This window comes from Mchenga conophoros, linkage group LG11 (assembly GCF_057382185.1).
Source record: "Mchenga conophoros isolate Kocher_MC1m ecotype Shallow Benthic linkage group LG11, M_conophoros_male_GT1.1, whole genome shotgun sequence".
Lineage (NCBI taxonomy): Eukaryota > Metazoa > Chordata > Actinopteri > Cichliformes > Cichlidae > Mchenga > Mchenga conophoros.
Window position 1 is genome coordinate 22,415,221 of NC_140536.1, and position 72,089 is coordinate 22,487,309.

A 72,089-nucleotide genomic window follows, 5' to 3' on the forward strand; every position below is an offset into this window, starting at 1 on the left:
TTGGGTTTAACCATGTATTAATAACTTTGTTCTAACAAAGAGACTCACTCACAGACCTAATATACTCAATGAATGCAATTGCATTATTTTTTTCCCTCTGTATTTCTCTCGCTCAATGTCTCTGCTTTCCTCTGCGTCTTACTCATCTCTCCACGGACCGTATTTACTCAGTAATTACATTTCAGCCATTATTCTCAGCTGACATTTCTGTACAGTTAATCATGCCCATTTTGCCATCACGTACAGGTCAAAGTGTGTGTGAATGAGAAGGGGGCAAGAGAGGGAGAATAAGAGAGATTCAACCTAAAAGGATGAAACTGCATGTGAATTGTGAGTGCCAGCCACGATGTCTGCTGTTAGCAGCCTCTTGTATATTATTTGCTGCACTTATCCATTTAAAAAAGAGTGTTGGTGATATATGTAATTCTGCATGTGTGTTTGTACTGTTCATCCCTGCACTTTATCATGACACAATATTAGACCAGGGTAATGATGTGCAAAGTAGTAATGTTCAGCCTTTCACTCTCACCAAGAGGGTCACAACCCTCGGCCTTGGATGCACCCTTGTATACACTTGTTTTTGTGTGTTTATGCGTGTGAGTGTGTTTCAAGCCAATCCGACTGGCGTCTGCTCATTCCTCTATCCACTGCAAGTCGTCTGCTGTCTTTTATTTTGTCTTTAATGACCTATAAAGGGACTGTTACTTTTTAACTAAACCATAAAGCAAGGTCATAAAAGGGGAGTGCAATGCTGGGCAATGGCCAAGCGCTGAGAGAATTGTGTGTCTCAGTGTACGCATTCTTGGGTGCGTGTGTGTTGGCATATGTTACCAGTGTGCCACAATATGTCAAGCTGAATTTCCAACCAAGGTGATATCACAGTCTGAAAGCGCTGTGGATCAACTATGTGTTAAACGCAAGTCTGTAAATTGATAAAGATACATAAACGTTAACCTTGCTTCACATAGAGATGAGTGGGTGGGTGAGGAGCAGGTCCAAGGCTAGAGCTTTTTTTTTCCAAGCCACTGTCTTGGAGCTGCTGTAGTGGGTGTAGAAAGAACCGAGCCTGGGGCGGCTTCAGCAGCGCTTCGTACATTGAATAAACCCCTTTACAACAACTTGTATCACGGAGAAATCTTTTATATTCCCACGACTGACACAGGAAGCTTATGAAAGAGCGCAGAGATGCTGAGAAGTGGTTGAGGCAGGTTCAACCAAGCACTACTGACAGTAATATATGGGTCTTAATAGGTGCATGCTGGTGAAATCTGCAGGAGGTGTAATTTCAGTAATACTTGTAACAGAAAAAAGCAAAAAAGTTTAGAAAACGGTGAAGTGCCTGTCTTAGAAGAAAGGTCTTTGCACCATGCATATTTACGTCTTAGTTAGAGGAATGTGTGGGTGCAAGTCATCGCTCCCTGTCTCTCTCCTCTACCACCTCCTTATGCGCTGAGATTCCAAAGCCGAACATAAAAAAAGGGGGAAAAAAATAATTGCCCGTTTTAGCAGAGTGTAACGTTGAAAATGTGTGTCGCTCATGCAGAGCTTCAAACGGGCTCGGCGAGGAACAGAGAGCAAATCTTAGCACGCTGCGTTTAGGACATCAAACGGGCCGCAATCAACCGCTTCGCAGTGAGGAGGAGGAATGGGGAGGCAGGAGGGGCTCCGAGGTGGTGCCGGCAGTGGGGGCTCATTTCCTTTGACGTTCATGCACTTCTTCTTCACTCATGAGAAGAAGTTTAGATACTTTAAGCATCTATTGAGAGAAAAAGAAGCACTGAATGCCAGACAAGGTATTGGGTTATAAAGATATATGCAAACGAAACAAAAGCCTGGAGGGGCTACATAGGTTGTGATTGCCGGTAAATTAGAAGGACGGAAGTACAAACCATGCGGGGCAGCAGACTGAAATCCTCAACTTTTTAAGATATTTCCCTGAGATGTCATCATCTTTTTGCAGCATTTTCATAATTAGAAGGCAATCTTATTTTCCGTGCAAGTGACAAGCTAGAGTGATTTTGGTTTTGGATTCAAGCAGCTTTTGTTGCAGCGACCCTGCAAGTGGAGCTGTTCTGGTGGGAAAGCTTCTTGTGCTATTTTGGAATAGTTTCAAATTCAGTGACAAGAAGAAAAAATTTATACACTTAGGAAAAACGTGAAAACATGGTCGCATATCTGGATCTCCTAATAAGTTTTATTATTTTACCATTTAAAATGTGTGAAAAGCAAGAAGGGAAAAACAGCAGAACTCCAATACCTGTGGCACAGTGGGAAAGCTAGAGCTGTTTGTCCAGGTTTGGCAGTTCCATCTATGTGCTGAACAGTCCTTGGGTAAAACACTGAACCCTAAATATCTTCCAGTTTTGTGCATGTACGTGTGAGTGCACACTGTGCAGAAGTTTGTCAGACATAGCAGAGATTAAACAGTCAGGGAGATAGCATAAAATAGAGAAATATAGCAAATCCTGGAACCTGTACGCACTGCATAGCTCTAGGATTGGCCGTGTTATTCTGATTCATCCTGAAATATCTTAAAATTAAGTCTAACAGGCAAAAATAACAAGTTAAGTATTACACCTTTTATAAATCAAAAGGCTACAGTTGTCATTGTGATTATATTCACCTGTTAAGGTTAGCAAAGTGCTGACCCAAAGATGCTAGTTTAGTGATACAGTTTTAGGGTCAGGCTTACTAAAGGTCGTGTGCCAGGTCTTCTGTTACAAAAACAAAAACAAAACTGCTGTCGGTAAGAGGCACTAGTCAAATGCACAGTCCTTTTGTGGTTGGCGTCATTGTATAAATATTTCTAGTTTCCCTAGAAACCTGGAGTTGCCCTTTCACAGAGCAAATTTTGGGGAGGAGAGTATTTGAATAAATTATACATATGTGATTTACTAAGGTTTGCACACAGATACTAGTGCAGAAAGAAAAGGAATGAGAGCGCAAAAGCATCTGTGCAACTTTTCCTCATCAACACACATTCACACAGATCTCTGCACAAATTGACACATCACAAAGAGACTTATAGATATTTTTTGTCTGCAATATTAAAAAATATTACATATTATTACAGCTATCAAATGAACAGACATCTGAAGTGTGGAATATCAATTTCTGAATGTTGCAATATTAAAAATTGACTTTATACAACTTGCAGAAAAAAGAACAAGAGCTATGAGCACATTTAAACACATTGCACAGTAAAAGTACATTTTTTTAACATGCATTTGGGTTGGTATCTGATGGTAAATGTCTATTGCACATCCCATAGGATAGCTGTTGTACATAGATTTTAGGTCTGTAATAAGGCAGCCTTCCTCTGGATAAATCTTGCGATCTGTCTTCAATGTTAGGTTTATCCATAGGGCACCTATTCAAGACCACCGACAATCCCCAGAAATTTTTTAGAGGGGTTTGCCCTTGTATCAGAAAATATTAATACTCCATGATTTGCCTCCCGTTGAGTTGAAATGCCACGCTGATTTCAGAGAGAAACACATGCATAAAACTTACACTGTATTTTTGTTAGCTTATTAGTCATCTAATCTGGTCTGCTTGCTTTTGAACTGCTAATTTACACTGATCATGCATGATTGCATTGGTCATGATAAAAAAAATGAACTGGCTTCTGTGTTTATGAATTAACCTATTGTCAGTGGATCATCCCAAAAACCCTGGATTTTTGGAATTGCAATATTACTCCAATTTTAACCCTTGGTAAATCTAGTCCTTAGCCTTATGAATAAAACAGATTTTTAGTTTCATGTTATGCTTTTATCACTTATAATTATAATTGGTTTTAGCAAAAATGCAAACATTTGCTTCTGAGAGTATTTGTGCTTTTCCTGAGATTAAATGATAATAATCTAAGTATCTTTGGGTTTAAACCATTCATCAACCTGGAGTACATATTGTATCCATAATACGGGAATGTCATTAGAGATACTTAACCTAAAGGGACAAATTTGTACTTTAAAGGGATGGGTTGACATTATTTGACATTGACATTTTAACAGACGTTTTCAGCAACAGTTGGCCCAACATGAATAAATGTCTCTGCATTTGTCCTTGAGCATCATCACGAATTGAGCCTGCTAAAAAAAAAAAAAAACTGTTAAAAAGATTGTATGAATGTTAACAGTGTGAACACCATCTTCAGAAACTGCAGTGTGGTTCCTCAATGTGAAAAATATCTGTTGACAAAAATAACTAAACATATTCAAAATGTCAAGGTATGACTTTAATTGCTTTCCAATGTACCTTTTTCAAACGTTACAAATTTGCCCTTTTATGGGCACTGCCAAAGTGACAAACTGTTTGTTGGAAGTTGCTTTTAAAAAGCAGACAAAACATGTACGGAGAAACCTTTCCTCTGGATGCTTACTTCAGGGTAACAGACTGTTTTTTCATAAACCTGCAAAAGATTGACAGGCTGACAAGCTGCAATAAAGTGTTCTTTGATCCTTCTGCTGCTGCACTCATTTTAGTCATCAACTTGTAACTTTTACATTACAAAGATCCTCGCCTCCAATCGCCTCTTCAAACATATCACCTCTCTGCTGGTTTCACTGTATTTTTTTCTCTCCTTGCCTCACCACTCTTTCCTTTCTTTCTTTCCCTCATTCTCAATGCCTTTCTTTCTTAATGTTAATTCACCTGTGATCTTTCACTGCTCTCTCCGCGCTGTCTTTCTCTCTTTCCCCCTTTTTTCCTGCATCTCCCCTGCACTTCTTTTGTCCTTGATTACCTCGTAGTGAGCTCCTGGCTGTGTCTCCCTGCCACTGGGTAATGGACTATTTGCATGCAAATGGCAGTGCCTGGAAAGATTAGACAGGGTGGAGTGAATGGTGGAGGAAGCAAGGGAGGAGGAGGAGGAGAATGAAGAAAGCAAGGAGACAGGCAGACTCTACTGAAGGAGAGAAACCACATGAAAGGCAGGGATGAGTGCATTCTTCTTTTTATCGTGGTGGCTGTCTAGAGGTCTAGATGATTGTCTTCGTTAAGACGCTATTATTGACAGTTACTTCCCTGTGTGTGCGCATATATGCGTCTCAGCGTGGCTGCATGTTTGTGTGTCTAAATGTACATGATGCTCAAAGACTGAGAGAGAAAAGTTTGAATGTCTGTGCCTCCGTATTTGCATGTTTATGTGCGCCTAACTAGCTTAGCTCGGAACTTGGGGAAGATAGGGCACTGCAGCATCTCCTATTTCTGAAAAATTAAAGCTAGAGACCAAAGGTTTTTTGTCTGGAGAGAGAAGCCCAGGCCTCGCTTCCTCCTCCCCCTCCTCCGACTCCTCCAAATAAATAAGAATTTTTGATTACAGTAATCAGGGCCATTAATAATGCAGACGCTGTGATGATGCAGAGGAGATGAAAGATGGCTCTTCTCAACCTTTCTGTGTTAGGAGCGAGGGGAGATAGCTGCTAGCTAGCCACACATACATTTACACATGCACAAGTGAACACACGCACCCACAAGTATTCAGCATTTGTGTAGACTTGAGACCCAAACCACAACCTAAAAGAGATGTAAAGTTTTAGGGCTATTTTCATCCGACTCCCAATTATATTTGGTACAACAGTCCCTTCTCGTTTTACTGCTTAGAACAAGGGTTACATTAAGGTTGTTTTGAGAGTTGTTGATAGACATTAGATATAATATGCTGCAGCAAGTAGCTCTTTATTTTTTATGTTATTTCGCAGCAAGGACGGGAGACAAAAGAGTTGTGAAGCAGATTTGCAGGGTCGGATTATTCTCTTTAGGACTTTTTGAATGGTCCCTTTTGCACCTATATCTCTCATACTCACACAAAATCAGAACATTAAACATACCTCACCTTCCCCGCTCTGTCTCTGTTGCGTGCACACATACACACACATGTGCGCATGCACTTCTCACAGTGTGTATACCTTTCCTTCCCTGAGGGTGAGTTGGCAGCAGGCCAGCAGTGGGGAGAGAATGCATAAAGAGCTATTGTGGCTGTTGTCGTTAATCAGGGCCGTATGCTTTCTGACAGCAGCATGCAAGGAGGCAAGACTGTCTCTTCTATAGTCTCTCTATACACTCGCTCTTCTCCATTAGCTTATACTAGCCAGACAGTCAGTCTCCAGTTACAAAATGCTGAAGCTTAATGGCACACAATATCGAAAGAGAAAAGGAGACAGAGGGAGAGCGAGTTGTGGGAGAGAGGTGTATAGCACCAGGGTGGCATGTGCTGAATGCCTCGCAGGCTCGACAGCGCCATGAAATTCACGGAGTCAAGTTGTAGGTGAGTGAGCTGTGATAAATGAGGGGTTAAAGATGGAGCAGTTTGTGTGTGACTGAGTCTGTCTGCTGTGTGTTTACATGTTGGCTCATGTCTGCAGATCCATCTGTTGGCATGTCTGTGAGAATGCACTTCTGCTGGTCACATGGATGTATTTACATCTGGATTCAGGTCCATAGCCGTGCATATGCGCTCATATACATGTCTGGGTGCTCATCACGCATCCACAGAGATCATGTCAAAGACTGTCTCCTACAGGTGTAAGCCCCGAACATCTGGCTGGCACATTTCAAGCGCTCAGAGAGGCAGGAGGGGTGGGGCAAAGCCACAGTTGAGGGTAGTACCATAGTCATTAAAAAGTGGAGGACCCGGGGGTGGGGACTAGAACGGCACCACTATACCATACACCTGCTCCTTGCATGCTTGTCTGCCCACAAACCAGTATTCCTTCCACTATGTGTGCGTGGTGTTCACTGGCCACCCATGGAAACAACAACAAGGCAGACATCTGGAGCCAATCAAAACCACAACAGTTCATCAGGAGCGAGAGGGGAATTCCAGTTTAGAAATTAGGGTGCATTATTTTGATGGCAAAGGCCAATCAGTGATGATGGCATAACAAGCCATTTAATAGTAGAAATTAAAAGAGAAATGTCAATTTTCATCAGTATTGATTAGACCCTGACTAATACTTTGGTCGGCCAGTCATACTGGCCAATATTGTGCAGCAAAAGTTGCTCAGCTAAGTTAGAAATCTTGTTATAGCAGAGTTTGTCCAGTAGAGTGACACTGTTGTTTATCACACTGTCAGAACTATCTGCAGCACATGTAGTGGAGTATGAATCACAGCTAAGCAGATGATGCCAAGTTGCCAAGATGTCTCCACAGTAGCATGCTAGTCTTCTATGACTTTATAATGATGTCACCATTTTTTAAAAAAGATATTATAATTAAATCTCCACTTTATTCCTTTTCTGAGACTAACATGCCTCTGACCTCAAATACTGAAGAAAAAAGTCGTAATTTCGAAGATTTGATAATGGGTTTTCATTTGCCCAGATTTTATGCAACTGTATCAATGACAGTCATGACATGAGGCACTATGCCTTCAAGCTGTTTGTCCGTCTCTCTGTATGTGCATTGATATCGCTGGGACACCCTGAAGGCATTTCTTCAAATTTGGCACAAACCTCCACAGAGACTGAAGCATAACGTGATTAGAAATTGGTGGCCAAGTCAAGGCTGTTATACCCCACACAACAGATTTTGGCCAGAATTTTAAAATTAAAATGCTAGTTATCTAAAAACTTCAACAAATGTCTTCTTCTTTCAGCTGCTCCCTTTAGGGCTCGTCACAGAGGATCAGCTGCCTCCATCTCCCCCCATCCCTATCATACTCCTCTGTCACAGGAACCCTCTGCATATCCTTCACTATATCCAATCTGAATCTCCTATGTTGCCTTCTTCTTTTCGCCCTGTCTGGCAGTTTCATATTCAACATCCGTTGTCCAATATGTCTAATAGAATAAAATGTAATAAATCCAAACTGCCAAAGGTCAGCTTCACTGGGAGATTATGATGGCCTATCAATGCCATACCACAGGAACAGAGAAAAGCATATTTCACACTGGACCTAGTGCTGACTGTGGAAGGAAAGGCAGCCACTGTACAATCTTTGCTAAATCAAAAATGTGGGTAATCGAGAAAGAGATTTCCATACTGGGTCAGTGCTGTTGTTCAACAGGGTGGAAATTGTGCTAATGTTAGCCAAAGACAAAGGAAGAGGAAAGTTGGAAGGCATGTTAAGAGAGAGAACGAGAGAATTAAATGCAGGAATTTTGAGGTGAGCAAGAGCTTTAAATTTGGCGACTCTGAACAAAATGGATACACTGGACAAACAATACTGAATAAGGAGCTGCCAGGCAGGAGGAAAAGAGGAAGACCACAAAAAAGGTTCATGGCGGTAGCGAAGGAGGACATGCAGAGGGGTGGTGTGACAGGGGGAGAGAAGAGTCTGATACTAATTTGGTGCTGCTGCTTTTGAGTTGTCATCTTGAGCCTGTTCTGACTGTATAGATCTTCTATGTTACCGGGCAGGAGATGTGTGTGTGAAACATCCACCTTTTAAAATTTGTGGCAGGAACATCTAGATTTCAAGCCTTGTCTGCCATCATAAATTAACTTAATTTGCCAAGCTTACACTTAATACTTTTTAAAAATCCTTCAAAGGCTTAACTGCATTTATTACATGGATATAAACTGCAACTGGGCTGGTTGGCAGAAGGATATAACTGTGGGGATGTAATTCTAGTTTGACTTTCAAAAACAGAAAAATTGACAGTCACCTTTTGAGAGTAATTGGCCAGGTGTGGAAGGGTGTGAAAACAGACTGAGCTCCAAGCTTATTTTTCGGTTGGCAGCAATGAAGGCGTTGCACTTTCAAAGAAATGAAATGAAAAGTTCTGAGCAACAGCTGTGACTGATATAATCCAACACTTTCCTTGTTTTGCTTTTAAATGCACTCTTCAATTTGAAATTAAAGACATAATAGGAGATAGAGATACCTCTGTGTTACCTGTAAATTCAATATTTTATATTCTGCACGTTGTACATTGATCTTTTATTTATTCCCTGACTAATTCTGGCTTGTTTTCTATTCCCTCGATACTACTTTTTGATTCTATTTTTGGTATAATGCGTGTTTTGATTCAGTGGTTTCACTTTTGGAACTAGGACCTTTCAAAAAATTTTATCAAGGTTTCGTGAAGGTTGCGAGTTTTATTATGGGAGCCTCTGTATATCTTGCAGTGTAAACATCATGTTGACGCTTCGAAGACATTTCTGGAGACTCTGACTCTGTGATGTACCAACACCACCCCTACTGCGGTATGCAGAGGATTGTAGTTGGCTCTGGACAATATTTGACCTGTGTTAGTTTCCCGTTACATCATCTCCAGCAGGGATTAATGCAAAGTACGGATACACAGCATACAGCTTACACATGGATGACAGAAGCACAGTGCTGGATTTAACATTCACACTATGGGCACTTACATGTCAGCACACATCAGCTGGAGTCAACTATGCTCATGGTGTACGTGATTCACATGACAGAGCGGAGAGTTAAGCTCAGAGCAAAGATTCTCTATGTGGTCTGAAGCTTCGGTCACGTCAGCTTCAATCGAATCTGGGTGAGTCAGGTTGAGAGGGTGATGCATGGCTGGACTGTCAATGCTTGTTCTGTTCGATCTCTCATTGAGCCAGCACGAGTTTTGAGTCGAGCTGGTCCCAATTTACCACCACGCCTGTCTGGATTTGGCTTATAGTTGCTTCTGCCATGATTCACACTGATTCAGACTGGACGTCCACTCACTTTATCATCTGTTTTTATTTGACAGAGAGTCACTTTATATGACAGCAGCGTCTCTCCACCACAACTCAGCATGAATGTGCCGGTCCAATCTACTTCAGTCACAGGCCGTGAATCGTGTTGCATGTCATCTGATGCCTGCTGTGCCTGCAGATGCCAGGGCTGCCACCTCTGTTGTAGGGTAGGGCACAGGTCACCACCCTCTGGCTCTGTCTCCCCCCACCACCCCCTTTAACAAAAAAATAAATATTTTACCTTTCCCTCAGTCTTCCTATCTCCCACTTCCTTTCACCTTCCTCCCTCTTCTCCCTTCTGCTTCCTCTCCCCCTCCCTCGCTCCCTCCTCTTTTTCACTCCTCTGCACCGACACGTTAGTCAAATCTGCCCATTATGCACTTCGTTGGTCATGCATCGCTTTTTATATCTGGCATAAAGCAGTCAATGACACTGAAAAGAGAGAGCACATGAAAAGGAAAATAAAAGTCCACACAGAGAAAGGAGTCTCATGGTTTGGTAGCCTTTAAATGTGAGCAACTAAGAGCAGGCATCAGTCATCAGTGTCACTGTTTGTTTTTTCTGAATGCCTCCTCGTCATTGGTGTATACAGGGTAAGACAGAAGGCTTGTTACAATAATTATACACTCTGCTGTTCGGCCTATCATCGGGCACAAAAGACAGGAGCATGTGTCTCAACAGGACCAGGCCAGAACTGTTTTACATAGAAAAGTGTTTGTGTGGATGCTTTTGGTTGGTGGTGCTCCAACTATATACGATTATTATACCAATAATAAATCATGTTTACATAGAGTTTTCTCCACAAAGTTATAAATAACAACTAATATCACCCACAAGTTAAAGATAAAATGAATAGCATAACGTAAAAAAGACGTTTTACAAAATAAGAGTTTTTATTGAACCTCCTCACATTAAAAAAACAAAAATTAAATATTACAGTTTTAATGTCTATCATATTTTCTGCATCTTGAATTTTTTTTGAAATTGCAATGATGCAATGATGAATGAAATCTCAAAATCTCACAAATACTCCTGTATAAAATATAATACACTAGACTACACTAAATCACATAAATATTTATTATAATACTTTTTTGAAAATTTAAAAACAATCAGAAATACCACCCAGTTGTACATATTTATTTACAGTAGGAAGCTTCCCAAATTTAAAGACTGTAATCAATCAAAGTTAAAAATAGACTAGTCCTAGTCCTGTTAAGCATCTTTTGTAGCGTGCACTAAACTGCAGTATCCAGCCTTAGGTGATAGATCTGTAAGGCTTTCACAATCATCTCCTCAAAAATTAGACTACACTTCAACATTTAAATTTGCTTTAGAACAGGGTAATCCTCAATCTTGAAATCACAATATGCCATGCACGGTAGTATCAATATATTAGTTCATACAGGTCCCATTGGGGCTGAATGCTCTATTTTTAGGCCAAGCTGTAGGTTTCAAAGCAATTCTGGATCCTGCACAGTGTTGCAACTTTTTGAAATATAGGGCTTTGGCCGTGGCTATAGTTGCCTGTGATGAGAGTGAGCTGTGAAAACTATAATCAGTGTCAGCTCACACAGCCAGACCTGACACCGCACACTGCGAGATGCAATAGTGCTCTTTCGCTCTCACAGACACACACATATGTAGCCTTCATGCACACATGCTCTCTTTTTCAATCTGTCTCTCCTTCTCCCCGTCTCTGTCTGTCTCAGTCTCACACCCACGCTTTCTCTCCCTCTTTCTCCTCACTGTCTTGCTCTTGCACTCACACACAAACACAGATGGATGCTGGGTACCATTACAGGGACTGACCAAGCACACAGACATGGGGGAAGACTGGACAAAGAGATTGTCACTCCACATTCAAGTGTGTGGAGTGTGTATTGCTCTTACCGGCACCGGAATGGCAGGACTTGTGTCTGTCTATGTGACAGTGGATATGATTCCCAATGAAATGTCTGTGTGTGTGTGTATCTGCCTGCGTATGCTTGTGCATCTCCTTTTATCTGGGTATAGCCTCAGAGCAATTCACAGCCTGTCACTCACTCTCTGGGCTTGGAACTAAGCGTAAGAGGGAAAGAAAGATGGATTGGAGAGAGAAAAAGAAAGCAAGGAAAAGGAAGAAAAGAGAGAGACTAACAATTGGGAGAAAGAGAAGGGCAGTGAGGAGCTCGGGGGGTGGGGGGAAGTGGGGGGAGCAAGAGAAGGAACGGAAGGGAGGGTGATATAGAGAGTAGCAGAGGCTGCTTGGTCCCTTGGGTGCATGGGTTAGGGCAGCCCGCAGGCACAGTTGGCATGCAGCTGGGCACACTGTCGCTCAGTCCCTACGGCAGGCTGTGTGCTCGCAGTGCCCTCCCTTAGAGAGCAGAGGTCGAAGGGAAATAGGAGTGTATGTGAACAAGTGTGTGTGAGTGTGGTTGTGTGTTTGTGTGTGTTCATGGCTGCTGCCTCATCAAAAATGCCAACGCTGCTACGCATATCTGTTTATAGGCTCATTGCTCAGTCCTGTTGTTGCTCAGGGGGACCATTTGCAGTCACACTTGCATAATGATAATAATAGGGTGACTTGGAGTGGTTGCGAGTATGTAAGCATGCGTGCGTGCGTGCGTGCATGTGTGTGTGACTGGGCGTACATGTTTATGTGCACATTCTGTCCTTCTTTCTTTTGCCCTGACAAATACATTTGTCCATCGTTGTCTGCTCTGCAGTCCTGTTCTCACCTGATCTTATACTTATCTTATTAAATCCTTCCGTCTTCGTCCTTCTTCTCTACTCTATCAGCCCTCTAAGTTTTCTCCACCCTGTTTCTTCCCAGTGCTGTTTCAAGCACCAAGCACCCTACACACATGTCCTGGAGTGACCCCGTTGGCATGCTGCTAACGACCCGGGCACATCCCTCTTTAACAGTACGCCGGACGAAAGGTGAACATCGCGTCACATGCATCGCTGGTCTCCTTGCTCTTCCACCGAAACCAGCACCTCACCAACCCATCATTAGTTCACATGCCACATTGGGCGCGCTCATTTTTCTTCTTCCCCTTTTTCTAATTTTACAGGGCTGGGATCATTTTACACCCAGTGCGTTTTTTCTTTTTTTGTTAACCGCAGGGTGGTTTGGGCCTGCAAAGTATTTTACTGAGGGAGAGAAGCGAGTGAAAAACAGAGTGACAGTAAGCAGGAGGGCCTTGTGTATATACTGTAAAATTAAAAATCCTTTTGACTGTCAGTTTTTATACTCTTTTCGTGGGATTATATGTGTTCGCACGGATGGCAATTAATTTTTAAACATACATGAATCACCCAAAAATTACATCCATATTTTTGCTTGTTTCATGTTGCTACAGAGAGTGCGTGTAAATGGTAAATTGACTGGGAGTTTAAAATATCCTCTCATTTTAAGGGTGTAATTTAGGTCTTATCATTTATTTCATACAAACTGAGACAGCGTGTGTTAAGCTTACTTCACATTATTCATTTCAGACGTCAAACCCGAGTATGTTTTAGTGGCTTTATTTAAACAGGAAGATTTTTATATTTCCTCCAAAGTAAACTTAAGAGTCTCGTAAATATAGTGTGTGATTTGTACGCTGAACACTCCACAGTGGCCGTACAGGTGTCATTGATGCTTACAAGGACTGATTTCCTCTCTCAAGATGCCTCTACTCATTCTCAAGGCTGTTTCCAAAACCCTGCCAGCATAACAAGAACAGGGTTGCTCATCCTGCTAATTCAAAATCCTTCTCTTGAATAGACGAAGGACAAATTTTTTTAAAGATGGTGTGTTTAATCACATCAAACCTCGTCACACAAGTCTCGCTACGGCACAGTTTGCATGCCTCCTCTCTTACCTAACTTGACCTCGTACCACATGCATTTTCTGTAAGCATGTGTACGCGCCGTCCATATTGTTGGAACATCTGTGCCCACATATGAATCAGAGAGTCCAAAAAAATATATGTGTGTCATGGCACATTCCTGCCATCTGACTAACCACATTCCTGCCATAGCCTGGCAATTAAAAGCTGTTACCTCCAAATCCCCACCACATAGTCGAAGCCAGCAGTGAAATAAGAGCACAGAAAGCCCATTAAAATGGGAAGTGCATGCCAGCTTCTTAATCGAAACACATGTAAGCCATTAAGAGTACACTTTGAATTCTTCTCTCTGAGCTAAGGGGGGAAACAAGACACAGGCAGAGAGAGAGCCAAAGACAGACGTCAACCCACTGAGGAAATTTGGGATTCTCATCTCACTTTAAACAACTTCAAAGTCAGTAACAGACGGAAAGAAAGGGAGATAATAGAAATAGAGACAGTGACGAAAGCACAGACCATGTAAAGAGGAACTAGGAGCTTTGATTAGTGGGCTGGATGCTAGCAGTATATGCACTCTTTAAGCACTGATTCCACACTGCTGGGTCTTAGCATCTTCAAGCCCCCCACCCCCTTCCACATCTTTCAAATGGTTTGGCTGGGGGTTCTTTGAATTGGGTCCCTATGGCGACAGCCCGGCTGGCGGCCAGAGCAACACTCTTTCCTGATGCTGTTTGGAAGTGGCAGGGATCACAGAAGGCCACTTCTGAGCACTGACTCTGCAAGGGTTTTTCTGTCTGTCTCACTGGCTTTCTCTGTGTGTGGAGTGATACCTCTGGTAATTCAGTTATGTATAAGATGTTTTCTTTTTTACTTAAAATAAACATGCATATGTTTGTTTGTTTTCGTTTAAAAACTTGAGCAGTTTTAAAGCCCTGCCTTACTTATGCTGTATAAAATGCTCCGTCTGTGGTTCCTTTCTGTCTCATTTTCTCTGCTTTATTCTTGCTCTCTTCCTCAATTTGTAATTCGAATTCAACCTCCCACTGACTATGTCTTGTGGTTGTTACATAAGTGAACCCTGCATCACACGCATATGTACACTCACACAGTAGAGTTTTCATTACTTCAGAGGACATTATTGGCTCGTGTTCATGTTCTTGAGGCAGCTAATACTTACATAAACCTAAATGTAACTCTACAACCTTAAACGGAGATTTCATTGCAAAATACTTACCTTAAGGGAACTGTGAACTGCATGTGACACATGCTTGTTGACTCACCTGTACAAAACTCCATTCATAGACTAAACTGATTGTGAATGGCACACACATTTATAGCATCTCTGTTCAGGTGTATCTGTTATATAAATATGTGCACTGCTACGTTACTCATGCCAATATTTAGTCAAAGAATGTAACCATTCTCCTGCAAATTAATTTTCAAGTATTTACTGATTTACTGTGCAGGGTTAAAATGTATCTGATGTAATAATTTCACACTGGCCTGCAGGATAGCAAGATATCAATCCATCAACCAGGACATGACAGAAATGTAATGGTGCTGTGTTAAGATACCAAGACCCATTACCTTTATAGATTCTATTTACAGAATTGATCACTTCCTTTATCAATTTTTGATCAATTTTCAGTGTGAAAAAAATGCTGTTATGCAGCAACAATACAAGTGTTTTTTTTCTTCTTTTTTTTAATCTCTGAGTCTAAACAAAGTATACAAAAATGTAACTCGTGTACAAAATCCTCTGCTATGAATTTATTATTACGGATTTGCAATGTGAACCTGTGATAAAAACGCATTAGAATTGGTCAAATGAAACTTGAGCTTATCAGTCCTATGGATCTGACTTTTCAGAACTGCATCTCACTTCCCATAGATTTATTATCTGAGGTATACATAAATCTCATACTTGTCAGCCTAAACATTACTTAGAGTCATGAAGTATAACATTTAAATTTCTTTATTATGATTATGATTATTATTACTTATTTCCTTTTTTTTTACCCTTGGTGTTAACGTTTCCCTCTGTGAAATGTAAAACTTTATTTATCAAAATAATGAAAATCATGAGATTTGTCAGCTGTCCCAGAATTCCAGTACAAAAGTCCATACAAATACATTCTTTTGGGTCCTAAAAAACTCTGCAGGGCATAAATGGTTTCAGCACTGGCAGCTCTGTGGTAAACATACTACATGTGCACAAACACATATGTAATGGGCTGTGGTCAAAGTATTATTCATCCTCCTCTTTTTATTAGATATTTTCTTCACTTTGTGACCTGCTTATCAGTGCTTCTTTCCATTTGTTAGATCTGCTTTTTTCCTCATTCTTTGTCCTCTGTAAGCTCAACTTCTTTCTATCTACCCTCAAACATATGTATAAAAAACACTTGGATGCACCTGTTTCTCTCTATATGGTTCAACTTACTTTCATTCTTCCTGATTCCCTTCCTTACATCGTCCTCTGCCCATTTGTCCCTCATGTCTTTCCCTCCTGCTAAGCTAACTCATCCCTTAGTGTCTTTGATCCTGCTGGCCTCTGTGTTTGCTGGGCAGGCAGCCCTGCTGTGGGCTTATTGACCAGGGTCACAACAGAGGAATTCCCATTCAACCCTCTCCCTCTCAGTGCAACATAGGCAAGTCTAGCACACTGGCTCAATTACTGACAATGAAAACATCACTTGATTTGCCATCCATAATTACGAGAAAAAGGAAAGATGTTCAAGGTGAAGTATGTGCCTGTGTGTAAATTTCTTTTTAACAGGGTGGATTTGTTTTCTTTTGATTGGGCGTGCATGTACATGCATGGAATTACAGATTCAAACCAATCTTTTTGGGGATGGTGTGATATCTTGCATTTATACAAATAAAATATTCTCATTGTCTGTGGACCTGAATTAAATTTGAATTTCATTCAAAGATGTTTTCAGTACGGGCATTTATCCAGTGTTAGAATTTAATAGTGCAAATGAACCTCAAACATACAGATGCTACTTAAATGTTTAGCTCTGCTTTGTATCTTCATCCACTTAAGCTGGGCATACACTGTGTGATTTTTGGCCCATTTTGAGCAGATTTTTCAGTCGTGCGACCGTTTTGGTGATTGGCCCGAGTTTGGCCTTCATCGTGCGTCGTGCATCGTGTAGTATACGTGGGGTAACGAGAAGCGATTAACACCTCACGACCAGCTCCCGATCATCAATCGCTTGGTCGGGAGGATTTCAAACCTGTTTGAAATCCTCAAACAGAGGGTGTCACCGCAGCTTGTCACACTGCGCACGAGCAAACACATAAATGTCGGCGAAAAAGACGGAGTAGCACGGCAGTGCAGCGTGTGATCTGGACACAAGCGATGTAGGCACTTGTAGAACTTTGGAAAGCTCATCCGAGCCTTCGATGTGGCCTCACAAAATTATCACGACCACAACAACCGGGAAAATAGTTGGATGGACATTGCTGCTCAATCACAGCTGCCTGATCAGTGTTTTTCATTAGCAATTTAGCAAAGTTGATGGTGGTGGTGTGTCTGTGTGAGTGAAAGAGAGTGAGAGTGAGCGACAGATTTTCTGTTATAACCTTCATTTTCATGGACGCACAGTGTGAGCACTCAGGTCGCATCAGAGCATCGGGCCGTATAGTGTGAGACCTGCATCGTGACCTACGAACTTCTAACCTCTGCGAGTCAATCGTACAGTTTGAGCAGGAGCGGAATCGCACTGTATCCCAGCTTTAACGCTCAAGCATTCTCCCAACTTGGCTTTCTAGCTCTAATCAATAAATAGATCAACCAGTCAGCTTACTTGACACACGGGCCCACGCCGCACTTTTTTGCCATTTGAATGCCATGTAACCTACAGTCAAATTTAATACCATTAAAGGTGAACCTATAGACATGTCTTTGGTGAAGTAATAATTCACTCTTTAGAAATATATTGATGTTTGTGACTGGGGAAAAGAAACACAACCAGTGATCCAGTTGTGAGTTGTTTTGGTACCACCTGGTTGAATTCATATGACACTTAAGTTTTTTGCAGCTCCCTCCTCAGTGTTTCCCTCAATTCTTTAGCTTTTGGTAACTGCATATTTAGTAAAGTTCTGTGTATGCATGTTAACCGTTTGTGTTCTACTGGCATAATATTTGCAGATTTAAAGCTTTTCCTACTTCATCAAAAAATAGCACAATCCTAATTCTCCTTTTGGCCCTACAGGTCTGTTTTGCATGCTGCCTAGAGTTGTCGTCTCGTTTCTTTTTTGGGCATTAAGGGGTAAGGGCTTTCTATCCCTTAAAATGGCTCTCTTACATTTTGTTTGGCACGCTTACTGACCACTACCTCAAAATAACCTATTTTACCTTATTTTAAGAGACTGTGCACCACAGGCTTTGTGGTTTGTGGTATCTTTCCACTGAAATCTGAATGTCAGGTGACATGTCCAAATGTCAGGTCAGACAGACAGTCCAAGGTTAGAAATAAGGTAAAAACAAAGGAAGACGCAGATAATAACTGCCCATTGACATACCAGATGTGTAATTGTAGTGACTGGATTCTTCTGGAGCACATATATGGCACATATGCATGCAAACTGTGTTTTGTGCAGTATGCATACGTATGCATGCAAGGCTGTGCATGTGTGTACATTGCTCCCACAGGCAGACACATGGGAGCCTGAGGAGCGGTGAATATTACAGAGAAGTGGACCACAGAGGGACCAGACTCGTAGCCAAGAGACAGGCCCCACTCATAAATCCTCTCCACACTGACGCCTTTCCCCTCTGTCTCTCAGTCTCTCTCACTCTCTCTATCACTGTCTTTTCTCTTTTCTCCACTGTGCCTTTCTGTTTTGTCTCAATCCCCTACTTTGTCTGGCTTTGTCTCCATAGCTGGGAAAAGGGAGTTTTCACTTGTGAAATATTCAAAAACCACAAGTCTATCATATGAACAACTTGCAACCCTCTAGGTTTCTGAGCACGAGTTCATGGATTAATTCAGGAAGGAACAAGAAAAAAATGGGCCCATTATACTCCATTGGTATCTCAGTTGGAAACCCTACACAACAGCAACAACAGAGCAGTGTGCTTAAAATATTTAACATTTCGACCGATTTGAACCCTTTTTACAGTTTTATTAATACTTTTGTTTGTGCACAGGTGTCTAACATGCTACATGTATCATAATCAGTCTTTATATGTATTGTTTCTCCATGCTTTAACAACTGGATATACTGGAGAGAGTGCAGGAGACATAAGCCTGGATGCACAAGCTCCAAGCCATAAACAGTAATGAAGCAATGTCTAAATGAAATATCCAAAATGTGAATCTTTCAGAACTGGAGTCATTAGATCTAAATACAATCAATATAGAGAACTAAGCTCCCTGGGATCAATAAAGGTATTCTTATTCTTATTCTTATTCTTAAGCAGCACCTAACTGAAGCCATAAAGGGGTGCAAGAAACAACTGTGGAAACTCTGAAGAAATTATATTAAATAAGTGCCCTGCAAAACAATACAGAAAAACAACTGCTACAGGACTGCTACACTTTTCTGCTCCAGCCCATTTGTACACCTTGACTTCCTCCCTTTTCTCTCACCAGCTGAGGTGTCAGAGTGGCTCGGATCTTTTCAGCAAGCAAAATGAGTTGTGAATAGCAGACATAAGATTGATTTTAATCAGAGAGCCTATAATTACATTGCTGTTGTTGTCACTGATGCTGACAACAGCCAGCCCTCCTATCTTCCTGTCCTTCACTATGACTATATCTTTTTTGTCTCTTGCCTGAAGCCTGTCTCCTTTTCAGTTGGACTGCATCTCACTCTGCTTTTCAGGGTTCTTCTGCTGCCTCTACCTGTCTTTTGTCTGCTTGACTGTCAGCCAGACTTACAGCATTTTCTCACACCTATTTTTATTTTAAATGCAACGAAATAAAAAAATGTTCTTAATTGTTTATGTCGCTTTCATTTCTTTGAGTGTGGGAATATCTTTCGGTGAAGAGGAAAAAGCCTTGAAATGGCAGCTGAGAACAAAATAATCTTGGTGTGACTCAGAACCTTCTCGTGAATTCAGGCGTCCTGTCTGGTCTTAGTGTTTGCTTCCCCAGTTATACTTTGTATGAATGTAGTGGCTGCTCAGTAAATCAGTGGCCTTATGGACCGTAAACGTTCCTTTTGTACAGCGTCTACCTTCAAGGCTCCCTTTGGGGCTAATCAGTCAGAGCAAAATATTGATAGGGAAATCTATATGGAAAATGCATACAGATGATGTGCATGATTTCTGTCTATTTATTGATGGAAGATTGATGAAAAAATCAATATAAATTAAACAATACAAGACTAAATGGTTAAAACAAAGATAAAAAATAGTGCATCATGCCTTGTATTGTACTGCAACACGCGTTAGCATTGCATTACAAAATTTGCAGTGGCAGCAGTTACATGTGGTGGTCATAACTCAGTGGCTGGCTGATCACAATCTCTTTCTACCTTTTACAAAACTAGAGTTTTTAAATTACAGATTCAAAATAGCACTGGGAGTCAATAAGTAATCAACCAAATCCACAAAACATGATGTCATACTGGGTGAAAATTTGGATATATGTTTTAGTTAAAACTGCTGGAACAAAAGAAAAACAAACCACAACATTGTTAGTTCATACAATTTTGTAAGTTCAGTGTTTACTGTAAAGCATAAGAAACATTTTGAGGTCGATGAGTCAGACATATAGTTAAGCTGGATGCTGACAATAAATCAAGTACCTTTAAACTTTCCCACTGCATTTGAAAAATACACAGCAATTCAACATTTAACAGCAGAATTAAGAGAACTGAAATATTAATCAGAAAAATTGTTTTTATTATTAATATTATTGTACTCTAGCTTTGTATAATGCATGAATTAATGCAGATTTAATTAACTCATTGATAACTGCTTGGTACAGGATTAGATATTCAGCAGTAAGAGCTGTCTGAGCTAAAAAGGGATATATTTAAAGTGAAACTGTGGCGAACAATTATCTACTTGGTTTCATTTTTCAATGGTTCAGTTTTGACCTTCAGCGTTGGTTGCTCAGTTGACACTGAACGGTAACACTGGAAAAGTGTTTATAGAAATATTGTTAATTTACTATATGCACAGCTGGTTTGCTTGATTTCCACCATGTCATAGTGTTACTGTAGGAAAGCCTTTTAATTCTCTCTCTCTCTCTTTTTTTCATCCTGGAAAAAAAAATTATCCGATTATCCAAGTAGGACCTGGTCAGGCCGAAAGGTCCTACTTGTTCAGAAGCCTGTCGGTCTGTTGGTCCACTTGTATGTTTGACATGGCAGGAGGCAGTGTGGTAAACTCTGTTGCCTGCTGGCTCAAAGGACTTGTGACACTGCTCGTCCCCACGCGGTGCATAACATGACAGGATAGTATAGGTCAACTTCTCTCATCCCCCTCCATCACACTGAGTTCCAGCAGGCAGAGTGGACCCCCAGTTAAGTGACTGTGACTCCTTCATAAACACGGTCAAATGAACTGGAAACAGGGAGGGGGGGAGGAGATCATGCATGAGTATGGACCAAAGAAGCTAAAGGTGAGAGGATAACCACATACAGGTAGAGATACAGGGATCATGTGAGTATAGGGAGAGGGGCGGGGGGAGAAACTGGAAGGGAAAAAAAGAGACACAGAAAGAAGGGGAAAAGAGAGGGAGATTTGAGAGACAGAAGGAAAAGGCAGTATTAATATTCACAGACTCCCAGCGCTTCCTAAATATTTTATTACTTCCAGCTGTTTGATGTTAAGGAGACTCACCAGAGAGACCCCCCCCCAAACAACTAACACACACACACATTTACACTCACACACAAACTCACACTAATAAAAGTAGATACATGCACACACCATCACAAAGCCACATCGACAAACCCACATGCAAGTAAATACCAGCACATGCACACAAACAAAAACTCGCCGCCACAAACTCACACACAACATGCACAGAGACACGAACGCCAGCATAGGGGTAGACGTGCTTGCTAGTATTAAAAAAAAAAGGCACGCTTAACTCCCCAAACTGTCACACACAAAGTACCACGCAGCGTGGATCCCCAAATGTAAAAATTTATTTAGAAAAATTCATGCACATCCACAAATTGCACACTACCTTGTGTGCATCGATCACAGTCTGTCTTTCACGTTTATTCATTTATTTATTGGCTTATTTATTTATCTGCGTATTCATTATTCGTTGGACTGACTTTCTTTTTTATTTGCAAGCTCTGTTCCGAAGGGAGAGCGGGAGAACATTCATCTTGCGATGAGAGCAGTCATTAATTCAGAACAGGCCCATCCCTCCTTCTATTCCTCTGTCAGACTGTCTCTTTCTCTATGTCCATCAGACGGGCTCTCGCTCCCTGTCTCAGCCCATCAGTCCGACTTTCTACCACCGTCTCTCCCTCTGTGTCAGTCTGTCTTTCCCTCTCTATATTTTCCAGACTCACCCATTCTTGGCCCGTGCCTCTCTCCCTCTCTCTTTCTTTTTTTTCAGTTTCCCAGAAATGCTTTCTCCTTATTTTGCACACTCTAGCCACACTGAGCAGACTAATTATGAAATCAATGCGTTTGCAGCTCCACACCATTGTTTTCAGGTCATCTTCAGAAAGATCTCACATGACCACACATCCCTCGCCACCTGATAAAATGTGTGTCAGACACAGTCCTGTGTCTATTCCTACTTTTTGCGTTACATAATATAACTGAACTCAGTATTCAGTTGTTTTCTTATTTTTATATGCATCATAAATTAGAATATTTCCTCATCGTTATTATTATTTGTGTGTGGCTCTGCTGAAAATAAAGTGGAATCACTACTAGAGGGGAAGAGGAAGTTTTTTTCCTAAAGTTTACTGTTACAAACCAAGATTTTCTCATTTTGATTTTTACAAAACCCACATTACTTTTAAGAGGATGTGTGTATATGTTGTGTTGAAATGAAAAAAATATTCAAAGCAGTATCATAGAATATCAAAAATTATCAGTTTCTAGAAACTAAAGCTAAAAATTTTGTTTAGCCTTTTCTGTGAAGTTGTACCTATACGGCATTAGCATGCAGACTGGATTTGTTTCCAAAAAGCAATAACTTGAGTCTGGAGATTTTAGATTTTAAGCGCTTTGGAGAATGTCCATGCTACATTTGTATTTCTCACAAAACAGACCCACAACCACTTAAACAACGCACAATAGCCTGTATTAGTTAGTGTTTTTATTTGTGAGGTGGAATCATGATCAACTCCTCTAGTATTTATTGATTATTGTAAAATTATGGCCTTTGCATTGTATTTCCAGTTGTAATAACCATCCTTGCAGTATTAGGGACTGCTTTGAAATGCACGGAGCCGTGGATTACAGCTTTTGCCCTCTGCACCCACTGTGATAGCACATTTATCTCAATGAAATGAGGAGCTGCCAATTTTTTACACATTTCTATTTCGGTTTGAACATAGTCTTACTGTGGCCATATTCTAACTCGGATCTTCCCTTTTTCTTTCCCGCTCTCTCATTTCGCTGCTCTCTCTCTCTACTTCTGATCCATCTACCCCCCGTGTTCCCAAGCCTGTTAATCAGCAGATTGTTAATGAAGGCCCAAGTTCAAAGACACACACAGTGAGAGAGCGCACAAGAGAGAGTGAGAGCGGGCGCAGAGCAGAAAGACAGGGAGGAGTTTTGGACCAACTGTCTGTTTGTCAAAACATGTCCACCCGTCTGTCTCTTTGCCTGTTATCTCTTCTGATGTGAGTCCCTCAATGAGCTTCCCGCAAGGACCACAACACAGCACTCGCTCTTTGGGTTTCCCTTTCATGTTCCATTAAATGTGAGCAAGTAGGAGACAGAGAGACAGCCAGAGAGGGTGAGAAAGAGATTAATTACATGTTTCAATAATGGAGATTAATTAGTATTATTTAAACATTGACAGTATCAACTAGTTGTCAAGCATTTTGCGAGACACACACAAGAGCTGTGGCCTTAATGGGTAAATTCATGTCTCACTGTGGCAGCCTAAAAGTCATCTCTTCACATTTTTTCCCTCCTTCCAAAGCCTTTTCAATACTGTACATCAACTCCACTGGCATCTGAAATTGTTGTTTTTGTGCATATCATTTCATGTTTATTTCTACCTATATTAAGATTCACCAGCTAGACATAATCTTCTTGACATTTATTGTTTGCTGCCTCTCCAGTCCACAGACAAAACACTGCTTTTATGACAGACAGCAGCACAGAGAAAACTCTGAAAGTGAAAATGGTCAAGTTCGGCTAACAAAACATACCCTCCCCCTCTCGACGAACGCTAACACAAAAGTGAAAATACGGAAAGAGAAAAATCAGACCTAGTGGAAGACTAGTCACTGTCCCTGAAAAAAACCCATTTAAATGGGTGACAGGAAACGGTGAGGGGAGAGGGAACGACGACGGAGAGCGTGAGCTTTCAAACCACATCCCGACACCACAGGCTGACTTCACCCTTTTTAACAGCACTATATTTCCCCAAAATGTATCAGCACGGGACAGCATGTGAAAGCCAAATGGCAGTGAAATCTCTGATAAATCAAGGGAAGTTTTACTCTAGAGGGAAGTTCTGTCTGCTATAATCATTTACGAGGGAGTGACTGCAAGATCTGCAAATTATCACAAGTAAAATTAACTTGGACTTGTGGGCACAGCTTTGTGCTCATGCAAATGCGTACATATTAATGCAAACACGTACATCCACCTACAGCTAAATGGGCAAGAAGGAACAAAATATGTTATCGTAGTAGATCCCAAAATAAGGATCAGTCTCCGTTTTATTTGGTAAGATGTTACATCTTCTTTTCCTACTTGTTTTTCCAGCTTTGCTCATTCCAGGAGGTAGGCGTGCTTTTCCTCTACACTAACCAACTTCACATTTGTGCTGCATCCATGCTCTAACACCTGGAAACTGTCTGGTATTAGCTTAGGTGTTTTACGGTGAGCCCTGAAAATGAGGCTTATCTCCGTTAGAGCTCATATAGGCTAGGTTTGTGTGAGTGTTTTAGATGTATACTAAAGTAACAACATCTCTGGTTGAACTCTCAGCGAGGGAAGTGAGAAAAACCAAACAGCAGGCATCTGCCTCATACTTAGCTCTACAGGGTGCGCGTGTGCGTATTTCTGCATGTGTGTTTATTAGTGTTTGTGCCTGTATGTTATGAGTGTTTGTGCATCCTTTCTCCAGCAGGACCCCCAGATCAAAACCGCAACCCACTCTCCCTCCCCATGCCTCTCTCTTTCTCTTTCTGTCTCTCTCTCTCTTTCTCCATCTCTCCACCCCCTCTCTCATTAAAAACTGCAGGCCCTGGCTTCTAATTAAATCCCACTTGAAAAGTCTTAAAGTCAGCCTCAGATTGATTCAATTTGCATTTCTGAACAGAGAACATTGCCTAAAAGGATTAATAAATTGGACGAAAAAATGCCTTCTTTCTGCGCCATGCCGTCAGAGCTTGTAAGACAACATCCAAAGAGAAATATCCCCCCTCAACAAACGTCTATCCAACATATGCTCTTGCTCGCTCTCTCTCTCTCTTGCATTTCCCTCCCAGGATGCCAGCAGAGTTGGGAAATGTGTATCAGGACTCTGTGAGTGTGTGCGCATGCATGTCCTCGTCTGTGGAAAAAGTGCAGAGTCCTCTGAGGCACGGATGGGAAGGAACACACGCAATGTGACTCTCGCTATGCGTACGTGTCTCGGTGTGCGCGCGCGTATGTTTGTGTGTGTCTGTGTGTGAGAGGGGCGACTTTGTTGGAGCGTGCCAGAGTGCCGAAAGTGACAAGGAGGCACAGTGGGAAAAGATCCTTGCTGTACTGTCTGTATGTGCAGAAACAGACCACGGTGGTGGAGCCATGCCATTGGCTAGTGTACATCTACAGGCAACATGTTTGGAAATCTAAAGACTCGTTGCCAAATTTGAGAGCCAAATTCAATTAGTGCGATAAAATGAAAAGAGCAAAAGTAAGACATTCTGAACAGACCAAAAACTGACACGGCTTCAAAAAGAAAAGAGCAAAGACTAATATGAGAATTTAGATTCTAATAGACACAATGGGTTGTTTTGAAATTGTTCATGTACAGATTTGTTGTATTTATTGTGGAACAAAATAAGGGAAGATTACCTCTGAAATTTCTTCTGATTACAGCTATCAAAGGCATTTGTATCTGCAAATAAAGTGGTGCAATTTTTTTAATAAACGTTTGCATGTGCTTTGAGTATGTACAATCAAATATTTCAGTGTTTTCAACTCACACATTATTATAGAAAAAATGGCCTCAGATTATGTTGTTTATCTGGTTTGTATTACCTTTATCAAATGTCTGTGTTCATTATGTGGTTACAGTCACATACTGTCTTTCTTATAATGTCATTTTTTCCCTTATAAATTCTGTCTTGTGTGTTTGAAGAGGTTTTACGGAATCAGCAGGCAATTGGTTGTAAATATCACTTTGTATTTCAGTAGATTTTTACTGACTTTTTTGAAAACTGTACTTTGATTGGGGGGGGGGGGGGGGGGGTATTTATAGAAAGCCGACTGTTGAGTGGGACACATTGTCACTGTTGTTATTTGCCAGTCAAACTAGCTTGTATAATGGCTGATGGGTTTTCATAGACTTCCCAGTGGCTCAGTGGGTGAAGCCTTATTAAAAAAAATAAAGACCGTAAAACCACATGGCAGAGAAAAGAACTCAGTTTACAGTAGACATGGCCTGACAATACTACAAGACAGCCAGAGAAGTTAGAATGTGAGATTTGAAGTATATGTAATAAATAGCTATTGGAAAAGAAAACCAAACCAAAATATTTTAACTACTACTAATTTTTTTAAAGGAAAATAAAAATGCACAATCAGAATAAATTTTAATGAGATTTTAAATGATAGTGAGTGGCAAAGATAAGCTGTAAAATCCAGTGGCCAGAGGAAAGCCAAGTTACATTATGATGCGATGAGAGCTTCCCTCTGATAGAATTATTTGCCCCTGCCTTGTATAAAACAACACTGACCCCTAGTGATAGTGGTGAGGATCATCCTGCAAGTGATTTGCATATTGTCTAAATGCAGACAACATGCATGGACATGGAGAACAGCAGTCCAGAATTTCTGTCTGAGTGCGTTTCTGTCTCTGTGTGTGCAGATTGCGTACAGTGCATGTCCATGCGCCAGTACATGCATGTGTGTTTCTGCGTGTTCTAATAATGGTGCCTAGTAGACTGGGGCTGTCTTTGATGCGATGAAGGCTGACAAGCGTGAAACAGGTCCAATCAGGCACGTGGGCGCTGCCAATTAACCCTTTTCACCGTGTGAAACCAAACATAATTGCCTGGGGTGCAGGGGGCCACTGGGGCATGGCCTGCCCAGCGTAGGCTGAAATGGGCATTAGCAGTACTGCCAGGTGACCATTACACACAATTGAACTGCTGGGTGTTTCTCTTAATCGCATGGTTACAGTTGCTACCCAGACCTAATTGGTATGGCATTACCAAATAGCTTCTATTTCTAATTCTGACATCTACACAATTTTCCTAGAATTTCTTTATACATATTGTGTTAGAATGTTTGGTACAGTACTGCACTTCTGTTATGTTTTGCTCCGATTTCGTTGTGGAAGAATGTGGATTTTACTGCTTAGACAAAAAAAATCCTCTATTTAGTTTTATATGCTGCCACAGTTATCTTCATAGTGTCATAATAATCTCAACTGGAACAAATAGTGGTTATTAAGCAAGCTTTGCGTGCTTTGATAATTAAATTTTATTCATTTTATGCTCAAGACAAATACCGCACATCTTTAGTCAAACACCCAAAACTAGATCATTTCTCTGTACTGAAGCAAAAAGATTTTCTACTCCTATTTGTCTTCTTTTAATATTCTTGTGATCAATTAATTATCACAATAATTAACAAGAAGTACTTCAAGAGCGCAAACCTCCACCAAGGCAGCTCTCTCGCTCTAGGCAGTGTTTACATTTAAGGGAATAGTATTGAATAGTATTGTATTAGTATTGTATTTTGTTTTTTTGTTTTTTTCAGAAGTCAAATGTGATATATGTTGAATCATTATATATAACTTTCTATATTTTGACAATGCATACCACACTTGTATTAATCATAGTTTCTAACTTTGTGCAAATTTCTGACCAATAAATCATTAAAAGTACAGACAGTATTAGTTTGAGGTTATTTAAAAGAACAACTGTACTTCTAAATATACATTTACATTTTCAACAAACTGATGTATTCTCATAAACGTATAATTAATCCTGTTAAAAATACACAGAAGCAGATTTGTAGTTTGTGGAAGCAGCCATGTTCCCCCACGATGTACTAATGGCCTTTGCCCCATAGTACATCAAAACAGAGAAGAGGAGCAGTCACAAGCGTGCCATAAAGGGACATTTAAATTTGTCCCTGCGCCTTCAGACTCAAAATATGAAGGTTCATATCTATTTTTTATGTATTATGTATAAAATGCATTATGTATGTATTAAGAATATTATGTATTATGTTTATACCCCTTCACCAACATACCTTCACCAAAGGAACAAAAATGTGAAGGAAAGAGACAACCACCAGCATCTTAATAAAATGTCTCTTCTGTCTGAACTTACGCCTCCTCTAATGAATTTAACTCAGGGCTCTAAGCAAATGTACAGAAATATGCTTATTTATTCCAGATATTGTTGCAATTACTTATTGTCAGGTGTCAGGTGATTAGACATGCAATCACCTTTCTGGACGTCCAGACAGGTGAAAAGAGCAAGCTAAACAGCAGCAACAGCTACTTCTAAGCTAACATTATGCTAGCTAATGTTAGGCTTGAGAGTCCTAAAAAAAACACATTAATAATAAACAGTTTGATTACATTCTCACATTTCAAATTCAAATTCAAATTCAAATTTTATTTGTCACGTACACAGTCATACACAGTACGATATGTAGTGAAATGCTTGGACAACTGCTCGTGACCTAAAGAAAACAAAAAAGGAAAAGGCTATGAATAAGATAGGAAATAAATATGAAAAATTAAAAAGGGTAAATTTAACTAGGAAGGAATAAAATATAAATTATGGTTAAAAATGAAATAACTGTACAACACAAATTAGAATGAAGGGTAAATTTAACTGGGAAGAATAAGATAAAGATAAATATATAAATTAAAGTTGAAAATAAAATAACTGTACAACAAAATACACAATACACAATATAGAACTATATAAGAATGTATGAAGAAATCTAAATATAAATAAATATATACACAATAACAGCAGCTGTACAAGTATTAACCGGAAATCCATTTCTCATCCATTTCAAATACAGTTTCACTAAAGTCAGTTAACAGCAGCTATCAGAGGTTAGCAATACCTAACAGTGACAAAAACAACAGCTAACCAACAGTTTAGCATATCCTAGACAACTCACCTCAGTATAACCATATCGGGCTCCTTTCAGAAACTTTTACAGCTTCTTCCAGAGTAAATAAAGGCGGTCCTTAGTTGACATTGACAGCTGAGGTAAACAGTGGACTGACTGCCTCCCACAGGATGGGAAAAGCTTCTGGGTGCAACCGGATCCAGTCCAAATACTAGCAGAAACACACCAGCCAGTAGGAGTCATTGTGGGCTACAATCTAAATTTAACTTTTTTGATCTCTCTTTGTTGACTAAAACATGTTTGTCCTACAGTAGCCATACTAGGTAGGACTATGCACATCCAAAACTATATTTTAGAAAGAGTTATGTTTGGCGTTAATGTATTTCTAAAATTTGAACAATTAATTACATTCAAAAACAATAAATAAAGGGTGTTATAGAGATGTGAGTGTTTCCAGGTGCCTATGGTTGATGAACATTTGTCATTTTATTTAGTACTAAAATTCATACACAAACAGGAAAATTCACAATTTAAAAAAAAATCCGCATGATAAGTGTCATTGTAGTGTAATTACTTACTGAATACAAATACACTCATGGAGTAATTTTGGCAGGCCTGCGAAATTGGCTCTAAACATGGTTTGCTGGAATCCCAAAGCCTTGGAAATATATTTAAAACCCTTTCCAGACTGATAGATGAGCAGTGACTTTGTTTTGCAACTGTTTTATTAAGATTTTAGCATGATGTGTTACTTTGTGCAACCTTTAAGCCTAGTTCACTTTATGCGACAGGTTCTATTTGAGTGAAATCGGTTTGATGATCTGTAACATATAAGTATGTAAAATAATAATAATAATAATTATTATTATTATTATTATTATTATTATTATTATTATTATAAAACCTTTCCACTGCATTTAAAAAAAATATCAGCTTTTGCAGCTAGGGGTCACTGTTGTGCCGTTTCCCCATCATTAGCTCGACTTGCCCGTCTGCCGGACTGTCTGCCAGACAAGAAATGTTGGCAAAACACCCCTCCTCATCGTGTAGGGAAAAAATGGCGGACCCACAAAAGCGCTAGAAACAAATACACACGTTACAAAGCAAGGTAAACATCCTCGGATACACCGAGCGGCATCTCCGTTAAGGCTCGACTTCAGCGCTGAGCCGAAATGACCGCTAACTAACCTCACAGTGCTGGTACGCTCCCGTTTTGCTAATGCTAATATTTATAATCAGGTCGGCGAACTAGCGTGCCACCTAGCATGCTAAGCTAGCACGCTAAATCCGTGGGCATGTCTGTGAAGCCGTGCGTAGCATAGCCTGCTGGATGAGATGTCTGCACTGGCTTCATGCATGTTTGACTTTCATTCAGTGGTGTTTGGAGAGGCTTGTGCAGCAGGGGTTGCTGTTAAACTCCTGATTAATACAGTTAACGCTGCTGTCATGTAAATGAGTATTCATGGAAATAAAGCGTAGGAGAGGGCGGGGAAGAGGGTCCCATGTGCTGGCTTTGTGTTTTGAATGAAGCTCAGTAAATTTCTCCAATGTAGCCGGTGATGTTTTGTTTCTGAATATAAAGTTAGGAACTCCATTTATGTGTGAAACAACTGTTACTCCCTGGAGTTTGCAACAGGAGGGATGTGCTGCTGCCGATCACTGATGCCAGTCCTCCTGTCACTTTTTTTCAGCCCGAAAAACAGGGAGCCGGTCGCTTTAATTTGGGAGCCGTCCCCCCTTTGGCGGCGGAAAAAGGCGCACTTCTATTGAAAAGGAGCTCATCCGATAAGGAGAAACGCAGCAAAACGGTTATGAAGTTATAAGGTAGGCGCGTTTATAATATGAACAGCCCATATCTGGTTTAAGCGACACTGTGGATGCTCTGCCTTTGCTCTTTTACATTTTCCACGCAAGCTCGGTTAATTTATAACAGCCCTCATAATAAAGCGGGAATATTTTTCCTCAGCAAATTCAAATGTTTGGCAGATGGTTAACATCTGCGTTGCGACTGTTACTAACGTCCTCACATTTCTGGCTAAAACTACTTAAATATCGGCCTTGTTTGATTACTTTGTGGTAATAAATGTCGCAGTGGGGTGTGGGGAAACTGCAGAAGCAGCCACTTGAAGCACTTGTTTATATCCGTTGACCTGCTGACCTGTGTGTTGTGTCTGGTTTGTAGTGTTTGTGAGCCGGGGTTAGGTAACAGGGGTCACTGAGCCTTAAAACATGTTGCTCTTGCCGTAACCTTGGCCTGCTGACAGACGGCGAGACATTCATGAGCATTCAAGACAGTATGCTTTATGTTATGGGCAATAAACCAATTTTCTGTAATCAATACTAGTTGTTTTTTTTAAATTAATTATTAAATTATTTGATCAAAGTTGAATAGAAAGTCATCCCTGGGTGCTATTTCTGCTGCTTTAACTGAGAGACCGGTGTCATTTTTTGGGATAAATCTCTTACATAAGCAGTCAATATCTCAAGAAAGTTATTCATTATGATCTCACAATGTATGTGTAACATGTGAAAAACTCCACAAGTCCACATGCAGTGCACTTTTGATCTTTGTGATGAACCCCTGAGAAGACAAGTAAGCTTTAGTAAAGTCTCCAGTTCTCTGTTGCCTTTGAATAACAATAGTACATTTTATATGTAGTAGCTGAGCCTTTGGCCTCAAGAATATATTATAGAATATATTAGTGTGATTGGTTCTTTGTCAGTGATGTAAATTAAGAGTTGTGCATTTTGATGGCCTTAATTATCTATGATTTTAGAAATATTCCGCCATCTGTTAGTATAATTTAGTTTTTTGGGGAATGTCTATGCTTAATAGAGTGGTGCGCAGTAAAGGTTACAAGTCTGTTTTTCCTTACTGAAGAGAAATCCTGGAATTTCCTGTTTATTTCTGGTCATTTCAGAAACAAAATGTTGCACTTGAGAAAATGAAACACAAGTTAACAGGTTAAAAACAATATATTTTTTCACAGTGCTTGTAAACTAGTTCACTTGCCTCAAGGTGTTTCTTTTGTGAGGTAAAGACACTAGAATAACACAGTTCCATTTAAACTGGCTGAAAATTTCAAATCCAACGTGTGTAAATGAATTTATTGAAGTTTGATGCTGCAGTGTTGTATCAAAAGCATCATGTTAGCTGCTTTATGCCCAACTGTCTCCAGACTTCAAGGTGACATTTTGTGTGTGTGTGTGTGTTAATGTTTCGAATGTGACTCTATTTTTAAATCGATAAAGGAAAAAATTGCCACAAACATGCGTGACTAAGCTTTAACTCAGTTTTTGTGTGTTTTATTGCCTTTACAGTGGAGGCCACTTTTGTTTTGTTAGTTGGTCAGTATTGTTGGAGCATGAGGAAACCTGTACCACAAAAAGGTGAGTTTGTTTTATGATTAATATATTTTTAACATGTTGTATTATTTCTAGATTGTAGGTGAAGCTAGAAATATGTAGCGTGTCATCTTTTATCCCCTGAAAATGTATGTTATGTTGTAATAGTCCTCTAATTCCTGACATTGCCTGGAGCAGTGATTTTTGCCAGGTATTGCAACGTGTTGACTGATGAGAAGATTACCCATAGTTAAAGGATTTTCTTGCCTTTCTTGGCCCTTCTAGCGATAGAGTGGAAAGATGCCCGAAGGATTAAGCATGCTAGGAGTGGACGGCCTTCCCGCGTGCCCTCACAGTACCAAGGTATATAACGCAATGGTAGATGAAGTAATTGTTCACCAAATGTAAGCAAAAACAATGTGATACTGTTTTTTCTCAGTATTTTTATTAACTATTCAGACAATTTGTTACATAAATACAAATATATATATATATATATATATATATATATATATATATATATATATATATATATATATATATATATATATAAAATGTAAATCTTGTACATACAATGTAACAAATGTGGCAGTGTGCGTGACTGGAAAAAGATGTATTAAAGTTTCCTGTTATTCTGCAGGGCACTTCAGTTGGGAGAAATACCTGAAAGAGACAGACACTATTGCTGCCCCTGCCTCATGTTTCAGACAGGTATGTAGATTCATGGCTGATTGCAAAGTGTCATTTTTATAGGTCTTCATTCCTTTTTCTTTTTTTTCTCCATATTTTTACTATCATCACTGTCCAGAGCCTAACACCTCCCGTAAACGAGTTCAAGGCAGGCATGAAACTGGAGGCTCAGGACCCGCGAAACACCACGTCTACCTGCATCGCCACAGTGGTGGGCTTGACGGGTTCGCGGCTGCGGCTGCGCCTGGATGGGTCTGACAACAAAAACGACTTCTGGCGTCTGGTGGATTCCTCAGAGATCCAGCCTATCGGCAGCTGTGAAAAAAACGGAGGCATGCTGCAGCCACCACTTGGTGAGGACACAAGCACAACCACACATGAGCATCTTTGCATTTTCACACAGTCATGAATTAACTTCACAAACTCTACTGTTATCTCTGCTCTGAGAAAGTGACAGAGCAGAAATGGAGTCGAATTATGATGAATTAAAAAGAGCTTAGAGACAGTTTTCATCAATGACTGTTTTTCCCCCCAAAACAAGAAGATAACTAAATAAAAATTAATGCATGAGGACCAAAACTATGATGACATGTATTGACACTTTGGAGAGACAAGAGACAAGATCCAATCAGGGCTAATTAAGATGTGTAGATAGGCGGGACTAGTTTGGAAGTGATCCAATCAGAAGTGATTTTCTTCTGATTCGATCTAGATTCTAGATTTTTCTGTCTAGCTACCTTTGTGAGGACCGAAATCTGCGTTCTACTGTACTTGTGAGAACCAACAGTCACTTGTGAGGACACATTCACCAGTCCTCACAAGTTTGAAGGCCTTTTTGAGGCTCAAAATGTGGTTTTAGTGTCAGGGTTACAATTAGGTTATGGTTGGGTTTAGAGTAATGGTTAGGGTTAGGCATTCATTTTTAATGGTTAGGGTTAGTGTAAGGGGCTAGGGAAACCATTATGTCAATGAAGGTCCTCACTAAGAAAGCTGAACGGGCTTGTGTGTGTGTGTGTGTCTGTCTGTCTGTCTCTCTCTTTCTTAATCCTGAACCCTAACCCACACACATTCAAGAACTCCAAAAGCACTACGACACTCTTTGCCAATTTAATAAAGAGAGACTTTGTCATGCGTATCTCGCCACAGTGTGCCAACAGTGTGTGTCAGTGGAAACATAGGAAGAGGACAGGGACTAATACCGTAGGCAGTATTAGTGGGCAGAGGTCTGGTGTGCGGGTTCTTACTGTCTTGGTGCGGACTGAAATCTGAAATTTACTATACTGGTGGGGACCAACAGCCCTCATGTGGACCAAAATCCAGGTCCCTACGGGATTAAAGGCATTTTTCACACTCAAAATGTGGTTTTAGTGTCAGGGTTACATTTGGGTTATGGTTAAGTTTAGGGTAAGGGTTAGGCATTCATTTTTGTTGGTTAGGGTTATGGTAAGCAGCTAGGGAAAGCATTGTGCATATGGGATGTCCCGAGGATAGCAAACCCAGACGTGTGGGTGGGTGGGTGGTTGGGGAGAATCCCGTGCTCCATGATTCTCATGAAAGAAACAAAATGTCAAAGTGAGGAAGGAAGAGAGGAGTAAAACAGTTCACTTTTTAAAATTCTCCTTTAAAAATCAGCGTGTGGAGCAACTTTGAGCGGTTAAGAACATGGCAAACTTTTACACTTTATATTTTAGTCAACTGAACCAACTTCAGATTTAGTCTATGGTACTCTTTTAATACGTGGTTGACTTAAACTAAATGACTTTAGATGCATAAATAGGACTAAAACTAAATGACGTTTTAGTTAAAAGACCATGACTAAAACTGAATCAAAATTTGCTGTCAAAATTAACACTGCCTACTACTTTCGTAGTGATTATCCTTGATCATAATGAATGATTCTTTTCACACTTGCTTAATTTAATTAATAATTTCATGATTCATTGTTTGATTCATGGTGATTCAACCTTTTCATTTTGAAGCTGGTGTCGTAATGAGAATATTTGTGTCCTTATTCAGGTTTTCGACTCAATGCGTCCTCCTGGCCCATGTTCCTTCTGAAAACACTAAATGGAGCAGAGATGGCTCCCTCTCGCATCTTTCACAAGGTACCTGTACAAGGCTCACAAGCTCAAAAAGCTCAGCATTCACAAAGATGGCCAACTCTTCTGATGTATGACACAATAAGAACATCTATCACATGGTTTGACTGTTTGATAACTACCATATTTGACCCTTTTCTTTCACTCCATATTCCCCAGCAGGAGCCTCCCGCCCCAGAGCAGAACTCCTTCCAAGTGGGGATGAAGCTGGAGGCTGTAGACCGGAAAAATCCCCACTTTATCTGCCCAGCGACAGTAGGTGCATTGCGTGGTGTTGAGGTGCTGGTCACCTTTGATGGCTGGCGAGGAGCCTTTGATTACTACTGCCGCTATGACTCAAGGGACATCTTCCCTGTTGGCTGGTGCGCCCTCACTGGAGACAATCTTCAGCCACCTGGCACGAAAGGTATGAACCTCATAAATACAGTGATAGCTAAGAGTGTATATAACTTGAGTTTGACTTTCTCTGTATTTTGCGTCTAAGTCTTCTTTCTATTTCTGCTGCAGTATAGTGGCTTTAAAGTTTGGCATGTACTATAATATTGGTGATCTTCTAAAACGGTGATCAGAGCTTGAGTTATCTCTATCCTGAGCAAGTGTTCCATCATTGAAAATAACTAATGGTATCTATTAGGGATAGACCGATCCGATATTACGTATCGGTATCGGTCTGATACTGACATAAATTACTGGATCGGATATCAGAGAGAAATAAAAAATGTAATCCGATCCATTAAATATCACAAAAGCGCCTCACAAAACCCAGCTCGTGACCTTAGCACGTTGGAGCAGTATGCGTCATGTGATAGGGCGGCTGTGGTGTGACGTTAGGGCTGGGCGATATGTCGAGTTTTTTAAAAATATCGATATATTTTCATACGAGATATAAGATGTGACAATATCGTTTATATCGATATAGTCTATGTTACGTTATAATTATACTTGTGGAGCCGCAGGTTTGCCTCTCTTTCGTCCACTTTTGTCTCTACGCAACGTTACTCGGCCTCGCCTCTCCTTCACTGAACACAACTCCGCCTCCCCCATAGCTTCACCTGCAGGCAATGACAAGATGAAAGCGGAAAATCTCAGTTATCGAGTTACTGCAGATCGCCCCGTGCGTGGGGCTGGACGGCGTCAACGTGTTAGCGAGCTAACTGCGCTAACGAGCTAACCGCGCTAACGACATGCAGCCCGGAGGGGCTGCACGGCCTAAAATCCTTTCATTTTCTCAAAACTCGACAGTGCACCTTATGTATTAATTCTGGTTGTGCTTACTGACCGCGAACCGATTTTATGTGGTACACAGCGCTCATCAATCTGTCAAAAAATGTTTTAATATGACTTTGCTAAGCTACGGAGCTGCACCGCTTGATGGATTATCGGAGGATTACGGCTACCGGGGAGGAGCCTCGCGGAGTGATACGTACTGTGCTTCAACGTAATATTACCGTACTGTGTGTGTATAAGGACCACAAATGGCACCTGTTCAGAGACGTGGTGCAGCTGTGAAATCTGTCTCTTTGTTATTATGCTCAGCGTCTATTAGTTTACATTTTGACTGCACAATTGTGAGCTTTTTGTTATGCACAAAAACAACATTGTTTTCTTTTATTTATGGACCATGATTATTTAATAAATGCTGATAATTTATTTTTGAGTAATTTCTTCATGTACATCTACGCTGTATGTAAATAAAAGTGCCCGTGTGACATCTGGGACACAGTGTGACTAAGAACTCTCTTTTTGTTCTTAACTTATGGCTTTAAAAAAAAAATATCGAGATATATATCTTATATCGCCATCCAGCTAAAAAATATCGAGATATGAATTTTGGGTCATATCGCCCAGCCCTAGTTGACGTTCATCCTCCAGCTTCACTGTGCTAATGTTATGCTAACATAGCTGTGTTGCTAGCAATCATGTAGCAAAACATTATATACCAGATAGTCTAACTTCAGTAACCCTGCAAACGCCACTGCTGTTTAGTTTTCTCTCTTCATTTATGTTGGAAGTGGTAGCAGAGCTGTACGTTTTAATTAGTTTCAGAAATCTCTCAGTCAGAACATGGTATGTCATGTTTAGGTGGAAACTAGCGAGCTAACTTCCTGTTAACTTGTAACTCCGTTAAATTTAATAAATTCTGTTTTCATGGATGCTTGGATGTTAAACTTAATTGTTACACTTGGTAAAGCAGCAACGGTGCTGATTTTATTAAAGGTGAAAGAATTTAGACCGTTTTTAACTCTGTGTTCGTTTGACTTTGGGACCTGAAATGGACAGAGTTTTGGACCCAGATTACTCCGTGAAGCTCCTCACTACGGCAGCCGTAATGCTCTGACAATCCATCAAGCAGTGCGGCTTACCAAAGTTGTACTAAAACATTTTTAACAGATTTCTGCACGCCCAAATCAGTTCAAGGTCAGTAAGCACAACCAGAATTCATACATAAGGCACACTCTCGATTTTTGAGAAAATTAAAGGATTTTAAGTGTGCCTTATAGTGTGGAAAATACGTTATACAGAAGAAAAGAATATATCGCGATATATATCGTTACCGCATGTGCTTCAAATTATATTGCGATATGGATTTTAGGCCATATCGCCCAGCCCTATTTTCTAGTATCATTTCCTGTAGGGTTGCAGATTAAATTATTTAATTTTAATTAAATAAGGTTTTGAAATAGGTTCTGGGGTTTTTTTTTTACCTGATCAAAGTGCACTTCCTAGAAACTAAATATAAAGTCTATCACACCTTTCATTGTATCTACAAAATGGATGTGAATTAAACTCATAGTACTTAGTAGCCTTGTGTTCCTCTAAATTTCCCCTGTAATGTTTTGCACATAATGCAGGTATTTTCACTTTGATAATATATCTTTTGTCCAGTAATTTGACTATTTTCCTGAAACCTTTCTCTACTCGCCACATATTTTGGACACATATCTTTGGAAACAGTGTCAGTGATTCTAGTGCATCTTAGTGACACCTAGTACGCATGTGCTGTCTGATGTTGGATGATTGATTTTAATAATCATTGCATTGTTTCTCTAGTCCTTCATGCATTAATTATACTGCAGTTTGTCTTGTTTTCAGGTGGTTGAATAATATAGTTGTGTTGTACAGCATTTGCTGCTTTCTTTCTTGGTTAATGTCCATTTACATGTGGGAAGCTAACGTCACAATCAAGATTAAAATTAGTTATCGAATGGGCAGCCCTGGTCCTGGACTAAAGGGTGTTTTTGACTGCAAAGCTTGTCATGCAAGAGCAACTGCTAGTCCCTACCTGGTGCATGTGAGGTTGACGGGTACAGATGGGGCCTCTAGGGATTGCACAGAAGCTTTGGAGAATGACGGCAGACAAAGCTTTTGCCGGCTCTACTCCAAAAACGGCTTTTACTTCCTTAGAGGTTCTGATTATCTTTGCATTGTAACACCAAAATTGTAATTCCAAAATAAAATGAAAATAATCACGGCTGGGTGTTCAAATTGCATTATTTTACTTTAAAAGGTTTTTTTATGTGCAGAAATTATATGGATATCAACTTAGCCACAGATGTGTTGATGAACTAAGTCTGGAAAAAAATTATAACTCCTGATAAAGGCATTATTTATTCCTGACTCATGGATTAGATTTCACTACACTATGAGATTTCTGCTTTTATTTTGTCCATCTGCTGTATGTCCACATTTACACTGCATATGGTTAAAGTGTTGTTAAAAATTTCCTTCCTATTTGCATGGGGTTTTTTAAGTGCAAAGTTGGCTCTCAGTGTCTATTTGTATTCAGTTTGGTTTGTAAATGTTGAAGTAGGCATGCCTGCGGTTTTTACTTCTCTTTTAGAAGACTGTTTACAATGCAGCAGTTCTTTGTGATATATTGCTTCCTTTGTGACTTGTGGTAAAAAATCATTGCTCTTGTAAAGCAGTTATATTTCAGACATTGTAGCTGTCTTAACTTGTTTAACATCAGGAATAAAAGCCAGACTCAAAGCTGGAAATGTGTTACAGAAGAACCACAGAAGGTAGAAGTTGCTTACAAGGGTTATCAGCCACAGGGTCAGCTGTCCTTGTGTGTAGAATCCACAATATGTGAAGGAGCCGATTGAGGGAGGGAAATGGAGGATATGTCTTTGTAGCCTGCTAGTGTTTTATGTAGGCCTGGCACTTGCCCAGTTAGCAGAATCAGGGCATGACGCGAGTGAAATGAGTCTGTGTGCCCCTCCACAGGCCTCTCATTGGCACACTGGCTGTCGAAGTCTGATTAGACACCTTGGAAAGATTAAAGAGGCAGAAATCAAGAGAAAGGACAGACATATGCTGTGAAAAGTGGATTGTTTACATTGTCAGTACATGTGGGAGGAGAAAGGAAGAGAAGGGAGGAAAAAGGGAGAAAAGGAGGAGTCAGAGGAAGAGTGGGAGAGGAGGACAGGGCAGGAGGAGAGGGTGAATTTGAGGACAGCTGTGCTGACAATCAGACACTTTTGACTTTCGTTTGAGACAGACGGTGAGTAAATGAATGAAATTACTGAAATGCAGCCATAGAGCGAGTGTTAGATCAAAAGCGCTTGAGAAGTTATGTTGCTGTAATATGAAGCTGGTAGTGGTGGCTTTATGAACTCGGTGAACTCAGTGCACTCATGGGATAAAGAAAAAAACAAGGGTTTGCTTGTTAAGCGCTTGCTTGGCTGTATTTACAAGCAGTGCAATTGATTGTAACCTCAATCTCTTTACACCGTTAAACATATTATCTAGGATTTGTTCAATCTGTTTAGGATCAATCAGCTGTCTTGTTTTTTTTGTTTGTTTTCCTTCCCTCTTTTTTTCTCTTTAGCTTCTCTGTGACTTCTCTGTGAAACGTAGCAGTAGCCTGCAGACTGTGTGTTGCATTGATTGGTCTGTTTGTGTGAACGTGTTTAATAAATACAGACCTGTGTTAATGAATGTGGCCGCTCCTCTCGTAAATCTGTCCCCAGCTGATCCAGGATGAATACCAGCGCACTTTAGGTTGTGCAGTGTGTGTGAAAGCGTGTTTTAAATCGCAGGTGCATATGAAGCCAGATATTCCGACTATACTGTGGCTCTGTTTTTCTGTGCGGTTGTTTTTGCATGCACACATTCTTGAAGTTTTGCCAGCTGTAATGGCTTATGTAAAGTACACGGACTGCTTGGTTGTTTTCTTGTGTTTAGTAGAGACCCTCTGTTAATGTTTTTAACATGCGCCTGTTCTCTGGGGATTACGTGATTTCAGAAGTGCTTCACATTCAGGAGTGAAGGGCCGTGTGTTCATATTCTGGAGATACATTTTTGCAGCAGCTTGCTTCTTCATTTGCGTTTTAATTCTTGTGCTTTTTCTATGTTGCTTCTTGTTTTTTTCTGGCCAGCAGAGTCTTAAAGGTAGAAGAAGAGGTAACCAACTTTCGTAACCTCTGTCTTTAACAACTGCTTATTTTTCTTCTTTCAGTTGCTACCTGATAGCTTTTAGTCTTTCTTTTGCTTTTTCTTGATCTTCATTTTGCGGCGTACAGTGGATAACAGTTTACAAAGATAACGCCTGATTGTGTGATTTCATTATGTTATATATGATGTAACACCAAATTGATGCATATACTTTACTTGCCTGTACTTTTAGTGGGATCTGCCTAAAGAGATCATTTGTATCTGATCAGATTTTGAGGCATATCAAATACTACTCCACTACACCAATGAAATGAAAATTAATTTTGTTTAATAAACAGAATTAGCACTTTTATTAAACATATCGGCAGACTTGGTTATTTTCCCAGGAAATACTTTATATAAAATAAATGTAAATTTAAAAATAAGTCTCTGTTTGACTTTCAACACAGTTATGCAATCTGCCACACTGAATTTTATTGAACTTGGTTTAGAGTTATGGCATGATCAAAGAATGAGCCGGATCTTTGGTAGATTGTTTATTAGTCAGTTCAAAAATAATTTCTCAGCCCTTGAGCACCAAACAAAAAGAGTGTGTATTCCTTCTTCTGTGGCTTAATGTTATTAGAGGCTTGGTTACCACTCAGTGGTGATGCCGTACTGGAAAAGAGTGCAAAGTCAAATTGCTGTCAGTTTCTCAGCAGTTTTGATTTTGTTTGTGTGTGGGAAAAAAATGACTGAAAGTTTAAATTCAGTCTTAAAAAGGGAACTTTTTGATGCGACCACTCTTCTCTTTTTCTTCTTTTTTTTTGCTCGCTACCTGTTCCCTAAGACTGTAACAAGTGCTTGAGTGTGAGAACTGCACTGTGGTGTCCTTGGGCTTATAACTGAAGGACATAGTTTGAGAAAGAACTATTTTGTTGCTAAGAAAGTTTGACCTTCTTGGCTTTAGTGCCACTGAGAGAAGTTCAGATGTTGTAAACAATCTGGATTTTGTCATCCATTGAAGATAACACGCTTTACCTTTAGCTTTTCAGAAAGTCTTAGAGTAGAGATCAGAAAACCAAGTACCTTCCCCATGCACAGAGAGTACTTAATGTCTGTGCGTGACTCAGCCAGCTTCTTATTTGGCTTCAATTTGAAGCATGTGAGGACATTGCAGCCAACAGCACAAAGGCTACTTGAATGCATCAAGCACATGACTCATTCTGCAATGTGGCAATGTTGTGTGCATATTGCACAGCAGGTGTTTGGTGAAGTTGATTTAGGATTGTGACTGAACACGTTGCCCTTGTTGTTCACATAACATAACCACAAAAGGCGTTCTAGATTTAGACTTCTAAATTGTAGGCTGAATATGGAAGATGTGAATACCTAACTGAGAGGCACAGAGCAATAACTCTTAATTAATTTTGCTGCCGATACCAAGCAGCTTTTCAACTTCTCCCATTTTCTTTTCTCTCTTTACGCTTACAGTGGTGCTGCCCAAAAGCCTTGGAGCATTGACAGACGGAAGTGTGGAGAGCCCAGTCATGCATCCCAGCCCCACGGTGGGCAGGCCTCCAGGCCAGAGAGGACGCAAGCCAGGCCGCAGGAAAACCAAAGTGACAGGGCACTGGAATCAGAAGGGCTCTACACTGGGACCACAGAGCATCCAGCCAGAAAAAGTCCAGGAACCCGTCAAAATTCCCAAGAAGAGAGGACCAAAACCAGGCAGTAAGGTGGGCATGAAAAAACAGTTTTTTACTTTTGTGTGATAGTGAAGCAGTTATGACACTTACATATAGTATACAAATAGTTTCTGTCCGGTGTAGCAGGGACAGTGTTTCTGAGACAACGTGTTGCTGTTGAATCTTTCAATTGAATTCCAAGTGGTAGAAAGAATTTCTATAGCCTGTTAATAAAAGAAGTAACGGGTAAGTGAATTTTTAACCAACCTTTACATTAAACTATGAGACTGCTCACAATGGCATCCCAGATTAGTTGTTTTGTGTTTGAGGGGCATTATTAAAAAAAGAGGCATCCCTATTTGACTGTGTGTCCTTTGCTCTTTGTTTGCAGCTGGGGTGGGCAAAGAGAGCTAGCTGGCTAGAGGATTCCATGGCTGGGCCAGGGCGGCCCGCGACAGGCCCAGGGCGAACCAGGGGCAGACTGCCCGCCAACTGGGCGCAGAGGATAACTTTGCAGCAGGGTCAGACTCAGGCAGAACCTATCAAGATCCCAAAGAAAAGAGGGCCGAAACCTGGCAGCAAGGTAACTGTCCAGTACAAAAGAACCCCAGCTGTCATTAGACAACTTCATGTCACATAAACAGCTGCCTGCTTGAGAAATGCTGATGAAAATGTGAAAAGGGAAACTTCTGCAGTATAATTCTTGGAGCGCAAATCATTGGAGGCTTGTCCAGTGTTTTTTGACTATATTTGGATTATTAAGTTATTTAGCCAGAAACTAACCTGTTAGGCTACGTTCACACTGCAGGCGAAAGCGCATCAAATACGATTTTTGTTTGACCCTATGCGACCCATATCCGATCATGGTATGACAGTGTGAACGGCACAAATCCGATGTGGTACTGAATCCGATACATATCCGATGTTTTAGAAAGCGACTGCTGTTTGAACGGTCATGTCGCATTAAATCCGTCTTTTACGTCACTGACACAAGACAGACGCCAATTATCAGCGTCGGAGAAGCGCCCGAGAAGACATCGCGAACGCTTCCTGGCCATCCAGTGAAACTGCTGGGAAGACAACGTTGGAGAAACATGAACATTTTATTTGTACTGTATAATCAGCAGATTCTGACAGAAATCTGCAGCTATCCTTTGAAGCACCGCTCCTCTCTAAAACAGCAATAAGGATAATTATTAGGTTATTTACATTATTATGTAAATAACAAAATAACTTAAAGCAAAAATTGGGAAACTTAAAGTCCGAAGTCTTTATATTAAGGCCATCAGTCAAACCATATTGTTTGCTCTGGGTCTAAACAGAGCGCGTTGTGTGTGACGTCTTCTTTTGCGCATGCGGGCCGCTTTGAGCGTTCACACTAGAGAGCGTTTGCTGTCGCATTTTATTTGTAGTGTGAACGAGCAGACAAAAAAATCGGATTTGATCAAAAAATCGGAATTGAGCATTAACACCTGCAGTGTGAACGTAGCCTTAGTTAACCCTCTGATCTGACAAAGCCCGTTCCTGTTTCTGTTATCATAAGTTTCCTAGCTAGTTAAACATGCCTGCTCATTTGTAACATACATGCTATAAAAAAATTTTTAAAGCCTTGGTTTCATCATATTTATGTCTTTATAAACGATATAGTTGTTTTTGGGTAAGATGGACTGAGCTGGTATCCATTTATTAAGCGCAAACAGTTGCAAAACCACAGTGCTCAGTCATTGGTAGTGTTTGCAGCATCCAGTTTGTATGTTTGTTTAGTTTTCCATTACCATTTACAGAAATGTACTTAGCTCAGTTCTTTTATTTGCTTTTCTAAATATATGTACTGATGGCTCTGAATTTGTGTATTTGCATACAGAGAAAACCACGAGTGGTACCTAATCCAGTCCCCACGTCTCCCACCAGCAGTACCCCAGAGCCTGACACCAGCACTGTGCCCCTGGACAATGCTACCATCCCTAATTCTGCACTACAGGCTCCCACAGGTACACAGCGTCCACAGGCCTACACATAATGCACATTGCTTTTTGGGGTTTTTTGCATCAACTTTTTCATTCAGTGTCATTTAAGGTCATATACCTTTCGCCTTTTAGTTTGTGTGTACCTAAACAAGTACGGCAAGATGGGACCCCATTTAGACCAGCGGCGTATCCAACAGCTGCCAGACCACTTTGGGCCAGGCCGAGCCTCGTCGGTGCTTCAGCAGTGTGTCCAAGCTTGTGTGGACTCTGCTCACAACCAGGGCACAGTCTTCTCCTGCCTGAAATCTGGACAAGGAGGAGAAGTCATTTCAGGTGTGTATTGGTCTAATTTGAAAGCAAATTCACTTTCTTCACCCTTTCTTCTCTTTGATTTAGTGCTTATGAATTTACTGTGGCAATGCTCACTTATCCACGAGAACATCAAGAACCAACAAAGTACGAAAAAATAAAACAAACCACTTGGCTGATTCTATTGTTGTTGTTTGAGTTATGTTACACAGATTGTGTGGGTCGGATTTTGTTTATTCATGAAAGCTCACTCACATCTGTAACACAGCCTGTTTATTGAATTACACTTGAATGAAGCAGCTGAATTAATATCCACCATGTCTTTTCCAGCCTTTTTTGACCAGCAGCAGCACACCTTGACCCTGCCAACTGTCAGCAGTGTCACCTATGTCCTCCGCTTCCTGGAAAAACTTTGCCACAACCTGCACTGCGATCCTTTGTTTGGCAGCCAGCCTGTAGCCAGAGGCGGTCTTCACTACGACAGTCACACGTACACTACAGGTCAGGGTCGCTGTTTGCCCACTCTGTGTTCACGTGTACAGTGTTAATTTATTTTAACATAGCTGTTAGAACCATGCTCTTACATTGAAAAGTACCAGTGTCAAAGACTCTGCTCACTTTTACTACATTTAATGAAAAGGCAGCTAAAGTTTTATAATAGTCATTGGGCTCTTGTGTCAGGTGGAAAAATATGCTAAGCTTAGTAGGAAACGACTGGTTTAGACCGTTTTCTAAGTGGTTTAGGTGAGAGGAAACAGCAGACTATTATGTGTCTGCCTTATTTATGCAGAGATGTTGGCAATATGCTTCTAGAAAATGAATCCTTATTTGCTGTATTGTGGAAAGCAAGTAATGTGTTGAAATTGCAAAGACAGGGGTAGTGAAGAGAACTAGGGTTGGGCAATGTGGCCTAAAATATGCTCTCTTTTTTTTCTTAAAACGAAGGATAATTATGTAACACACATTCAGCGTAATTGTTAGAGATCTAAAATATCACTGCTCTGGTACACTGAGTTGCATCTTTGTCACATCCAGCTTCTTGATTTTTAGTTAACATGGAACAATAGCCTCCAGCTGTTCTTCAACCCATGTGTGCTTCTTTTAGAGAGGAGAAGTTTTGGAGACAGTCTGAAAGCGGTCCCAGTACGAAGCACAAAGCGGTTCCTTCAGGACTTCACCAATCCTCTGTCTCCGAAACTGCCAAAAATCCCACGGCACTCCACTGATGGTAATCTGTTTCATCCATTCATAATCTGTTCTTATTACTCATACTACCATTCATATAGAATTTGTTTTGCTTTTATTTAGAGCTAGGGAAAATATATATATTAGTCTATCCATGAAAGTCTGTGATATTATTAGTCAGGTGACATATGTATTGGTAGATCATTAAATGGCATTTTAAAATAACTGATCAGCTCAATACTGGGCTGGCATTGGCTGATCACCAGATCATGAGGCTGGTTAAAAAAAATCTCTTTTCTGTGTGGCTGCTGTAAAGTAATATTGGTGCTCCCCCTTGTGTCAGTTTTTCTTCCCATTATAACTCAATGCTTAAATGGTGAAATGTGCCAGTGCTGAATGTAAAGCTACCTGAAATGAACAATGTGACGTAAATTTGTACGTAGTTTACAAAACTGTATATATTATTGTATATATTATATATCTCTTAAAAAGATAGAGAGAGAGATCTTTATAAGGCATAGAGGTGTTTGCAGTGTGCACTGCATTTTAACTGACATAAAGTTGATCATTAAATAATGACCACCACACTGCATAGGTACCAAGTGTGCATGCTTCCTCACAGCAGCGTGTGTTTGTGTATATATATGATTAATGATTTATCATTATAATTTTAGATTAGATTATTATGTTTTTATCGCTTCTCAAAAAGCATAATTTAACTTTCATCTACTTGCTCTTTAGGAGGCTCATGCTAATTTGCTCCATACTTTTATTATTGAATTTGGACTATACCGGCCCTTAGTGGATCAACTACAGAGCTGTACTATCTCAGACTAGCCCTTGTAGCTTGTGTCCCTTTAAGCCAAATTTCTTCTGTAAGTCGGCTGCCTTTTACAAATAAAAGGTTTGAATAGCAGGTCGATGGGGCTGGTGTACAGTAAGCCAGAGCCGTGTGCTATTAAGATCTCCTCTCTTTGACATCACAAGTATCAAAGAGTGCAAAAAACTGTGTGAAACAGTGTGTTCAAAGTGAAGCCATGGCCACGTTTGACCATGTTTAATGTTAGCATTCATCATGGTGACAAACAGAAATTAAGGAAAATAATAGATACACAGGTAGTATCAACTATTCAGGAAAAAAGGGGAAAAAAGCCATATTAGGCTTTAAAGTCGTGCTTTAAAATGTTCGCACCACATTTTTTGGAGTTGTCTGTGAAGGTTCTCACTGTAGTTGTTTGCACTCTAATAAAGAATTAGGCTGTTTCTTTGGAGGATTGATCAGTAAAAAATTATTTGTGAACCTATTTGTTTTTATTGTGGGCACACACTTTGTTGAACATTTTAACTTACTAAACGGTGGTACCAAATACAGTTGTGTATTAAAAGAGGGAGCCTTTTCAGAGGAGAGCCTGACTGCATCCATAGGAATTAAGAGGCTAAGTAGCAGCCAAGTGTTGCTAATCAAATGCCTTTGATTTATTGATCATCAGCATTCAGCAAGAAGGCAGAAGTTTTAGCAGTTTGCTTGTCTGTAGCATTCAGGTGTGTGTTAACAAAAACTTTCTTTCTCGCATCACTGTGTGTATGTTCTGCCTCTGGTAAATTTCTCTTTTGTAAAATGCCTTTAATCATATTTTTCTTTGTTCTTTATTTGTGTGCAAAAATAACTGGAAATAAGCTGACATCAAAGGATTCCGATCATTTAGTATCAGAGGCTATTCAAAGTGGAATCCGGCATCATATTTCTGTCAAACATTTTAATTGTAATAACTGGGTGCTCTGACTTGTCTAGTAAAGCTTTCTGTAATCATTTAAAAGGAGGTAGTTAAACAGAGCTCAAGAGCGAATGCTATTAAATTCTGGGGCAGGAGGTTAATCATTTAATCATCTTTCCATTTCCTTAAATTTTAATTAAGTTAATGTAATATTGGAAGATATATGTGTAAAAGGGGTAATATCCCCTTCAAAGTGCCCTTATACTTTTACAGAATGCCATAGCCCTGTTAAATCACCGTGGTATTCTCTGAGGGGTACTGCAAAATCGCTGCGAAGCAGTGTGTCTGACAAATACGCTGTCAGTTGGGCCTCTTTTTTGTTACTTGTTATCTTTTTTTTTACTACATTGGATGTTTAGCTGTGGGACCTCTTTGTTATTTTGCTTTTTTTTTTTTAGGTACTAGTATAATTGTGTTCTTTGTTCCCAGGTGAGTCCTTCATGGAGAACAGTGTTGCCACATCAGAGCACTTAAAGAAGAGCCCCCTTTCCCAAAACTCTACAGGACTGACTTCTGGCCTGAGGTCCTCCTCCAAACTGCTGCATCATAACAACTCTACAGGTAGGAAAAGAAACAACATTGTATCTATGAAAAGCTTCGACAAATTTGTAAGTGTGAATGTATTACTTCTGCAAATGCTAATATAGTGACATGCAATCCAGTAAGTTTGGTTTTAACTAAGGTTATTCACTAAATTCAAGCGTGGTGCTGTCAGAGGATGCCTCCCTGCTAGATATGCCTCTGTCAGTTGTAAGTGGTGTTATTGCAAAAAAAATGTGAAATGTTTAAGAACAGCCTCAGAGTGGCAGGACAAGTAAAGCTATCAAGCGGGATCACTGAGGACTTAGGAGCAATGTGTGTAACAGTCAATTATATGCAGAGTTCCAAACCTCCTCTGTCATTAATGTCAGCACAAAAAGTGCACCGAGAGCTTCATTGCATGGGTTCTCAAGGTCAAGGTTATCCATATAGTGCATATGTAAATTTTTCTCTGCTTTATCTTTACTTACACATACATAAATGTCTTCAGCGCAGTAGAAATGTGCTGCAGATCTTGTAAAACTTGTTTAGAACTACCCCCTTTTTGTGTCTGCATTACAGGAAGTGAAGTCAGTTGTAGTTCTTTGACCTCTGATGTTGTAGTTTGTTGTTTGTTTGTTTTTTAAAGCATATATTGCCTAATGACAGATGAGCTCATATTATGCCGAGGCATTCATTGTCTGTCTGTCAGTTCACAATTCACAAGAACCAGTATTCGTCCTGAAGCATCAGTCAAACACAGTGATCGCCAATAGTCTTCATCAAAACTGTGCTCAAGTCGAGGTCATCTTGGTCATTTTCACTAGTTTGTGCAATACAGCCAAACAGTGACAAGAAAACGTAACACTTCACTTGTTATGTCTGTGAAGGTTCTCAGTCATCCAGGTCATCGTAGTCAAAGGACCTCACACACATGTAAAGAAAGCACTCAAAACGTGCGGCTATCCTAAATGGGCGTTCTTAAAGTCAGCAAAGAGGCAGCAAAGAGGCACAGAAAAGAAGATCAGACACCAGCGAGGGAGGATAAGAAAGACAGACGCAACAACATTGTCATCCCCTATGTAGCCGGTGTATCAGAAAAACTCAGGAGAGTTTTCTCCAAGCACGACATCCCAGTGTATTTCAGACCCAGCAACACGCTCAGACAAAAACTGGTTCACCCGAAAGACAAAACGCCAAAACACAGACTTAACAATGTGGTGTATGCGGTACAGTGCAGCGAGGAATGCCCAGACCTCTACATTGGAGAGACCAAACAGCCACTTCACAAGCGCATGGCACAACACAGAAGAGCCACCTCCACAGGACAAGACTCAGCTGTCCATCTGCATCTTAAGGATAAAGGTCACTCTTTCGAGGATGCCAATGTTCACATTTTGGACAGAGAGGACAGATGGTTTGAAAGAGGAGTGAAAGAAGCCATCTATGTCCACTGTGAGCGACCATCTTTGAACAGAGGCGGGGGTTTACGACACCAACTCTCTGCCATCTATAATCCAGTTTTGAGATCCCTTCCCAGACGCCTTAACGCCCACTCACATCCTGGGCCATCTGACCTCAGGAATTCGCATGATAAGGTGGGGCCAGGTTTCACAATGAACACACCCGAAACTCTGGCTGATTGGGACCCACACCCAGTTTCACATCTTGGCTCAGGGGATTAGAGGATCATCAGGGGGTCCTTTTGTCCCTCTGTGGGGGGAAACTCCCACTAGGTTTATATCTGGGACTCTCCACCATTTGACCTTAGAACTGAAGAAGCTTCTCGGATGAGAGGTGAAACGTCTTCAAGTAACTTAAAGAAGTCCAGACGCCTTTCTTTGCAAGCTCCTTTGACTACTTCACTTGTTACCTTAACCTGAGAGTTCTAAGGGACTCTGAGCTGGATGAGCGAGTATATCATTGATGGAGGATCGGGTGCAATTACATCACTGCCATGTAATTAGTGGCTCTTCACATTTGCCTTAAAATGACAATCAGTGAAACCAAACACACGAGTGACTGCAGTGGTATTTATATAGCAGCATTTTGCCCTTAATAAGCACTTAAGCTGCTCTTACACTATGGTATAGGTCCATTCAAGAGTTCATGAGAAGAGTTTGGTCAGAAACTGCCTCTTCAGTGGCTAAATTGCTACTTTGCCAGATATCAGTAGTGCATTTTCTTACCCTCTGTGCCACTCATGCCACTCATGCCACTTTTATTTCACTGGAAAGACCCAATTCAAATGCTAATAGCAGTTTGAAGTCTCTAACAAAAAGAGAGGACAGAGCTGGAGGTGGCAGAATTGAAGATGCGAAGGTTTTTCATTGGGAGTTAGAATGGAGTACATCAGAGGGGAAGCTCAGGTTGAGCAGTAAGGAGATAAGGGACTCAAGACTGAGATATTTTGGAGATGAGCAGAGGAGGGATAGTTGATGTAAAGGAGAAAGGATGCTGAATATGAAGCTGCCATGCAGGAGGAAAACAGGAAGACCACGGAGAAGATTTGTGGATATAGTGAAGGAGGACATGCAGAGGGTTGGTGTGACAGAGGAGGATAATAAGGATAAGGTGATACAGAGGATCCACTGTGGCGATCTCTAAAGGGAGCAGTTGAAAGAAGAGATGGTGGCATTTGAGTGTTATCTTATAGTAGGTGAAATATGTGTAGTAGACAGTGACACTCCATTCACTGCTGTTTGCCTGTGCAGCCTGTGTGTTTGAGTTAAAATAATACCCTTGTAGTGGTAGCCCAAAAACACACTGAAATTTATAATCACACAAATGCAAAAAGTTTAATAGAGTTTTGTCAAAAAAAAAGAGTACATTACATTTTCAGGATCCATCATTTCAGCTCAATTGTCAAAACAGATGTTGAGCCTGTGCGAAAGACCGCTGCACTGGGACAGTGATAAACATGTTTGTTTTTTTGGGCTTTTTACTACTCAGTGAATAACTGTCTTATAAATCTGTATTTGCACATTTGCTCCCAGGTCCGGGTAGTTTCCGTGAGAGCCCCAGGCCCAGCGGTCAGGATCCCAACCTGTGGACAGTAGATGAAGTCATGCAGTATATCAGGGATATCGACCCAGTTCTGGCCCCACATGCTGACCTTTTTAGAAAACATGTACGTATCCATTCATTCATGAATAAATGTATAATGAATAGTGAATGCTTCAAACGTGTCAGTTTTATTCATCACTTTTGAGCAGCTCTGTTTAAAAGAGGAAAAAACAAAAAGGTTTACTTTTCCTCTGATTCCTCTGCTACAGGAAATTGATGGGAAAGCCCTTCTGTTGCTGCGTAGCGACATGATGATGAAATACATGGGTTTGAAGCTCGGCCCTGCCCTCAAACTCACCTTCCACATTGACAAGCTTAAACGGGCTTGACGACATCAGTCAAGCCTTCTGAAGGACTTAACTGTATCGCCACCTCCATGTTCTAGGTTCAGTATATCATGCACTTCATAATGGACATATGCTGACAATTTACATGTAGCAACTTCCACCGTACTCCATCCAGTATACACGCCCTTGTTCTGACCTCATTCAGTCAGGGATGTTTATTTTGTGTAGCACAATCCAGGCCTAAGGCAGCATGGGTTAGGGGTCGGATCGGCCACTCGTCTGTCATCACTTTTGCATTTCAGTCTAACTTGAAGAATCATATGTGGCCATTTTAACTGTAAAAGGCCTTTTGGCCTGCTTTTGTTATGTTACATTTTATCTGTACATTTCATATTTTGTACTTCATGAATACAAGTATATGGACTTTTTCAGTGTTTTGTGTTGGAATACGCTAAAAAAAAGAAAACCCTAAAGGAAGAAAAGAAATGCTACATCCCAATAGTTGGGATTTCTTCCGATCAGTCTCTGTTTGAGGCATAATTTTGCAACTACAACAGTAATAATTATGATTAGAAAAACGTGTTTTATAAAACTTTATTCTGAGAAAAACTGCCATCAAGATGGGGTTTTTCTCTTATTCTGGATGTTGTTTACAATGCCTTGTCTTGTCTTTGTTATTTGTACTTTTTTAATTTTTTATACTATATTATTAGAGTTCCTACATGGAGAGCCCTATCATGCTTAACATTGTTCAATAAATATATAATAATTCAAGTCTCCTTTTTCTTGTTTTGTTTTGTTTTGTTTGGTCACAAATTCCTATATACATCCTGTATTAACTGTCTGCTGTTACACACATGACGCGCAACATTCAAAAAGCTGAAACTTGAAAATCGTTCACAAGAATAGATAAACTGTATTTTGATGATCACATTTAGTTTGTTGAGAGTTTTGCCCACCAGCAGAGGGCAGCATATAGCTGTCAACCTTTTTTTGGTCATGTCCTTACGTCTCTCCTAGAGACACTGCCATGCACTACCATGGGTGGGCATGTCTCCATCTGTTAGACAGCATGATAATATCAGTGATATTTTTAGACCATGTAAGGCCTATTTTACATGGCTGCCTCTGTTATATGTTCATATGTTTCTTCTTTGTTAGTACCATTTCCTTTTGTACATGTTATTTCATTAATCCTCCAGTATTTAAAAATGTCTTATGGGTATTTAAAGACAAACTCATTTTTATTTCTAAAGCAAATAATAAATGCACAAATATAGTCATTTCTCCAGGAAAAAAGGAGATCAAAAGAAGATTTAAAAACCATAAGTGTTAACTCCTAGGAAAATGATAACAATCCTTAATACAGTGCAACTTCAGAAATAACACAGAAACTCAACAGTTTCGGATAAAAATGTTACATTTTAAAGGAAGCCATAATTGTTTAAAAGAGATTAAAAGATACTTAGCAAATTTCCTCAGAAAGGTTGTTCCCAAAACTTAGGAGCTCTGCAGTTGCTTTGTTGCCTTTATGGTGAAGTGGGAACTGTTTCCTGCCTGAGGATGTCAGGCTGCTCACTAGCAGTAAAGAGACAGTAATTCTAAAACAAATGGGCAGTTAGTCCAGGCTTCAACTAACAGAGTTATCATTTGCTGCTGCATTTTAAGCAATATAAAGTCTACGCTGTGTTTTGTTTGTTTTGTTTTTTTTGGGGGGGGGGTCTGATTGATTATCTGATAAAAGGAACATTGCAGCAATCTGGTCATGAAGAAATAAAACGGTTGAATGGCAGTTTGTGTGTTGCCAAATATCACTATGACATCTGTACCTTCTCCTTTGATTTTAAAAGGTTTACTGACAAGGACGTGGTGTCTCCTGGTTCACTGAAATGTCATTATCAGTGCTTGTGCAAGGCAGGCTTCAGGTTTCTACATAACGATTGCATGGGTTGCCTTTTAATGCTTGTAGGTCCACACCTTAAACTTAGCCTGTTTGGGTCGACATAGAGCAATTAGTAATATTCAGAAGAATAATTTTAAATTGTGTCAAACTCTGAACATGCATTCATTTATGTGGAAACAAATGGCTGTTTTGATATTTTTAGACAAGAAAACATCTGATCCTGGTCGATATATCACCTTTGATTTAACATGTTCTGCTCTAACGCCACAATAATAGCTTTGCAAACTTTTACTAAACAAAAATGTTAGCAGATGTCAGTCTGTGGAAAAATTTACACCCTTGTAAATGTACCAGCATTTATAGCACACTGCACACTACAAGGTACACGCATACACTTCATCTGCCTCACAGCCACAACCAATTTGAATCCACCAATTACATGTAAACATATGTGTTTTGGCTGTGGGAAGTCCTGGTATCTGGAGGAAACCCCCAAATGCATAAGAACATGAAAACTTCAAAGAAAGACCCCAGCTGGGTTCAAGCCAGGAATCTCCTTGCTGTGAGTCAACAGCATTAACCACTGCACCATCCTGCTGCCTTGTCCGCTGTAGCAAGATTCCTTGCATAATATTCCACCAAATTCCAATTTTTTACTCTTCCATGCAAAACTCCCTTCTCTTGCAAGACGTTTGTTTTTGTTTTTTCATTCTTTCTTACATGCATTGTGTGTTTTGGATTTCCCAACAACATTTCAGTTGGATTCAAATCTGGGCTTTAATTAAGTCATTCCGTAAGCCTCCGTTTCTTCTTTTTTGAACCACTCTTGTAGATTTGTCAGTGTATTAAGGATCGTTATCTTGTTGTAAGGTCCACTTCCAACTTAAACTTTGGGACAGATGGCTTCACTCTTTGATATGATGCAAATTTCATAGTTGAATCAATGACTGCAAGCTGCCGAGTATTAGAGACTGTGGAGTAAACCAAAATCATAACTTTTCAATCGCCACGTTTCACAGTTGGCATGAGGAGCTTCTTCCAAAGAAGCTGTCTTTGGTCATTGCCAAACATGTCCTTTACTGTGGCCAAACAGCTAAATCTTTTGATTAGACTGTCCAGAGCACATTATTCCAATAGGCCTGGTTTTTGCCAGTATGTTCACTGGCAAACCATGGCTTTGTTATACGGTTCTTTTTGGAAAGCAAAGGGTTTTTTTTCCTTCTTAGTTTGCCTTACATGCTGCTCAAATATGTGCATGTATTATTGATAGTACATGCATGGACTTCTACAGTTGCAAATGAAGATCTTGTGGCCGGGTTCTTGGAAACGTCTTTTAACGTCAAAATCTCTGCCGGTTGTTTGAGATCTATTTGGAGAAGATGTTCGTTCTGGAGAAATTACTTATTTCACAAAAATGTGGAAATCTTTTCAAATCCCTTACCAGAGTTACACACATCCACAACCATTTGTCTGAAGGCCCCAGAGAGCTCTTTAGATCTTGGCATGACAGTGCACCCTTCAATAGCTGAGAAAACATCAGACCCTCCATGTCAAAGGGTTTAAATAAGATAGCTTCCACCTGTCGACCCCAAAGGAGGATATATTCATTGGGAGTCAATCTGGAGCTCCCAATTTACAATTTGAAAGTGTAAAAAATATGTGTGCTTATTTTTTGCTTGTGAGTTTTTTCTTTGATGACTTTTTTGCAGACACGACTGTTTAGTTGTTTAAATATGCTGAAAAGCGTGGCACACATATTTTATTTTGTCCTGTGACTGCAAATCATTCTGCACAATTTAAGTCAAACATCAGTAACATTAACCAAAACACATTATGTTTTAGTGAAAGGTGACCTTAAAGACCATCCATCAATCCATTCATCTATCCATTTTTTTTCAACCTATTGTTCATTCTGTTTCTGGTAATTTTGCTGTCACTGTTCCTGTCAGACTGACTGGATTAATGGGCACGTGGGCACAAAATTACTTCTACCAAAGCAACACAGCAGAACACAGAAAAGTCTAACCACATCCTGCCAGTAAAGACAAGAAAGCAAATCACATAAGACTGAAAACAGTGACCAAACCCACCCTGGTAAGTGACATCAAGAAGGATAAAATACATTTCCATGTGCATGCAAGCATATGACACAGAGTCTGTGCTGTTTGTGTGTTATGCTCAGGCACATGTGACAGGCTCAGAGCTTGTGGCTGATGCTTGTGCTTGTCGGTGTGCTATACTAGCCAATATGTTGTGCGTGAAGCCAGCGCTATTTATAGAAATAACAGCTCCGTGTGCTGCATGTTGTGTTTATGAAGGCTGTGAAGTCAGTTTTCACTTTACTTCTTAACACTGCTGTGGGATTTTTTTTTTTCAGGTGCCATTGTTGTTTTTCTGTTAGGGCAGCAGGCAGAAGACTTTAAATATCATAGTGAATAACCAACATCTGTGGCTGCCTCTTTGGTATGACTTAAAGTGGTATTTGGGGAAACCCTGCAGTTGATGTTTACCAATAATGCCGTGCTGAGCTCCTCAGTACTCTTCTGTCATTGCTAACAGTCATACGCCACTGAGCAGTGAGAGAGTTTCGGTATGCATGAAAGGAAGTTTTGTGGGCTTGCAGATCAGTCATAACTGTGAGAACAAAAAAAAACGCTTTCTCAGATTTTTGCTTTGAGTGTCACGTTATGGCACAGATATGCCAACTTTTCTGTCGAACAAGCATGGCATGCTGCTCTTTGCAACAAAGTGTGGGCACAGCTGGAGAGAAACAAAACAAAAATAAGGTGCTCGGTCCACCACCTTCTCTCCATCTGATAGAAGAATTCCCAGCATGCATTTGGGCAGTCAGTTGAGGTGCTTTCAGTGAGGGTGAGGGTCCTGCTGTGCCTTCAAAGCCCTAAGACCTCAGTTCTAGAAGAATGTACTTGTATTTCTTTGATTCTTTTAACTCCTGGATATAACACCTCGGTTTCACACAACAATGCACAAATCCTGCAATATTAGACACTTCCATGTTTGACTGGTCGGTCTTACAATAGCATTTCTTGTGGATTATATAACAAGTTTATAATGGATAGAGAAGAAAATGGGTTCACACCTCAGACTCACAGGAAATATTTCCAAAATATATCCTTTTTTTGTTTACTGCCATCCATGTCTATGTACGGCCGGGGGTGGGGGTGGGTTGTGGCTTCAAGGTCGCTGACTTTCTTCTGTGGTAATACACTCTGAACCCTGTGATGGTGAAGATCCAAAGGCAAAATCTGTTTATCACCTTACTGATGAGCGCAAAGAAAGCACAAATGCACAACAGCATCGATACAGCAGTCGCCTAGGTGAAAATTAACACTTTATCAGAGGATTTCCCCCAGCAGGATAACACATGAGGGGATGGACAACAACTGTTCTGTTGCAGTAATTCCACCCACAGCCTATGGCTTGTTACTCGGCCTTTGGTAGCATGTGCTTGCCACTGTCAACAGATTAGCACACAGGCTTAAAGCCCTGTTCACAAAGACACTGTGTACAGAACTAGACTGCTTCCCTCTCATTCACCCATTCTATCATATGAATCTGCAACCCCCCTGGACTGGCCCAAATAATTTCCCAGTTGACACTAAACAGGTCAAATAAACCTGCAAATACAGAAGTTACTATATAACCCACTGATGATAAACAAATAGCAGCTTAAAACGTCGACGCTACGTCCCTATTATTAGAGCTCACTGTACAATATATCTAACAGTCTCATAAAGGGTTTGTTTCAGATGAGGGTACATAAGTGTCCCTGTGATCTTTCATTTCAGCGCCTTCTAAATGTTAGTACCTTAGAGTTTGAAACCTATAGCTGACTAACGTCTAATCTGTGCAGTTACCAGACAAACAACAACAAAAAATGAACAATGGAGTGCACAAAAATTTCAAGTTCTGCTTTGCGTTATGCACACTGACACATGAGTTAACTTTCTAACAAAATTGTGAAATAGCAACTGCTCAGTTTGGGTCAACTGTGTAAATCACACAACCCCTAAATATTTACCACCTTTAGACATTGTTGGGACACCTTGATGTGTTTGAGTCGGGCTTGGCTGAGAAGTGTCAGCTGCGCGCAGGAAAATAAATTATTTACACCCCCTCCTTTGACTTCAAAGGGCTGGCAAGCCATTCAACCCCAGATTTGGGGAGGTGGGGGTCGGAGGAGGAGTTGCTAGTCACTAGGCAACATCTGTCTCACCTGCCCCAACATGCCAGAATTAGATATTTATCTCTGAAGGATGTATGCACAGGGTACAAAAGGTACATATAGATGACAAATTAAAAGCGAATTTATCAACTCCTACACTGCGATGGCTCTTTTTTTGAAACATGGTTTGAATTTACTTTTTCACTTAGAAAGACAGGTCACTGCAAATTGTACACTGTGGCCTTTGCAGCTAGCGCATCTCAACTCAATTAAACGCCTGCGAGAGATGCTGGACTGACATGTTAGAAGCAGCTCTTCAACATCATCAAAATCACAAATGGGACAGCATTACACCAGTGAAATTTCAGAGACATGTACGATCAGTGTCACATACTGAATCAATGCCTTACTAGGACAATTTATGTTGCTTTTTTGCTTAAATGTATTACCCATCTGTTCTTTTAAAAGCTTTGTCAGTATGAGTCATGTAGAAAGCTGACTGGCTAGACTGTTGTGTCCAGAAAACAGTGTGACAATGTGATTTTCCTCCTCATGTGGAAAACGGTTTTGTTGCTTCTTTATTGCGCAACAGCTAGCAGCTACCCTAAGATGGCCTTTTGCGTTGCAGTATCTATGATATTTTGGCTGTGCCAAGGGAAGTACAGGGAAGGACAGTGCACAATGAAACTTCGTGTCAAGTGGCGACACAAGGTGACCGTTCAGCTAGAAAATCAGGAACTTTGGCTTGAGCAACATGGCCACTGTATGAAGCCTGCCCTAAGGGAGCCGTTGTTTATTTTCCCTCTGCCAGCACGCAGACACAATGTTAACACAAAGCATGCCAAACAACACCAAACTCTCGTTAAAGCAGGCAAGTTCAAGCATGTGCCACCATCACACAGTATTCACAGAGACAGAACCAGTCTTCTTAGTGATTATAAATAACTCGTCCATTCATCTGGGAATCTCAGGTTAATATCCTGTTTTGTTTCTCTCAATGTGCATTTCAGCCATTTCTTCACATCTCTCGCACTGGTGGGAAAATTTTTATTTCAAAATTAAAACTGAAGAGGAAAAATGCTTTGCCATTGCTTTTACATTTTATGAATGTTTCTCACTACCCGCATTTGCACAAGTACTCCAACATAATCCGACAACACAGATGACGTTTTAAGGATCACAATGACCAGAGATGAGACATAAAACCTTTATCTTCCCATTGCTCCACACTGATACGTAGGTAGCCCTGTTAGCCTGTTTGATCAGGTTGTGTGCGGATGATGCGCACGTGCGTGCATGTGAAGACCTGGCCATGCGTGACAACAGCAAATGACCACCTATCCGTCACTGGCACTAGGGCCAAAGATTAACATGAGCTTAGGCTTGGCACCAGCTGGACCACAGCCTGGAAAGAGAAAACTAGACAGTACTTAATGCAGACATGGAGATCTGAAGAGAGGAACGTAAAGTATTTTGCATGATGTGTGGTTTTTTTTTTAGTTTATTCCTTTTAACTGGAATCATAAAAGTTATGTGGGAAAATCCAGCTAAGAAATCCCCGAGAGCAAAAGCAAAAAACACGAAAAAAATCCCTCCACCTAATTTCTAATTGTAAACTCAAGAGATCCTTACAATTTCTCTCTCGCTTCTTATCTTTTGTCTCTTTCAATTTGCCTGTCTGCACGTCTTAGAATGTGGCTTTTGGTCTGTGACTTATATTGAGAAAACAGCAAGCTGCCACAGGAAGACTGTTGTGCTGAAGCAGTTGCTGTGGGTGGGCTGAAAACGAGAGAGCAAGAAAAACAGAAGTTAACAGTAAACGTCTCCATGTGTCCCACCCTGCTTAGCCTGCGTCTAGACTGGCCTCCGTGAGGCAGGCGGCAGTCATAACAAGGGATTCAGAGAGCAAACAGGGCTGTTTTGCGTAGTTAGCCACTCGTCTATGGAGTTGCAATCAAGAAAAAAAAAAACCCTCTGCATTTAATTGGGGCTGAACAAGAAGCTCGCAGTGCAACGTACAATTATGAGATATAAGAGGAGACAGTTCTGAGTTCTGACAGTGTGCCAACATGCCCCATGTGCCACACACACCAGAAGACCATCTCACCAGATTGGCACTGGGCAAAAGGACCTGCAACCGTTACTAAGCACTGTGCCAAGGCTGTTGGCCTACTTATGAGCTGTTCTCATGTTAGTGTCAAGCCAAGAAAATCTACACATACACACATGCACCCTTAAGCAAGTCTTTGTTATTTAAAACATGCCCTGCATTTAGGCCAAGATATTTCAGCTTGGCCCATCCATTATACCATGCTTCAAATTGAGCTTGTTGGCCTTTAACACAATTGGACAACTGAACAGAGGTGGCTGTTTGAAGAGCTGCACCGACTTCAAAATTGAGCAATCAGCTAACACTATTTTTGCAACCATGCTCTCATTTCCCATCCTTGTTACTGATGATGCCACTAAAGATGCCTTTGTTGACAATGTGAAGAGCTAACTGTGGTGGTGACATTCCCAACATGACCTCAATCAAGCATTTTCATAGCCCGGAGGCACAAAACAATTCAACAAACTCAGACACCGCAGAGAATCTCTTTACCCTCATTTTTATAATGAATGCAATTATATTAGGAAAATTGTTTTACTCCTCCAACAGGCAGTGGCCCTGACTAGAGAGGGGCTGTTTTGAATTTGTTTGGTTACTGTTTACAGTCAATTGTCAGTTTCTTTGACCACCCTCTATGGACGGCACCATTTCTGAATTACAGTTTATGCGCATAAAGTCAGTTAAAACACGATCAAAAATAACTTAAGTACCCTACACAAAGAATAGAAAGAATTGGATTCAGCATTGTAAGCTGAATGCACACCACCCTATGACTGGATATGTTGTCAAACACCTTTAATTTCATCTAAACACTTATTTTACTTAATCACCAAGGGGAGAAAAATGCTCAATGTCATTGGTCATTGAAAGTCACTGCAGTTATCACCATGTCAATCATGGTCTTATCAGTGATACTTCGTTTTAGCTATGAAAAGGTAAATTAAACTGTAAACTCAGGAGATCTGGACCAGATATCCACCTCAAACTGCACAAATAATGTATTTTTTAAAACATTCCTTCTCAGATTTGAAAGAAAACCGAGGATTCACCCAGAGGTTAACCTAAGCACTGCCTGAGGGAAGAGCTATGCAATGAATGGAAAAGCAGGCCACACATCTATCCAGGCCATTTTTATTGATCCTTGAAACCCCTTTCACAAAGACCATCCCACCCCCCCATCTCGACCACAAAAAGGGGACAATATAAACAACCAATAAATAAGAATCTGCGTGATTAAGGCGGTTCTACATCTCCAATAGAACACAACAGTGTGGACATGTTGGAGTTATACAGCTTCATACAGTACAAGCAGTAGATTTTTCAGAACATCACATCTAAAAAAGGCAGCACTTCATGAAAAGTGAACCATTTTTAAGTTTGGATGAAACTCCCATTGTAATGAAACAACACTTTACTTCTGTAATTTAAAAAATAAAAACCCATGCTCTTTTAGATGACACTGGCATCAGAGCTTATTTCAAGACTATGCCACATAGAGTTGGGAAAAAAATAAAAATTGCAGAAAACTAATTTTATTTTCCGCCCCCAACCTACGTTCAGAAAAAGATCATTAAACCACTTCAATCCCAAAATGGAGAAGCTGGTTGTTCTTTATATCAGGTTTCTCAGATAGGAATAAATAAATACACTTTTTAAACTGGTAAACTGTCTTGGAGTCCAGGCTTGGGAGGCTACATAGTGTCATAGCATTGTTCAGAGTGGCTTTTAAGAACTTCAGCATTTCTTTATTACATTCATGTCCAGGAAATAGGAGAAGTGGGCCCTAAAGCCATCCACCCTCTGGCCACAAGTGCACAAGACGCATGCCCTGTGCATTCAACGCAAATACCCAGAGTTCTCCTTTGTGCACCCTGCACAGCATTGTGGTATAGTCGTACGGAGAGGTGCTCACAAAATAAAAAGTGAGGAAATGAACGCTCTTCGTCTGTTCTGAACAATTCTCACTCTTCTGTCTCCATTTTTGCGCAACTGCAAATAAGGTCCTCTCAGCAACTAACAGTGCTTGGCTGCTGTTTGCTGACAAAGTCCGAGATGAAATCAAATTCATTCTGGCCCAGGAAGAGTTCTGGCAGCTCCTGGACTCGGTCCAAGCCCAGCTCCATGACCAGTGAAGTCAGGACATCTTCGTCAATCATATCCGCATCCATGCCATTCAAGGCTAGTGCCGGGCTAGCCATGTGCTGCATGTTAGCCAGCTGAGCTGGGCTCATGCGGTACTGGGCTGTGGGCCCCATGTGGTTCCCACCCATAGGACCCAGCGGATGTCCATGGTACTGGGTGTTGAGTTTCTGCAGTTGCATGCTGGCCATTAGCTGCTGAGAAGTTAATCCTCCATTCATGAACTGTTGTTGCTGTTGCTGCTGCATATGCTGGGCCTGCTGTTGGTGCTGTTGCGGATGCATGTGGTGCTGCTGTTGCGGATGATGTTGTTGTTGCTGCTGGGGCTGGCCATTATACATCATGTGACCAGAGGTCATTTGATGGTGACCCATCTGGGCCCCATTCAGCTGTCCATTCATGGGTCCAGCCACCATGCCCTGTCGCTGCCTCATGGCGGTCTCCATGTTGGCCTGAGTGCCACCATAGTGCATCATCTGGCCACTGGGCAGCACCCTCATGCCCTGCTGGTTGGCATGCTGCTGGGGTCCTGCCTGTAGGCCGCTATTCATACCCATCCTGTAACCGTGGAGACTGGCACCCGCTGAGTTGTGATTCATGGGCATCATCAGATGATCTGCCATGCCTCCTGTCTATGGACAGAGAGGAGACACTGTTAGAACAAAGTAAGGGGCAGGCAAGGTGTTTCAAAGCACTAAGAAAATTTAGGAGAACACCAAGCAATATGGAATGTGCAAAGCTAGCCACCCATTTAAACCAGTATCAAACTGGTTAAAACAACAACAGAAATAATGTCACCATGTTTTAGGTTTTACTTGGCTGTGTAGTCCAAACCGGAGTCTCTATATAAATACTGACTTCTTTTACAGTCACCACGCTCTTCACCTTCATTGAAAAGAAACAAAGATACACGCTTCCTTACAATGTCACGATTCCACCTCGAGTTAAACCACCGAAATCGATTCCGGTGGAATAAATAAATAAAAAATCTGCAAGGTTGTTTTGCCCACTGGCTAATACTGAGAGAAATACTGGTGTGTTTAGTCTTCCTAAAACCTGCTCTCTCTTTGTGCCAAGGAATGAACGCCCAGGTTGAAATTACAGGTTAACGTACACTGTTTGGGTACATTTTAAAGCCAGATAATTCATCCATGACGGGATCGGCAAAACAGAGGCAAAATGCGTGCATCGCGTAATGCACAGTTTAAAATCCTATATATGTTGCATGACAGCTGAGGCAGAAAAATCTGTTACATTTTACGCACGTAAGGTTGCAACAAAGAACACTGACATCATGCAACATCTCCCCAACAGCTGAATCACCATAATTCTAACAAGGTATAAAATTAAACAGAGGCTCCCGATTTCCACCAATTACGGCGATTCGTTTGTTTAAATGTTAGTCTCTGATAATATCCTCCACACTCTAGCCTAGTGTTATTCATTTTCGTAATCTCGACTTTGAAACAAGGGAATGCAAACAATGGAGCAGCAGCAGCAGCAGCAGCCCCCAAGACCACCACAGACTAAAACACCAATTTCCCCAACAAATAAATCCGATAAAAAAAAATCACTTACCCGCATTCACTACGTTTCCACAAAGTTGCGCGACTTTTCTTCAGCTCCGGCTTTTTGAACAGTTTTCCTCTTGTAATCGTAGCTCCTCTGAATTACAGCGTGTATTCCACAGGGTTACGCTTCATGCTCAAGCGGGGACGGTGTGCACAAAGACTGCCGCATCAGATCTTGAAACGACTGCCTATTTTCTGGGTCAACTCAGGGATTATGTACATCTAAAAAGCTCAGAGGAAGGCAGTCGGGGAGAGGTGGAGCCTCGGTCCTGCCTCTTCTTTGTTCCTATTGGCCCTACTTAATATAATTGTGCATGGGCGTAGAAAAAAAGGGGGCAGTTGGAGAGTTGTGACACAGTAGCCAATTTAAATACCCTCCTCCCCACAGTTTCTTTTTGAAAGATTATTTAGACATCTTATTTGTCATCAAAGCAGGTTTAAATTTCCTGCTGTGCTTGCAAAAGGCGAATAAAATACTAGAGTGACAAGGGATAGATAGATAGATAGATAGATAGATAGATAGATAGATAGATAGATAGATAGATAGATAGATAGATAGATAGATAGATAGATAGATAGATAGATAGATAGATTTTGTCTGTATTTATGCATAAATGCATGAGCATGGACACACTAAGGCAGTACGTCAAACATCACATTGGTGTGGAAAAACTATGCACTCAGCTTTTCTGCACGTACACTTCATCTCCAAGATCACCGAGATCTCTGTTGGTCCATGTGAGCCATAGTTTGCTGTGTGTTGGCTTCAGTGAGGGAGGGCGGAGGAATGTAGACTGTGTGCTATTCTCAGGCTGTAGCGGCAACGTAACTACTGCTCGATGCGCTGCACGTGTGGGAATTTCTGCCTGTTTGTGTTTGGGTGCATGTGCATTCACTCTTTAGATGCACACATCTCTTGATTGGCCACTCCAGGACGACAAACTCTTTCCTGCAATTACATTTGAATGCAGCCACTTTGGGAGGGAGAGCCAACCCATTGTCCAGGGAATTCATCTATAAATGGCCAACCACTGGCAAGGCATTTGTCATTGTTTGACATTGTCCAGCAACTTTAAGCTAATGTAAATGAACCACTCCCAGGTGTGAGCGCTTTCTGTTAAACTCACTCGCCCAGTCAGCCAATCTGAGTAAAGTATAGAATCAACACAAGAATCAAGTTTCTATTGTGATTTTCCCAGAGAAAGTATGGTGTAATTGCATTAGAGAGCACAGATAATGTGTCCAGACTCTCTGCAGTTCACCAATCACATCACTGCCTCTGTTTAAAATTCAAGATATTTGCATGAAATCCCAATCAACCAGGATTGCAATGGAAGATATACACATTGTAATTATGTGATTGCTGCTTGCGTTATTGTAAGAATGTTGAGGATCTACTTGTATTGTGCCCCTTCCACACTGTTTTTCCTGCATACTGAGTGTGTTTATTTATGTACATCTTCCTGATTGGTTCATGATTTTGGGGAGGGAACCGTGACACACCTTACCTTAGGCCACTTTCTAATTTTTATGCTTACGTGCGAGCGTAACTGCCTGTGACTGCCTTTCAGTGAAAAACAGGAAGAGAGAGGGTTAACGTGACTGTGTTTGTATGAGCAATAGGCTGTAAGTTAGACACACCCCTGTCCCACACTAAAATATGTATTAGAAATGCTGCAGTTACAGGATAAAATGATCACACACAGGTTCCACCCTCAAACAGCTTAGAGAATTAGTCATATTTCAACAGAAAGTTGTGTATTCACCTATTCTCAACCAATCAAAATGTGCTTCTTCAAGCTTTGATAAGCTCCCCCACAAATGGCCTCAACATTCCTCATTGACTCAACATGTCAGAAGACTGTCCACAGCTCTGCCTGACCTACACAAGCTTTGTTGTAGCAGTTGACCTAAGACCCTTACCATTGTTGAGTCACATTGCATAGACTGTCTACAGGCTGGCTGTGTCTGAAGCAGTGAAATAAACTGAATGTTTGTACACCACATTTCATGAGGTAAGGTGGAATCCATTTGGACAATAAGACAATTTTCATAATGTTACCTCTGTGCACCACCGTAGTGGGTCTGAAACGAGGCATTCAAAATGTAAGTGAAATGTAGACTTTCAGAAATAATGCACTAACCAATTTTGGAATCACAGGCATTTTTACATAGTTACTCTGTTTTTCCTGACCCAAAAAGCAATATATCAAGATATAAAAATAGCATAGTACATGGATTCAAATGCTCTCAAATGCAGTACGTGATGGCTGAAATTCGGAACTCATGGACATTAATAAATGCTACTTTCATCAATTGATATTCTTATCTAGCTTCTGCTTGTTTGTGGTGTTTTCTGCCATTACTTTGGCTTTAGCAATTGAAAAGGAAGTCCAGTTGTGCTGACGAACTGTAACATTCATTTTATTTGCCTTAGGAAGCTTTTGGGATGCTTTTCTATATGTTGTAGGTCATTGACTGAATCTGAGCAGAAATATAGCCCCATGTGCTTCATAATTTACCATGCTGCTTCTTTCAGCTATCGCTTCATCAGTAAACAGTGACTCACTTCTATTGGCAGGTAGCTACCCATGCCAGGTGATGTGGTACATATGAGCTCTTTCTGTTTCTCTCTACTGTCTTCCAATCTGGTACCAGTTATTCAGCTTAATTTGTCCAATGCTGGTATAGTTTTCTAGTGAAATCTCACTCATTGTTACTGGTGGTTTGCATCTTCGTGATTACATTTATGAAGGAATTCCTTCAACGACATGTCCACCTCCTCAAGAGTTTACTTGAATCAGCTAGATGCTTCAAAGGTGCTTTGTCCAAGTTTCTGCATCTCTCTAATAAATCTTTTTTACTTGACATCATCCATACAGCTACCAAGCAACAAAAAAGTCTGTAATTTCTAAATTGTTATTGTCATATTTTGTGTTAAACCCCTTTAACGGAAGTGGTGTACAGAAGAAAAATCATGAAAATGTCACTGTTCACTTAACTTCACTTCACTGCTTCACTTAACCCAAACTCCATTTGTTATATTCCTCATCCTTACCACCGTTGATGACATTTATCTTTTTAACTTTTTCTTTTTGTTTAGATAAAAGTATGACAGAAAGAAAGAAAGAAAGCAAACCCACACACACAAACATATCGATGTAATCATATGACTTTAATATTCTTCCTGTGCATTTCAAACGGTCTTTCTACATGCACTGATGACAATATCGGCATCCATTGTATTGCATTGCTTGTGAGCATAGTAATTAAATGAGAACCGTCCAGTCGTTCAGTGCTTGTGCATAATCAGTTATAAAAATAGGCAACATGTTTCATTGTTGAAGAATTCTAAGCATGAAATTGTGAAACAATCCATGATGCAGCTTGAGAGAGAACAAAAAACAGCTGTTTCTCGAAATGTGCTGTCTAGTCTCAATTAAGTCGTAAGGAACATGTAAAAGTCACATATTTTTGAGTGGCACAAAGCTGGTACTTTATTGACTTGGGAAAGCTGTCTTCCAAGAGACTCTGCTCTATTTCTAGGCATCATCTGCCTAGGCACTCTGCATGTAATTTCCACTGGCTCACGTGACTGCGCCAATTCAAGCAAACTTTGTAGCTGTTATGAAGCTGGCCAGCAAGATGAGAGAAAAGCTGCCATATCCGTGCCATCCGTGCGTCTTCAAGGGAGCCTACAGACTGACTGCAGAAGCCAGTGTTCATTCCTCCTGAACCTCCACGGGTGCCTTTGCTCCAACCGTCTTTGAAGCAGTGGCACTACACAGAGGAATTTCCTGCTAAGTGCTGCACTGGGTACCAACTTTGTCTTTGGTTCTAAAGGCTTTCTATGGAAAAAGAAACCACACCAACAACATGTGAACAAGGAAATGATGGGACAAGATATTCCTCTGACAGTGATTCAGCATATCCTTTTGTTAGGCAAGATAGTCCCTAAATAGGTTTTGCCATTGCCACAAGCCTTGTCATTGCTTTAACCCCAAACAATTTCCGACTCATTTGATTAAGGTTAGGGAGGTTATTTTCTGGTTGTCTGGAAATCCAGATGGATACGAATATATGGTACATGTTCTTCATCTTTGTCAGCTGAACGTGAGCACTGCATGCAGACTGCACAGTTTGCGTGCAGTATCTCAATTTCGAATAGTAAACCCAATAAATGTAGAAGTGTATACTTGCAATGCTTTACACCACACCCTCTGAGTAAACCATAATATTACTCATTTTAAATGCAGACAGGTAACTAGAGAAACAGACTCTAAAGAAGCTACATTTCTTAGGTTTTGCTGGCTTAAATAAGTAACTTGTAATGGCTTATGAAGAACTAGAAGAGCCTTCTCGTCAAGCTGCAGTAGTCATCTGCCAGTGGATGCTGAACCACTCACCTAAGTCATCTTTAATCTCTGTCACCATCAAGTAATAGCTTCAGATCTGAAACCAGCTGAGTCAATCCTGCCTACCTGACTAATCCTCCCTGCAGTGTCTCTGCCAGGATTGACTGGCTGTCTAAGCGTTGTATAGAGGCTTGTATCTGTAGTTTACATAACACTACCATATGTCACTGAGCAATCAGGAAATGCTCTCATATCCTTTAAATAAACGTGTTTCATGTGCACCATTACATTTCTTAGGAACCCTTCTTGTCATACAGTACAGTCTTGTAACTGTCCAACCCTGACATAAAACAGGTATTCACTTTATGTGTTCTAAAAAATTAAATTGAAACAATTACCATAGGTGTTTAAGGACATTGTATATATGGACTTCAGCATTTACAGTTGTGCACACTGAAGAGCATCAGGACTAACGTAATTGCCAAAGACATAAAATGTAAATGGATATTATACTTTTAAAACACCCCAGAAGCTTTTGCTCTAGATTCAGAGTGAAGCCATCAATAATCTATGAAGTGTACACTCTATTATCCCATTTCAGTCTACAGTTAGCTTACAGTTTCAAGGCATAGATACCTTGGCCGCAACTCTATAACATTAATGCACTGCCACTTCATTCAATGGGACAAAGTGTGTCCTGTTATGTTTATTTCCCATGAGATGTGAAACCAAAAAATCAGTTTGTCAGTTTCTCTCTTGCTCTCTCTCCCTGTCTCTCTTGCTCTCTTTCACTTGCTGTGGGGGAGGGTTGTTATTGTTCTGGTAAATGAGTGAGTCTCTATAAATACTCTGAAGGCTTCCTTCTCCATCTCAACCACTAATCAACAGTCACTGTTCAGCCAAGCAGCTGAGAGAGGGTAATAAGCCTGAGTCAAGGCTAACGGATAAGGAGTGGGGGAGGGTCGGACTCAAACAAATAGTGAAGAAGTGGATACGAGACCTTGCGGTGGGGGGGTGGGGGGGCGACTGGTAACTGCATTCATGGGCCTGCAGTCACAAGTGGGGGTGAGAGGCATGAGTGAAAGTAAGGATTTGGCAAGGGGGGGGCTTTCCAACAACTTTTGTAACTGCTCCCTGTGAAGTTAAATGATTATATTTCAGAGCAGCCAGGGTTTCCTTTCTGCTCTGTTTGTGTCATACTGATTGCTTTAAGAAAATACAAATTTCGTCTACGTGGCCACATAATCAAAGTCGGTTTCCAAACTATACGCAACTGCTGTCCAGCCAAATTGGAAGGCGAAAATGCTTTAGGCTATTCAGAGCCTCTTTCAACATTAATGGTGCACACAGTCTCCACAGGAATGCATTCATAGTGTTTCAAAATCATTGCTTCAAGTAACCATGCTTGTTGGTGTTGTTTTTGGAAAGCTCCAGAAATTGTTGTAAGCAGCTCTTCTAAAGTCAGAAAGGTGGAGGAGGAAGGGGGATTCCAGAAATTGCTCATTTCTAGAACAGAAAATCATGCCACATTTATTTTAGAATTTATTTTAGTGGAGTGACAGTAAAGTGGGGTGTGAAGATGTGTGAAAGCCCTTGTTATTTCTCACACAGCTACTATACTGGGTTCAAATTGAAGTTTACCCTGATTATGGCAAAAATGGGTGTCATGACAGTGGTTTTTATGTCACATCTTGTCTTGCAGTGTATCTAGGGTAGCTCTCAACATCCCAACAGAGAGATTAACATGTTGAAATTTTTATAGTGTTCTGACCAGTATGACCAACCACAGAGTGCCTGGTTAGCCAATGAGGGTGTTAACATATTAAACATGGAAAAAAAGAGGAATGATGCCAGTATAACTAGGTGAAGAAATGGAAATGAAACATCCTGTATCATGCATACATTTCTTTTTCCATTGTTTGTCTAGATTCTATTCCTGGACATCACTAAGTCGTGCCTTTTTCCTGATTAAATCATGCATGCCAGCACCTCCAGCAAGAATGATTGATCATGATTTCAGTCACACAAAAAGGCGAAGCTTTATGAAATTCAAATCCACCACTTTGTTTGCTTTAGAGGAGAGAACATCCAAAGATGTGCATGTTTATCCCTATTTGCCATTATCCTCCAATCTCTAATGCCACTCCTCTCTGTGCCAACAAGCTTTTCACAGCTCACTGAAAGTTTCAACATTAGGAAAATGTATGACTCCTTTCACTTTTACATGTAGTCGAATTACAATTCATATGACAACGCCTAGAGTGGCCTTAAGACACAGGATGTGGCCAGGCAAAACTGCTAACTGAGAAAGTAAAAACCAAAAAAGATATTAGATATAAGTAATGTATTTTTAAAAAATATATTGCATTATTTATTTATTCCCCATAGAAAGTAATTCACAACACCTTTCATCGCACATTACTTTTTCAGTATTTTGCAACAGGGCACAAAACATCCTTCTTTTATTATTTATTGAAAAGGTGGCAGAAAAGTTGGTGAAAACCACCCCAGAGCACACTTACCAGAGAAAAAAATGTCATGGCTGGATAGATTCTACTGTAGAAATGAGTACAAGTAGAAATGGAGGCTCCTGTGTTGCAAGCGTCACTGCACATATTACCCTTTGAAAATTAGGTTTTGGCTGCTTGGCATAAACTCAGCTGATTCTAGGTCTGGGGTTCCTGTACAGGCCACTAGCTGTGTGTTAGCTGTATGTTGTCTATTCAGGTGCTCTGTGTTAGCACCAGGAGATAGGTGTTTCTGATATCATGTTATTGTCTCGCTTTTTGCGATAAAAATTAAATAAAACATTTATGTTGATATCTCCACAAATAAAAAAAAATAAGTTTCAGTATTTCCCTGCCCCCACCACAGGAAATTAAGTCAGCTAACTGTAGAGCATATACACGGGGAAAGGACACGCTTGATTACTTTTTTATTCTTCTATCCATTGTACAGATAATTGAAATTATGTAACATGAGCAACATAATAAAACAGCAATTACTGCGTCACAGAAAAATCTAATTTGATTAAAGCTAGGCCGACTACTTTGGAATGCACTGAGACAAACATTGATCTAAGGTACCACTGCAAAACCTTAATGTCTATAGTTGAGAATACCCAGCTTAATAATCATGTTAGCAAACTCTCCAATGATTGCTTCACACAACCTATGCAAATATGAGGGAAGTCAGTTTCATGGTACCAGGAAATGGCAATGTCAGTCATTTACAGCCATCACCACAACACCGGCTCTGTCTGCATTTCCAGCCTACATCATTCTTCGGTACTTACTAGCCTTAGGGATCATTGTTGTACCAAACACTAATTATGTCCTCTTCACCACGCTTCCTGCCTCACAGCCACTGCTGACGTTTCCAGTTACCTCTAGGAACACATGCGCATGTACAGTAGAGGGATAGAGGATAAATGAACAACAAGAGCCAGCACAATCTGTAAAACACATAGCTATTATGGAAGGGAAAAAAGGAGTGGGAGACACTGGGAGAACACAGTGATGATGTGAAGAATGACCTATTAATCATTCATTATCTCCCAGCACTGTTAATGAGGTGACGACTCTTAAATAATTAGCAATGTGACTGAAGCATATTTCCATAGCAGTAGCCTGAGGACGTGGAGGGCGTTGGGGACGAGTGGGGACGGGAATATGGGATGCACCAGGCACAAAAAAGAAGAGCCCCACACCAGCTTAGCAAACAATAACTATCCTGATAGGGGGCTCTGGGAGGCATGGCCAGAGAGATAGACATGCACAGAGGAGAAGAGAGGGATATAATGAAGCTATATGCAATATTGAGACAAGAATGAGCCATGTAGGAAATACTTTGAAATAGTTACATCTAAATAGTGGGGATTTAAGTTGTTCACCCAGCAGCTCTTATTATCTGTCTGTCTTGTTTCAAGAGGCCAGGCCAGGGCCTTCAGGCTTTTCTAAAACACAAGCCAACAGGGAACTCTGGCTAGCTTGTACCCCAGCCTGCCATAGGCCTATTCATCTTGCACAAAGCACACAAAAGAGCAGACCATGAGCCACATTCTTGACATCCAACCTCATCACCCCCCACCACCCTCATAACCCAAGCCCTGAGTAGCACCCCTCCCCCAGTGCCTCCCACCAGCCAGGGCAGACAGGAGCTGCTATGCTACCTACACTGGAAGGCTGGTTGGTTAGAGTTCTTTGGTGGAGGAAGGGATACACAGAAGGAAGGGAGGGTGTGGGATAGAGGGGGCAGGGATGTTTTCTCTTCAGTCAGCTAATTGACTCACAGATGTCATGAGGAGTCAGGTTTGCGGTGGGGCTAAAGCACCCATTGACACTTTTCCCCTCCACAAACAAACAAGGCGCACACAGGGGAAGACTGTGCACACTTGCGTGCACAGATACTTGTGGCCTTTCTGTCTGTATCTTTCTCACACACCTCCACAGTAAACAGACATGTATTTACGTCAGACAGGGGGATTGGAGGTGGGCTTTATTCACTTCTCCAAAATAAATCTCAAGGTATAAATATGACAGCAAGCTATGTGACGGTTTTGACTGCAACTCAAACAAAAACACTAGTCACTAACCTTTGTGGACAGTAAAAATATG

The 72,089-nt window shown here is 40.6% G+C and overlaps 2 protein-coding genes across 5 annotated transcripts; one reads left to right on the plus strand and one right to left on the minus strand.

The window, feature by feature from the left end:
- Positions 1-29,889: 29,889 nt before the first annotated feature.
- Positions 29,890-51,983, plus strand: LOC146564054 (polycomb protein SCMH1). Of its 4 annotated transcripts, none has more exons than XM_085291509.1 (17): positions 29,890-30,011; positions 30,595-30,727; positions 32,225-32,293; positions 32,534-32,611; positions 32,889-32,959; positions 33,057-33,291; positions 34,955-35,043; positions 35,197-35,443; positions 41,908-42,152; positions 42,493-42,684; positions 43,966-44,092; positions 44,201-44,401; positions 44,708-44,878; positions 45,483-45,605; positions 47,767-47,898; positions 50,853-50,986; positions 51,132-51,983. In XM_085291509.1, the coding sequence occupies exons 3-17, from the start codon at positions 32,269-32,271 to the stop codon at positions 51,249-51,251; spliced, it is 2,190 nt and encodes a 729-aa protein (XP_085147635.1). In that variant the 5' UTR covers positions 29,890-30,011; positions 30,595-30,727; positions 32,225-32,268; the 3' UTR covers positions 51,252-51,983. The 4 variants fall into 4 exon arrangements, with proteins under 4 accessions (XP_085147635.1, XP_085147634.1, XP_085147637.1 ...); XM_085291508.1 differs by having other exon boundaries at positions 29,946-30,103; XM_085291511.1 differs by having other exon boundaries at positions 29,946-30,103; positions 35,200-35,443.
- Positions 51,984-60,523: 8,540 nt separating this feature from the next.
- cited4b (Cbp/p300 interacting transactivator with ED-rich tail 4b) lies at positions 60,524-63,342 on the minus strand. The gene is made up of 2 exons (XM_085291512.1): positions 63,126-63,342; positions 60,524-62,179 (listed from the first exon to the last, which is right to left on the minus strand). The coding sequence occupies exons 1-2, from the start codon at positions 63,129-63,131 to the stop codon at positions 61,415-61,417; spliced, it is 771 nt and encodes a 256-aa protein (XP_085147638.1). The 5' UTR covers positions 63,132-63,342; the 3' UTR covers positions 60,524-61,414.
- Between the last annotated feature and the right edge of the window lie 8,747 nt (positions 63,343-72,089).

What these genes read in the sequence shown, in the direction of transcription:
- LOC146564054 (XM_085291509.1), top strand. Translation starts at nt 32,269, where the DNA reads ATGAGGAAACCTGTACCACAAAAAG. An exon ending in CATGCTGCAGCCACCACTTG is followed by an intron (nt 33,292 to 34,954) that starts GTGAGGACACAA and finishes GTCCTTATTCAG; the next exon opens with GTTTTCGACTCAATGCGTCC. An exon ending in GGCCGAAACCTGGCAGCAAG is followed by an intron (nt 42,685 to 43,965) that starts GTAACTGTCCAG and finishes ATTTGCATACAG; the next exon opens with AGAAAACCACGAGTGGTACC.